The following is a 62,500-nucleotide window of genomic DNA, read 5'->3' as shown; positions in this document are numbered from 1 at the left end:
ACAGCTAGTCACACTAAACGCCCCCTTGGTTCTGGAGCGCTTTTCCTGTGAGAAAACGGTCAGAACGTCAACCGTGTAACCGACTTGTCACATTCCCTCCCCCTGACAGCTTCAGCAGTGTGACACATTTAGAGAAACACCAACATGTACCACCTCCACTCTCTCTCACACACACACACACACACACACACTTCATTATCTTTAACACTATAGAAAGGTTATAAACATGTATAATAAATATATTGTCTGTGATATATTATGGCTATAAAGACATTTTAACACAATTATAACACATTATAACACAATTATAAACACACAGCACTCTATAACACACTATAAACACTCCATAACACACTATAAACACTAACACACTAACTAAAGTCAGAGATGCCTGAAGACTAGTGCTGCTCAAAGGCTGTAATCAGAGTCCTAAATGTAGCAGTAGTAGTTAATCAATCTATCAAAGGTATTTTATAAAGGCCTTTTTACATCAGCAGTTGTTGCTTTACAGACACCCAGCCTAAAACCCCCCAAAGAGCAGCAGTACAGAGGTAGAAGTATTACATTGTAGGCTGTACTTGACTTAGCAGCTTAAAGCTGAAATGCATACTTTAAGAGGAGTGACTGACTGGTCTGATGTGACCTTTGACCCACCGAGTCCTCCACCATCTTAAATAGTTACACACCACGACCCCTGACCTGGCCCACGGAGTACTCACACAAACACACACACACACACACAGAGAGAGAGACACACACGCACACAGACATGCACAGAGAGAGAGAGACACACACACACACACACACACACACACACCTCAGAGCTATATTTCTCCTGTTATCCGCGCTGTCACCTGGCTCTTCTCAACACCCTGACAGACAGAACGCTTCGGCTGTCCACAGAACCTTCTGTAATGGAACACACATTCCTTCCTCCCCCTCCCTTTCTCCTTCCTTCTCAAATCCCCCTTTCCTTCCCGCTTATGAGAAGCACACTTCTCTCTGTTGGACACACACACCCACACTCTCTCTCTCTCTGAGGATTTCAATATATGCCCATTTTAGGGGTTTGAAAATAAACTAAAAGTAACCTAACAAAAAAGTAATAACATCGAGTTCTGAACACTTCAAGTTTTTACATTTTGTAGACTGGCAAAACATTCTTGATTGGAGCTGAAATCGAGGTACAGTGTTCTGTTATAACCCTGGTGGTTTAGATATAAAGCCTCTAGTGAATCAGTGTTCTGTTATAACCCTGGTGGTTTAGATATAAAGCCTCTAGTGAATCAGTGTTCTGTTATAACCCTGGTGGTTTAGATATAAAGCCTCTAGTGAATCAGTGTTCTGTTATAACCCTGGTGGTTTAGATATAAAGCCTCTAGTGAATCAGTGTTCTGTTATAACCCTGGTGGTTTAGATATAAAGCCTCTAGTGAATCAGTGTTCTGTTATAACCCTGGTGGTTTAGATATAAAGCCTCTAGTGAATCAGTGTTCTGTTATAACCCTGGTGGTTTAGATATAAAGCCTCTAGTGAATCAGTGTTCTGTTATAACCCTGGTGGTTTAGATATAAAGCCTCTAGTGAATCAGTGTTCTGTTATAACCCTGGTGGTTTACATATAAAGCCTCTAGTGAATCAGTGTTCTGTTATAACCCTGGTGGTTTAGATATAAAGCCTCTAGTGAATCAGTGTTCTGTTATAACCCTGGTGGTTTAGATATAAAGCCTCTAGTGAATCAGTGTTCTGTTATAACCCTGGTGGTTTAGATATAAAGCCTCTAGTGAATCAGTGTTCTGTTATAACCCTGGTGGTTTAGATATAAAGCCTCTAGTGAATCAGTGTTCTGTTATAACCCTGGTGGTTTACATATAAAGCCTCTAGTGAATCAGTGTTCTGTTATAACCCTGGTGGTTTAGATATAAAGCCTCTAGTGAATCAGTGTTCTGTTATAACCCTGGTGGTTTAGATATAAAGCCTCTAGTGAATCAGTGTTCTGTTATAACCCTGGTGGTTTAGATATAAAGCCTCTAGTGAATCAGTGTTCTGTTATAACCCTGGTGGTTTAGATATAAAGCCTCTAGTGAATCAGTGTTCTGTTATAACCCTGGTGGTTTAGATATAAAGCCTCTAGTGAATCAGTGTTCTGTTATAACCCTGGTGGTTTAGATATAAAGCCTCTAGTGAATCAGTGTTCTGTTATAACCCTGGTGGTTTAGATATAAAGCCTCTAGTGAATCAGTGTTCTGTTATAACCCTGGTGGTTTAGATATAAAGCCTCTAGTGAATCAGTGTTCTGTTATAACCCTGGTGGTTTAGATATAAAGCCTCTAGTGAATCAGTGTTCTGTTATAACCCTGGTGGTTTACATATAAAGCCTCTAGTGAATCAGTGTTCTGTTATAACCCTGGTGGTTTAGATATAAAGCCTCTAGTGAATCAGTGTTCTGTTATAACCCTGGTGGTTTACATATAAAGCCTCTAGTGAATCAGTGTTCTGTTATAACCCTGGTGGTTTACATATAAAGCCTCTAGTGAATCAGTGTTCTGTTATAACCCTGGTGGTTTACATATAAAGCCTCTAGTGAATCAGTGTTCTGTTATAACCCTGGTGGTTTAGATATAAAGCCTCTAGTGAATCAGAGGAATCAGTGTTCTGCTCCATTCTGTACTTCTTCCGCCTGTCAGAATGTAAACAGTCCATGGGGAGAGAGTGGACGGGTCAGGGTGTGTGTGTCGGGGGTTAGACGTGGAGGGTGTGTGTGTGTCGGGGGTTAGACGTGGAAGGTGTGTGTGTGTGTCGGGGGTTAGACGTGGAGGGTGTGTGTGTGTGTCGGGGGTTAGACGTGGAGGGTGTGTGTGTGTGTCGGGGGTTAGACGTGGAGGGTGTGTGTGTGTGTCGGGGGTTAGACGTGGAGGGTGTGTGTGTGTGTCGGGGGTTAGACGTGGAGGGTGTGTGTGTGTGTCGGGGGTTAGACGTGGAGGGTGTGTGTGTGTGTCGGGGGTTAGACGTGGAAGGTGTGTGTGTGTGTGTCGGGGGTTAGACGTGGAGGGTGTGTGTGTGTCGGGGGTTAGACGTGGAGGGTGTGTGTGTGTCGGGGGTTAGACGTGGAGGGTGTGTGTGTGTGTCGGGGGTTAGACGTGGAGGGTGTGTGTGTGTGTCGGGGGTTAGACGTGGAGGGTGTGTGTGTGTCGGGGGTTAGACGTGGAGGGTGTGTGTGTGTCGGGGGTTAGACGTGGAGGGTGTGTGTGTGTGTCGGGGGTTAGACGTGGAGGGTGTGTGTGTGTCGGGGGTTAGACGTGGAGGGTGTGTGTGTGTCGAGGGTTAGACGTGGAGGGTGTGTGTGTGTCGGGGGTTAGACGTGGAGGGTGTGTGTGTGTCGGGGGTTAGACGTGGAGGGTGTGTGTGTGTCGGGGGTTAGACGTGGAGGGTGTGTGTGTGTGTCGGGGGTTAGACGTGTAGGGTGTGTGTGTGTCGGGGGTTAGACGTGGAGGGTGTGTGTGTGTGTGTGTCGGGGGTTAGACGTGTAGGGTGTGTGTGTGTGTGTGTCGGGGGTTAGACGTGGAGGGTGTGTGTGTCGGGGGTTAGACGTGGAGGGTGTGTGTGTGTCGGGGGTTAGACGTGGAGGGTGTGTGTGTCGGGGGTTAGACGTGGAGGGTGTGTGTGTCGGGGGTTAGACGTGGAGGGTGTGTGTGTGTCGGGGGTTAGACGTGGAGGGTGTGTGTGTGTCGGGGGTTAGACGTGGAGGGTGTGTGTGTCGGGGGTTAGACGTGGAGGGTGTGTGTGTCGGGGGTTAGACGTGGAGGGTGTGTGTGTGTCGGGGGTTAGACGTGGAGGGTGTGTGTGTCGGGGGTTAGACGTGGAGGGTGTGTGTGTGTCGGGGGTTAGACGTGGAGGGTGTGTGTGTGTCGGGGGTTAGACGTGTAGGGTGTGTGTGTGTTGGGGGTTAGACGTGGAGGGTGTGTGTGTGTCGGGGGTTAGACGTGGAGACCATGTGTTAACTGGATGTGCTACTTTTCTCCAGCTCTGTACTGGGCTCAGCTAGCCTGTCACTATGGTAACCACAAGAGAGACCTAGACCAGGGGTTTCCCAGTTTACACACCATCTTTCTTGATTTTGCGTGAATGTCTCCCTACCTATCGGGGAGAAGTGCACAGAAAATAGAGGGAACGTTACTTTGATGGCTCTGTGATTCGCTTCTACCCACCTATTTGTTTTACCACAATATCACTACCCAGAATCCCATGTGTAGCTAGCTGTGGTCAGAGTTCCAGGAAGTTTCTGTTGAAATACCATAGCATTGGTGTCAGTGGTAAGGTTTGTTTACCTTTGAACAGGGAAACTCAAGAGCTCGGTGTGGGAAAACGAATGCCCTTACTGGTCATTGTGTGTGTGTGGGGGGGAGTGTGTATGTGTGTATTCTGTGGGTATTGTGTGGGTGTGTGTGTCAGAGCCTAGTACTCTAAAATACATCATTGTTCCTGAGGTTTTATAAGAGACTTGTGGAAAGAAAAACAAATATGGGAGTGCGTGCGTGTGTGTGTGTGTGTGTGCGTGTGTAGTGTGTGTGTGTGTGTGCGCGTGTAGTGTGTGTAGTGTGTGTGTGCGTGTGTGTAGTGTGTGTGTGTGTGTGTGTGTGTGTAGTGTGTGTGTGTAGTGTAGTGTAGTGTGTAGTGTGTGTGTAGTGTGTGTGTGACTGGACAGCACATTTCTGGAAAGTCTCTTTCAGAGGACATGTTTGAAAACGTTTTTATTTATCTCCACGATCAACATGGACATGCTGCCACACATATTACACTAACTAAATGGCTGGCTGGCTGGCAGGCTGGCTGGCTGGCAGGCACACACCAGATGAATGTCATGGTCCATCTATCCTTCTCATCATCCAACCCTCAAACACTCCATTTCCATCTACCAGACCCCCCCTCTCCATCCGTCTCTCCATCCCAGAGTGTTAGTTGAAGTGGTAGAAGTCCACTCCTCCTCTCCATCTCTCCATCCCAGAGTGTTAGTTGAAGTGGTAGAAGTCCACTCCTCCTCTCCATCTCTCCATCCCAGAGTGTTAGTTGAAGTGGTAGAAGTCCACTCCTCCTCTCCATCTCTCCATCCCAGAGTGTTAGTTGAAGTGGTAGAAGTCCACTCCTCCTCTCCATCTCTCCATCCCAGAGTGTTAGTTGAAGTGGTAGTAGTCCACTCCTTCTTCCAGATGGAGAGACTTCAGGTTTTCCTCAAACACTCCTCCGGTCATGTCCTGGGAGGACGAAATGACAGAACATGAAAAGAGAGAGAGTGAGGAGGAGATGCTGGTCATCGCTCTAATTATCACCAACGCCCATGGTCAGTCTCATACTTCCTGTCTGTAGGTGAGGTCACATCCTGTTTTGAGTTATCTCTGGCATCTGATTGGTCAACAGTTAAAGAGATAAGGACCAGGGTTGGGGCCAATTCAAATTCATTTCCAGTCAATTCAGAAAGTAAACCTAATTATATTCCAGATGTTCACTGAAAATTGAATTGAAATGGAATTAAACCCAATCCGGTACTTGTAACATATGGGTGTGTTTAACAATGAATTGTGTGATTGGCTCCAGATTGGCTCCAGGTGTGTGTGTGTGTGTCTGCTGAATGTGTGTGTGTGTGTGTGTGAGAGAGATTGAGTCCAGGTTCCAGTGTCCTCTGACTGAATAATCACTGATCCCAATTCCCATAATTGGCCAATTAGAAGCTCTGGGAGGCAGGGCCAGTCGATTAGCTGTATGCAGCTCATATTTAGATAAATACACCATTAACCGTCTGTCTGCCTGGGCTGGCCAACAGAGTGTGTGTGTGTGTGTGTGTGTGTGTGTGTGTGTGTGTGTCTGTGTGTTTTCTAAACCCAGAGGCAATTCAATTCCCCAGTCAAAGGATCACCAAATATCTTTTAGGAAGGCTTTATAACTGTTGAATATCTGTATTTATATTATACCCTGTCTGGTTGTTACTAAGGCTTTATAACTGTTGAATATCTGTATTTATATTATACCCTGTCTGGTTGTTACTAAGGCTTTATAACTGTTATATATTTATATTATACCCTGTCTGGTTGTTACTAAGGCTTTATAACTGTTATATATTGATATTATACCCTGTCTGGTTGTTACTAAGGCTTTATAACTGTTATATATATATATTGATATTATACCCTGTCTGGTTGTTACTAAGGCTTTATAACTGTTATATATTTATATTATACCCTGTCTGGTTGTTACTAAGGCTTTATAACTGTTATATATTTATATTATACCCTGTCTGGTTGTTACTAAGGCTTTATAACTGTTATATATTTATATTATACCCTGTCTGGTTGTTACTAAGGCTTTATAACTGTTATATATATATTTATATTATACCCTGTCTGGTTGTTACTAAGGCTTTATAACTGTTGAATATCTGTATTTATATTATACCCTGTCTGGTTGTTACTAAGGCTTTATAACTGTTATATATATATTGATATTATACCCTGTCTGGTTGTTACTAAGGCTTTATAACTGTTATATATTTATATTATACCCTGTCTGGTTGTTACTAAGGCTTTATAACTGTTATATATTTATATTATACCCTGTCTGGTTGTTACTAAGGCTTTATAACTGTTATATATTTATATTATACCCTGTCTGGTTGTTACTAAGGCTTTATAACTGTTATATATTTATATTATACCCTGTCTGGTTGTTACTAAGGCTTTATAACTGTTATATATTTATATTATACCCTGTCTGGTTGTTACTAAGGCTTTATAACTGTTATATATTGATATTATACCCTGTCTGGTTGTTACTAAGGCTTTATAACTGTTATATATTTATATTATACCCTGTCTGGTTGTTACTAAGGCTTTATAACTGTTATATATTTATATTATACCCTGTCTGGTTGTTACTAAGGCTTTATAACTGTTTAATATATTTATTCAGGAAAAGTGTGAGGCAAAAACGCTGGTTAAAGAGTGTGTGTGAAGGTGAGCACCGGTCAAAGTACCAGTGAGAGGTTCATGGTGAAAAATATTATGCTGCAGTCAAAGATCAGCAGGCTGTGTACGTGTGTGTGTGTGTGTGTGTGTGTGTGTGTGTGTGTGTGCCAGGGCACACGCCCTAGCTCATTATACCATTAGCAGAGATTACCGACCTGGCGGAGATACGATCTGGAACAATGAACAACAGGACACACAAACGCACACACACTTTCTCCACTCACCAGCTTGACACAGATGATGTAGGGTGGAGAGGCATCTCTGTAGTGCAGTACAGGGATCTGAGGCTTGGGCCTCTCCTGGGAGGAAGACAGGAGGAACAAGGAGGAGAGGAAATGGACAGAAACATAATAACATGGTTATGACTTCTCCTTCTGTGGTAGCTTAGCTCCAGGATCTGATCTGACATCTGTGGTAGTTTGGTTCTAGAGTGTTGTGGTATCTATGGTAGTTTGGTTCTAGAGTGTTGTGGTATCTATGGTAGTTTGGTTCCAGAGTGTTGTGGTATCTATGGTAGTTTGGTTCCAGAGTGTTGTGGCATCTATGGTAGTTTGGTTCTAGAGTGTTGTGGTATCTATGGTAGTTTGGTTCTAGAGTGTTGTGGCATCTATGGTAGTTTGGTTCTAGAGTGTTGTGGTATCTATGGTAGTTTGGTTCCAGAGTGTTGTGGCATCTATGGTAGTTTGGTTCTAGAGTGTTGTGGTATCTATAGTAGTTTGGTTCCAGAGTGTTGTGGTATCTATGGTAGTTTGGTTCTAGAGTGTTGTGGCATCTATGGTAGTTTGGTTCTAGAGTGTTGTGGTATCTATGGTAGTTTATTCTAGAGTGTTGTGGTATCTATGGTAGTTTGGTTCTAGAGTGTTGTGGCATCTATGGTAGTTTGGTTCCAGAGTGTTGTGGTATCTATAGTAGTTTGGTTCTAGAGTGTTGTGGTATCTATGGTAGTTTGGTTCCAGAGTGTTGTGGTATCTATGGTAGTTTGGTTCTAGAGTGTTGTGGTATCTATGGTAGTTTGGTTCCAGAGTGTTGTGGTATCTATGGTAGTTTGGTTCTAGAGTGTTGTGGTATCTATGGTAGTTTGGTTCTAGAGTGTTGTGGTATCTATGGTAGTTTGGTTCTAGAGTGTTGTGGTATCTATGGTAGTTTGGTTCCAGAGTGTTGTGGTATCTATGGTAGTTTGGTTCTAGAGTGTTATGGTAGTTTGGTTCTAGAGTGTAGGGTCTCACCTTGGACTCCTCATAGGTGTAGAAGCCTTTCTTGATCTTATTTTCGTCCACGTCGCAGAACGCTAGAACCTGACCAACACATACATTTACAAACGGCGGTTTGTGTATGTACACACACTATTAAGGTCAAAATCTGACGTTCTGCCCTGAACAAGGCAGTTAACCCACTGTTCCCCGGGCGCAGAAGACGTGGATGTTGATTAAGGCAGCCCCCCGCACCGCTCTGATTCAGAGGGGTTGGGTTAAATGCAGAAGACACATTTCAGTTGAATGCATTCCGTTGTACAACTGACTAGGTATCCCACTTTCCTTTCCCTATTTCTCCCTCTCTGTCAAATACACAGAAGCCATATATGAAAAGTTAGCAATGCACACCCACACACCCACCAACACACACCCACCCAAACACACCCACTCACCCAAACACACCCACCCACACCCACCCCTGGTGTATCAGTCAGTGTAACAGTAGATAGTGATCCACGACCCATTATGACCAATTGGGACCAGCTGGCTCCTCCTACTACAGTGTCTCAACACAGAGTGTCCCAAATCGCATCCTATTCCCCATTCTGTGCACCACTTTTGACCAAATCGGATCCTATTATTACACTAAATAGGGAATAGGATGCCATTTGAGATGCAGCTCCATGTGGTCATGATGGATCAGAGGATAAAGGATCATTGACCCTACAAACAGATCTAAGGTCAGTGTTCTGGGGAGGAGGGTCTCCTGACCCTACAAACAGATCTAAGGTCAGTGTTCTGGGGAGGAGGGTCTCCTGACCCTACAAACAGATCTAAGGTCAGTGTTCTGGGGAGGAGGGTCTCCTGACCCTACAAACAGATCTAAGGTCAGTGTTCTTGGGGAGGAGGGTCTCCTGACCCTACAAACAGATCTAAGGTCAGTGTTCTGGGGAGGAGGGTCTCCTGACCCTACAAACAGATCTAAGGTCAGTGTTCTTGGGGAGGAGGGTCTCCTGACCCTACAAACAGATCTAAGGTCAGTGTTCTTGGGGAGGAGGGTCTCCTGACCCTACAAACAGATCTAAGGTCAGTGTTCTGGGGGAGGAGGGTCTCCTGATCCTAGTACTAATCAGAGAGCACCGACGGTGGAAGATGCAACCTAATTGGCTATTGGGAGTTTCGTTAACCTCTCCTGATTGGCTAGCAAATGTTGCATAGCCTTTTGCGATTGGCTGGTGAGAAGTACATACCTTCTTCTGATTGAAGGAACTGAGGCAGCGGTAGAGTTTCCGGCCCTGTTTCCCAGCATTCCATATGGTGAAGGATTCCCATTGGTTGATAACTCTCTCCTGGAGGAAGGCCACACGGAGGTTCCAAATGGTTTCCCTGGAGACCGGAGGAGAGAGGAGGAGTTACAGACATGGACCCCCCCCCCCACACACACACACACACACACACACCTAGAACAACAGCCTGATCGTTATCATATGGATACATTAGTGAGCTCTTCCTCTGATGTGATGGTTTGACTAAAACACTGGGCCTCCATGACAAACAACCCTAATCCACCACCATAAACCATGGTTCTAGTCAAATATATATATATATACACACACACACACACAGTGCATGGGTGGTCCCCATAAAGCAGTTTCACTGATGCTTTGATTTAGGAGGACCTAGATTAACACATAGAAATATATACACGCAGTGTGGACACACACACACACACACACACACACACACACACACACACGATATGTAATCATAGAGGGATTGACTCAGAAGTGTGAAGTGCGTGTCTGGAGAGTTAAGATGGTGGAAAAGAGAAACAGAGAGATTGAGAGAGAGAGAGAAACAGAGAGAGGGAGGGAGAAACAGAGAGAGGGAGGGAGAAACAGAGAGAGAGAGGGAGAAACAGAGAGAGGGAGGGAGAAACAGAGAGAGGGAGGGAGAGAGAGAAACAGAGAGAGGGAGGGAGAAACAGAGAGATTGAGAGAGAGAGAGAAACAGAGAGAGGGAGGGAGAAACAGAGAGAGAGAGGGAGAAACAGAGAGGGAGAAACAGAGAGAGGGAGGGAGAAACAGAGAGAGGGAGGGAGAAACAGAGAGAGGGAGGGAGAAACAGAGAGAGGGAGGGAGAAACAGAGAGAGGGAGGGAGAAACAGAGAGAGGGAGGGAGAAACAGAGAGAGGGAGGGAGAAACAGAGAGAGGGAGGGAGAAACAGAGAGAGGGAGGGAGAAACAGAGAGAGGGAGGGAGAAACAGAGAGAGAGAGGGAGAAACAGAGAGGGAGAAACAGAGAGAGGGAGGGAGAAACAGAGAGAGGGAGGGAGAAACAGAGAGAGGGAGGGAGAAACAGAGAGAGGGAGGGAGAAACAGAGAGAGGGAGGGAGAAACAGAGAGAGGGAGGGAGAAACAGAGAGAGGGAGGGAGAAACAGAGAGAGGGAGGGAGAAACAGAGAGAGGGAGGGAGGAGGGAGAAACAGAGAGAGGGAGGGAGAAACAGAGAGAGGGAGGGAGAAACAGAGAGAGGGAGGGAGAAACAGAGAGAGGGAGGGAGAAACAGAGAGAGGGAGGGAGAAACAGAGAGAGGGAGGGAGAAACAGAGAGATTGAGAGAGAGAGAGAAACAGAGAGAGGGAGGGAGAAACAGAGAGAGGGAGGGAGAAACAGAGAGAGGGAGGGAGAAACAGAGAGAGAGAGAGAGAGAAACAGAGAGAGGGAGGGAGAAACAGAGAGAGGGAGGGAGAAACAGAGAGAGGGAGGGAGAAACAGAGAGAGGGAGGGAGAGAGAGAAACAGAGAGATTGAGAGAGAGAGAGAAACAGAGAGAGCAAAAGAGAGAAACAAAGAGGGAGAGAATCAGAGAGAGAGAGAGATAAACAGAGAGAAAGAGAGAGAAAGACAGAGGGAGAGAGAAGTTAAGAGAGAGATAACAGAAGGATCTGGAAATAGACTGATAGACACAAATAGAAAGATGAAAGAGAAAGGAAGACAGGAGAGAGGGAGGAGAGAGGGAGGAGAGGATGATTTGTAAAGGAGTAAATTGTGACAGCGCATCAACAAGGTTAGATATACGATGGACAGATGGAGGGAAGGAAGGAGTGATAACAGGAAAGAGGGGACGAGAGGGTAGGGGAGGTCTTCCCCATCAGAGTATTTACAGAAACAGCCTTTCCGCTACGCGTGTCCTACGTGTGTGTGTCGCTATAGAGGTTGGAAAGGGAAAAACACACACACACGTGTATGTGTGTGTGTGTGTGTGTGTGTGTGTGTGCGCATGTCTTACTCCAGGACAGAGTGTGTAGCAGCTTGTTGATGGTAGCGGTAGACTAGTAAACACTGGTCCACTCTGACCACACCTCCTCCCTGACCAACACTCTGATAGAACCATAACAGATCCTCTGGAACTCCCTGGAGAGAACAGCAGAGAAGGAGACAGGAGAGAAGAAGAGAACAGGAGAGAGAAAGAGGACAGGAGAGAAGAAGAGAGAAGACAGGAGAGAGGAAGAGAAGAAGAGGACAGGAGAGAAGAAGAGGACAGGAGAGAAGAAGAGAGAAGACAGGAGAGAGGAAGAGAAGAAGAGGACAGGAGAGAAGAAGAGAGAAGACAGGAGAGAGGAAGAGGACAGGAGAGAAGAAGAGAAGAGGACAGGAGAGAAGAAGAGAGAAGACAGGAGAGAAGAAGAGAGAAGACAGGAGAGAAGAAGAGAGAAGACAGGAGAGAAGAAGAGAGAAGACAGGAGAGAAGAAGAGAGAGGAAAGAGAAGAGGACAGGAGAGAAGAAGAGAGAAGACAGGAGAGAAGAAGAGAGAGGAAAGAGAAGAGGACAGGAGAGGAGAAGAGAGAAGAAGAGAGGAAAGAGAAAAGGACAGGAGAGAAGAAGAGAGAGGAAAGAGAAAAGGACAGGAGAGAAGAAGAGAGAAGACAGGAGAGAAGAAGAGAGAGGAAAGAGAAAAGGACAGGAGAGAAGAAGAGAGAAGACAGGAGAGAAGAAGAGAGAGGAAAGAGAAAAGGACAGGAGAGAAGAAGAGAGAAGACAGGAGAGAAGAAGAGAGAGGAAAGAGAAGAGGACAGGAGAGGAGAAGAGAGAAGAAGAGAGAGGAAAGAGAAAAGGACAGGAGAGAAGAAGAGAGAAGACAGGAGAGAAGAAGAGAGAGGAAAGAGAAGAGGACAGGAGAGGAGAAGAGAGAAGAAGAGAGAGGAAAGAGAAAAGGACAGGAGAGAAGAAGAGAGAAGAAGAGAGAGGAAAGAGAAGAGGACAGGAGAGGAGAAGAGAGAAGACAGGAGAGAAGAAGAGAGAGGAAAGAGAAAAGGACAGGAGAGAAGAAGAGAGAAGACAGGAGAGAAGAAGAGAGAGGAAAGAGAAGAGGACAGGAGAGGAGAAGAGAGAAGAAGAGAGAGGAAAGAGAAAAGGACAGGAGAGAAGAAGAGAGAAGACAGGAGAGAAGAAGAGAGAGGAAAGAGAAGAGGACAGGAGAGGAGAAGAGAGAAGAAGAGAGAGGAAAGAGAAAAGGACAGGAGAGAAGAAGAGAGAAGAAGAGAGAGGAAAGAGAAGAGGACAGGAGAGGAGAAGAGAGAGATGAGGGAGGAGGTGGTAGAGAAGGGAAGAGTGAGGTCACACATTATTGAAATGGATTTGTGATCTGATGTTGGACAAGTTAGAGGAGTCTTCATGCAGTCTTGTGCTGCACTTCTTGACCCCTAACCCCTGAGCACACCTGAAAGGGAAGTTCTCCCTCGATAGACTCTGTTCAATTCATTCAAATCGGCATAAGTAGTCGGTTTTAGATTTTAAATTTGACTTGCGTGGAGTTTTAGGGGTGGAGTCTCACCTTGCCGCCCTCGTCAAAGGTTCCGATCCGCTGGAACCAATCCCTGGAGCAGAACCAGGTTGGCATGACGACCGTAGGGCCGTGAGAGGTGTACACCTGAGAGAAGGGAGACACACACACACACTCAGCGGAGCAGGACTGCTTGTGGATCCAGAGACTAGAGAGCAGTGAGATATCAATACCCTGCTAGAGAGACTAGAGAGCAGTGAGATATCAATACCCTGCTAGAGAGACTAGAGAGCAGTGAGATATCAACACCCTGCTAGAGAGACTAGAGAGCAGTGAGGTATCAACACCCTGCTAGAGAGAGACTAGAGAGCAGTGAGGTATCAACACCCTGCTAGAGAGACTAGAGAGCAGTGAGATATCAGCACCCTGCTAGAGAGACTAGAGAGCAGTGAGATATCAGCACCCTGCTAGAGAGACTAGAGAGCAGTGAGATATCAACACCCTGCTAGAGAGACTAGAGAGCAGTGAGATATCAACACCCTGCTAAAGAGACTAGAGAGCAGTGAGATATCAGCACCCTGCTAGAGAGACTAGAGAGCAGTGAGATATCAACACCCTGCTAGAGAGACTAGAGAGCAGTGAGATATCAGCACCCTGCTAGAGACTAGAGAGCAGTGAGATATCAACACCCTGCTAGAGAGACTAGAGAGCAGTGAGATATCAGCACCCTGCTAGAGAGAGAGACTAGAGAGCAGTGAGATATCAGCACCCTGCTAGAGAGAGAGACTAGAGAGCAGTGAGATATCAACACCCTGCTAGAGAGAGAGACTAGAGAGCAGTGAGATATCAACACCCTGCTAGAGAGACTAGAGAGCAGAGAGACTAGAGAGCAGAGAGACTAGAGAGCAGAGAGACTAGAGAGCAGAGAGACTAGAGACTAGAGAGACTAGAGACTAGAGAGACTAGAGACTAGAGAGCAGAGAGACTAGAGAGCAGAGAGACTAGAGAGCAGAGAGACTAGAGACTAGAGAGACTAGAGAGCAGAGAGACTAGAGAGCAGAGAGACTAGAGAGCAGAGAGACTAGAGAGCAGAGAGACTAGAGAGCAGAGAGACTAGAGAGCAGAGAGACTAGAGAGCAGAGAGACTAGAGAGCAGTGAGATATCAACACCCTGCTAGAGAGAGACTAGAGAGACTAGAGAGCAGAGAGACTAGAGAGCAGAGAGACTAGAGAGCAGAGAGACTAGAGAGCAGAGAGACTAGAGAGCAGAGAGACTAGAGAGCAGAGAGATATCAGCACCCTGCTAGAGAGAGAGACTAGAGAGCAGTGAGATATCAACACCCTGCTAGAGAGAGACTAGAGAGCAGTGAGGTATCAGCACCCTGCTAGAGAGACTAGAGAGCAGTGAGATATCAACACCCTGCTAGAGAGAGAGACTAGAGAGCAGTGAGATATCAACACCCTGCTAGAGAGAGAGACTAGAGAGCAGTGAGATATCAACACCCTGCTAGAGAGAGAGACTAGAGAGCAGTGAGATATCAACACCCTGCTAGAGAGACTAGAGAGCAGAGAGACTAGAGAGCAGAGAGACTAGAGAGCAGAGAGACTAGAGAGCAGTGAGATATCAACACCCTGCTAGAGAGAGACTAGAGAGACTAGAGAGCAGAGAGACTAGAGAGCAGAGAGACTAGAGAGCAGAGAGACTAGAGAGCAGAGAGACTAGAGAGCAGAGAGACTAGAGAGCAGAGAGACTAGAGAGCAGAGAGACTAGAGAGCAGAGAGACTAGAGAGCAGAGAGACTAGAGAGCAGAGAGACTAGAGAGCTCTCTCTCATAAAATATTTCACTTGTGTATATTACATTTGTTCTATTTGACGACTTTATTATTTCATTCCAAGTGATCATCTCATCTCTATAGAGCTGCTCCCTGTGCTGTCTGACAGAATCACTAAGTCATCTCATCTCTATAGAGCTGCTGCCTGTGCTGTCTGACAGAATCACTAAGTCATCTCATCTCTATAGAGCTGCTCCCCGTGCTGTCTGACAGAATCACTAAGTCATCTCATCTCTATAGAGCTGCTGCCCGTGCTGTCTGACAGAATCACTAACTCATCTCATCTCTATAGAGCTGCTCCCTGTGCTGTCTGACAGAATCACTAAGTCATCTCATCTCTATAGAGCTGCTCCCTGTGCTGTCTGACAGAATCACTAAGTCATCTCATCTCTATAGAGCTGCTCCCTGTGCTGTCTGACAGAATCACTAAGTCATCTCATCTCTATAGAGCTGCTCCCTGTGCTGTCTGACAGAATCACTAAGTCATCTCATCTCTATAGAGCTGCTCCCTGTGCTGTCTGACAGAATCACTAAGTCATCTCATCTCTATAGAGCTGCTCCCTGTGCTGTCTGACAGAATCACTAAGTCATCTCATCTCTATAGAGCTGCTGCCTGTGCTGTCTGACAGAATCACTAAGTCATCTCATCTCTATAGAGCTGCTGCCTGTGCTGTCTGACAGAATCACTAAGTCATCTCATCTCTATAGAGCTGCTGCCTGTGCTGTCTGACAGAATCACTAAGTCATCTCATCTCTATAGAGCTGCTCCCTGTGCTGTCTGACAGAATCACTAAGTCATCTCATCTCTATAGAGCTGCTGCCTGTGCTGTCTGACAGAATCACAAAGTCATCTCATCTCTATAGAGCTGCTGCCTGTGCTGTCTGACAGAATCACTATTTTAGTAGTTGTTCAAAGTAAATACGGTATACTTTTGTAACTGCTGAATACCAACAACTATCAACCACTTAGATCATGTATTTTCAGGTAGAGATACCTCTCGAAGCAACTGCTCTCCATCCCTCGTCTTCTGTCTCTTCTCTCTCTTCCCACACAGGCCGAACAAGAGGGCTTATGGTCATTGTGGTTAATTACCAGGTTTTCTGCGCTAAACTATGTAGAATATTGGCCTGTAGGAAACGACAACGTCACACAGTTCAGGCTTCATCTGAGTTCATCTCTAGAGAAACACATTGAACTCACAGAAAAAACATTGGTCAATTCGATGTTTAAAAAGGGTTCATCACTCAGCATTACTCCCAGCTGGTGTTCCAGTCCGACTCTGGTCCAGGTCACTAATCAACAACATTCCCATTGTTATCCCCACTACTGTTCTCTGGGACTATTCCCACATCACATCACTGATTTCCATTACAGATGAAACTGGAGAAAAACATCTGGACTGGCAGCTGAATAGAATCTGAATCTGCTGTGTGAGTGAGAGTGTGTGTGTGTGTGTGTGTGTGAGTGAGAGAGAGTGAGAGAGTGTGTGTGTGTCCCACCTTATGTCCACTCTCTCTAAACCTAAATTCCAACATTCGCATTTAGCAAATGTCAGCTGTTCAAGATTATATTTGTTTTTTTAGAAAGTTGTGACAGTCATACCGAGGGAGAGACACAGAGGAGAGAAAGAGGGAGAGACACAGAGAGGAGAGGAAGAGACACAGAGAGAGGAGAGAGGGAGAGAGGAGAGGAGAGGAAAGAGGGAGAGAGAGGAGAGGAAAGAGGGAGAGACAGAGGAAAGAGGGAGAGAGAGAGGAGAGGAAAGAGGGAGAGGAGAGGAGAGAGACACAGAGAGAAGAGAGTAGAGAGAACGAGGGAGTGAGAAAGGAAAAGACAAAGGCTAGATAGATAGATAGCGATGTGATGACGTGTTCACAGTGGGGGAGTTGTAGTGTGTAGTTATGGAACAGCCATATCTAATGTCCTTCAGCTGAACACTGTGCTTCCAATCATATCTTCAACTCAGAAAGAACAGACTCCACAGGCTAGAGAACACACACACACACACACACACACACAGCACCTTAGATAAACCTATGAGAGAGAGAGGGGAGAGGTAGAGAGAGAGGAGAGGGAAGAGGTAGGGAGAGAGAGAGAGGTAGAGAGAGAGAGAGGGGAGAGGTAGAGAGAGAGGAGAGGGAAGAGGTAGAGAGAGAGGAGAGGGAAGAGGTAGGGAGAGAGAGAGAGGTAGAGAGAGAGAGAGGGGAGAGGTAGAGAGAGAGGAGAGGGAAGAGGTAGGGAGAGAGAGAGAGGTAGAGAGAGAGAGAGGGGAGAGGTAGAGAGAGAGGAGAGGGAAGAGGTAGAGAGAGAGAGAGGGGAGAGGTAGAGAGAGAGGAGAGGGAAGAGGTAGGGAGAGAGAGAGAGGTAGAGAGAGAAAGAAGGAGTAGAGGGTTACTGAGGGGTTAGATTGCTACACACAAAGGGAAGGAGAAATAGAACAAGTGTGAGGGAGGGAGAAAGAAAGACAGAAAGACAGAAAGAGAGAGAAAGAGAGAGAAAGGGAGGGAGAAAGAAAGACAGCAAGAGAGGGAGAAAGACAGAAAGAGAGGGAGAAAGAAAGACAGACCGAAAGAGGGAGAAAGAAAGAAAGAAAGACAAAGAGAGGGAGAGAAGAGATGGAGAGAAAGAGAGGGAGAAAGACAGAAAGAAAGACAAAGAGAGGGAGAGAAGAGATGGAGAGAAAGAGAGGGAGAAAGAAAGACAGAAAGAGGGAGAAAGACAGAAAGAGAGGGAGAAACTCATATGTAGAGATAATCACCACACCAACAGAATCTATGATCTCATTCTGGCCCATGAAATTCAATACCATAGAAATATATTTACTTGGAATGTCTGTCTGTACACAGTACAGTGTGTGTGTGTGTGTATATACAGAGTGTGTGTGTGTGTGTGGTGTGTGTGTGTGTGTACAGTGTGTGTCTTCACGTGGACCAGCCAGGCAAAAGCCAGATCAGTTGTATGCAGTCCTGTCTCCTAGACGACAGGACTGCACTGAATCACAGAGCTTTACTTTCCTCTCCCTGAGTTAGAGCTGAATCACAGAGCTTTACTTTCCTCTCCCTGAGTTAGAGCTGAATCACAGAGCTTTACTTTCCTCTCCCTGAGTTAGAGCTGAATCACAGAGCTTTACTTTCCTCTCCCTGAGTTAGAGCTGAATCACAGAGCTTTACTTTCCTCTCCCTGAGTTAGAGCTGAATCACAGAGCTTTACTTTCCTCTCCCTGAGTTAGAGCTGAATCACAGAGCTTTACTTTCCTCTCCCTGAGTTAGAGCTGAATCACAGAGCTTTACTTTCCTCTCCCTGAGTTAGAGCTGAATCACAGAGCTTTACTTTCCTCTCCCTGAGTTAGAGCTGAATCACAGAGCTTTACTTTCCTCTCCCTGAGTTAGAGCTGAATCACAGAGCTTTACTTTCCTCTCCCTGAGTTAGAGCTGAATCACAGAGCTTTACTTTCCTCTCCCTGAGTTAGAGCTGAATCACAGAGCTTTACTTTCCTCTCAAGTATTTAGGCTTGCAAAATTCAGCCAACTTTCAGAAAATTCCCAGGTTTTCCAGAAATCCTGGTTGGAAGATTCTTATTCTCTCCTGATTCCGGGAATCTTCCAACTGGGATCTTTGGAAAACCTGGGAATTTTGCACGATACCAGCCCATCCTAAAGCCAGGAGTCATCTCAGTCTCACACACACAAATATAGGTATAATAATTATGTAATTTTACACAAGTGGTCCTCCTGTTTCCTCTGGTGTGTGTGTGTGTGTGTGTGTGTGGAAACTGCAGGCTCCAGGTACGGATCCTGTTTCCATCGGCCCTGGCCACTGTCTGGCACGTGACCCCCACATACACACACATCCTGAGTGTGTGTTACCTGGGTGCTGAGTTGATCCTGGCTGATGTTGTTGATCCAGCGTGTGTAGCGCTCAGTAGATCCCTCTGGATCCCTGCGGACCTGACAGCCAATCAACTGAGAGAAACACAGAAACACCTCTTAGTGATCTACTAGATACATCAACACAAACACTCACACCACACTGATCACACCACACTGATCACACCACACTGATCACACCACACTGATCACACCACACTGATCACATATGATGTATGGAAGAGAGAGAGAGGAGGGAGGGCTGGAGAGAGAGACACAGAGAGAGAGACACAGAGAGAGAGACACAGAGAGAGCGAGCGAGGGAGACAGAGCGAGCGAGGGAGACAGAGCGAGCGAGGGAGACAGAGCGAGCGAGGGAGACAGAGCGAGCGAGGGAAAAACTAAGAGAGAAAGGCAAAGATGGAATGCTTTTTCTGTTTTGCATCTCAATGATCCACCAGACAGAGAGAGAGAGAGATGGAATTTGCCGACGAGTATGTAAACCACCACTTCCCTCCGTATTATTGGTCAACGTGCAATCATTGGAAAACAAACCGAACGATCTACGATTTAAGACTATCCTACCAACAGGATGTTAAAAACTGTAATATCTTATGTTTCACCGAGACGTGGCTGAACGACGACGCGGATAATATAGAGCTGGCTGGCTTCTCCGTGCATCGGCAGGACAGAGAAGTTACGTCTGTTAAGACGAGGGGCGGGGGTGAGTGTCTATTTGTCAATAACCTACTACAACGGCTCTGACGTTCGTCGGATGTGGCAGGGCTTGAAAAATATCACGGACTACAAAGGGAAACCCAGCCACGAGCTGCCCAGCGACACGAGCCTATCAGACGAGCGAAATGCCTTTTATGCTCGCTTTGAGGCAAGCAACACTTAAGCATGCATGAGAGCACCAGCTATTCCAGACGACTGTGTGATCACGCTCTCCGTAGCCGATGTGAGCAAGACCTTTAAAAAGGTCAACATTCACAAAGCCGCGGGTCCAGACGGATTACCAGGACGTGTTCTCAAAGCATGCGCGGACTAACGGGCAAGTGTCTTCACTGATATGTTCAACCTCTCCCTGACCGAGTCTGTAATACCTACATGTCACAAATAGACCACCATAGTCCCTGTGCCCAAGAACACTAAGGTAACATGCCTATATGATTACCGCCCCGTAGCATTCACGCCAGTAGCCATGAAGTGCTTTGAAAGGCTGTTCATGGCTCACAACACCGCCATGCCGGAAACACTAGACCCATTCCAAATCGCATACTGCCCCAACAGATCCACAGATGATCAATCTCACTCCACACTGCACTTCCACACCTAGACAAAAGGAACACTTATGTGAGAATGCTATTCATTGACTACAGCTCAGCGTTCAACACCATAGTACCCACAAAGCTCATCACTAAGCTAAATACCCTGGGACTAAACACCTCCCTCTGCAACTGGATCCTGGATTTCCGGACGGGCCGCCCCCAGGTGGTAAGGGTAGGCAACAACACATCTGCCATGCTGATCCTCAACACTGGGGCCCCTCAGAAGTATGTGCTTAGTCCCCTCCTGTACTCCCTGTTCACCCACTACTGCGTGACCAAGCATGACTCCAACACCATCATTAAGTTTGCTGACGACACAACAATGGTAGGCCTGATCACCGACAACGATGAGACAGCCTAAAGGGATGAGGTCAGAGACCTGGCAGTGTGGTGTCAGGACAACAACCTATGTGAGCAAGACAAAGGAGCTGATCGTGGACTACAGGAAAAGGAGGGCCAAACAGGCCCCTGTTAAAATCGACGGGGCTGAAGTGGAGCGGGTCGAGAGTTAAGTTCCTTGGTGTCCACATCACCAACTAACTATCATGGTCCAAACACATCAAGACAGTTGTGAAGAGGGCACGACAAAACTTTTTCCCCCTATATGACAGGACCTATATGATAGGCGGTGTCAGAGGAAGGCTATGCATAGTAACTTTACAAAATACCTCGACTAACCTGCACCCCCGCACATTGACTCGGTACCGGTACCCCATGTATACAGCCACGTTATTATGTAATTTTCTTGTGTTACTTAAAAAAATAATTGACAAAAAATTCACTTGTTTATTTAGTAAATATTTTATTAACTCTATTTCTTCAACGAACAGTGTTGGTTAAGGCTTGTAAGTAAGCATCTCCCAGTAAGGTATACACCTGTTGTATTCAGCACATGTGACATATAACATTTGATTTGAATGCTTTTTCTGTTCTTCATCTATCCCAATGACCCACCAGACAGATAGAGAGGAACGATCTACCAGACAGATAGAGAGGAACGATCTACCAGACAGATAGAGAGGAACGATCTACCAGACAGATAGAGAGGAACGATCTACCAGACAGATAGAGAGGAACGATCTACCAGTGGAGATGTAAAACAACCCTAAAGTCAACCCATATTATTATTCCACATAGATGAACCAATCCCTCTCATTTCCTCTCTACACCCTGTCTGCTGCACACCCACACAGTTCAAAGGGCAAATAAGCAGAGAAAACCACATGGCCTGACTTCCCTTTTTCCCCATTCTCTCGCTCTCTCTATTATCTCTCGGTCCCTCTCTCTACCCACCCCCATCTCCTGCAACTCTCCCTCACCTACTACACATGACCCCCTAACCTTTGACCTGTAATCCCACAGCTCACACTGAGACACACCTTAATATACACCCACACCACTCTATCAGGAACACTACCCCACTACACAGGACAGAAGGAATTTGTGGAACTCCGGACATACAGAATGTTAAGGTTTTCCTGTCTGTTATGATCATTTAGAGTAGACAGGGAGAGCGGGAGAGAGGAGATAGAGGGAGGGAGAAGATGGAGAGAGGTAGGAGATGGAGGAGAAGGAGAGAGGGAGGGACAACTCACCAGACTAGAGCTGTACTCCCTGGGCTCTAGACAGACAGAGTAGTACTTACAGAGGTAGAGTTGAAGAGGCAGGCCTCGTATTGGAGATGTATTCGCTGAGGCATCATCACATCATCCTGGAATACACACAGTTACAGTTAGCATGCTCTCTCTCTCACACACAAGGTTAGCTCTCGCTCTCTCACACACACACACAAGGTTAGCTCTCTCTCACACACACACACAAGGTTAGCTAGCTCTCTCTCACACACACACACACACACACACAAGGTTAGCTAGCTCTCTCTCTCACACACACGGTTAGCTCTCTCTCACACACACACAAGGTTAGCTGCTCTCTCACACACACACAAGGTTAGCTCTCTCTCACACACAAGGTTAGCTAGCTCTCTCTCTCACACACAAGGTTAGCTAGCTCTCTCTCACACACACAAGGTTAGCTCTCGCTCACACACACACAAGGTTAGCTAGCTCTCTCTCACACACAAGGTTAGCTCTCTCTCACACACAAGGTTAGCTCTCTCTCACACACAAGGTTAGCTCTCTCTCACACACAAGGTTAGCTCTCTCTCACACACAAGGTTAGCTCTCTCTCACACACAAGGTTAGCTCTCTCTCACACACACACAAGGTTAGCTAGCTCTCTCTCACACACAAGGTTAGCTCTCTCTCACACACAAGGTTAGCTCTCTCTCACACACAAGGTTAGCTCTCTCTCACACACAAGGTTAGCTCTCTCTCACACACAAGGTTAGCTCTCTCTCACACACAAGGTTAGCTCTCTCTCACACACAAGGTTAGCTCTCTCTCACACACAAGGTTAGCTCTCTCTCACACACAAGGTTAGCTAGCTCTCTCTCTCACACACACACAAGGTTAGCTAGCTCTCTCTCACACACACACACAAGGTTAGCTCTCTCTCACACACACAAGGTTAGCTAGCTCTCTCTCACACACACAAGGTTAGCTAGCTCTCTCTCACACACACAAGGTTAGCTAGCTCTCTCTCACACACACAAGGTTAGCTCTCTCTCACACACACAAGGTTAGCTCTCTTTCACACACACAAGGTTAGCTCTCTTTCACACACAAGGTTAGCTCTCTCTCACACACAAGGTTAGCTCTCTCTCACACACAAGGTTAGCTCTCTCTCACACACAAGGTTAGCTCTCTCTCACACACAAGGTTAGCTAGCTCTCTCTCTCACACACACAAGGTTAGCTCTCTCTCACACACAAGGTTAGCTAGCTCTCTCTCACACACACAAGGTTAGCTCTCTCTCACACACAAGGCTAGCTAGCTCTCTCTCAAACACACAAGGTTAGCTCTCTCACACACACACACAAGGTTAGCTCTCTCTCTCACACACACAAGGTTAGCTCTCTCTCTCACACACACAAGGTTAGCTCTCTCTCTCACACACACAAGGTTAGCTCTCTCTCTCACACACACAAGGTTAGCTCTCTCTCTCACACACACAAGGTTAGCTCTCTCTCTCCACACACAAGGTTAGCTAGCTCTCTCTCACACACACACAAGGTTAGCTAGCTCTCTCTCACACACACAAGGTTAGCTCTCTCTCACACACACAAGGTTAGCTAGCTCTCACACACAAGGTTAGCTAGCTCTCTCTCAAACACACAAGGTTAGCTCTCTCACACACACAAGGTTAGCTCTCTCACACACACAAGGTTAGCTCTCTCACACACACACAAGGTTAGCTCTCTCTCACACACACGGTTAGCTCTCTCTCACACACACAAGGTTAGCTCTCTCACACACACAAGGTTAGCTAGCTCTCTCACACACACAAGGTTAGCTAGCTCTCTCACACACACAAGGTTAGCTAGCTCTCTCACACACACAAGGTTAGCTAGCTCTCTCACACACACAAGGTTAGCTAGCTCTCTCACACACACAAGGTTAGCTAGCTCTCTCACACACACAAGGTTAGCTAGCTCTCTCTCAAACACACAAGGTTAGCTAGCTCTCTCTCAAACACACAAGGTTAGCTCTCTCACACACACAAGGTTAGCTCTCTCAAACACACAAGGTTAGCTCTCTCAAACACACAAGGTTAGCTCTCTCAAACACACAAGGTTAGCTCTCTCACACACACAAGGTTAGCTCTCTCACACACACAAGGTTAGCTCTCTCACACACACAAGGTTAGCTCTCTCACACACACAAGGTTAGCTCTCTCACACACACACAAGGTTAGCTCTCTCACACACACACAAGGTTAGCTCTCTCACACACACAAGGTTAGCTCTCTCACACACACAAGGTTAGCTCTCTCTCACACACACAAGGTTAGCTCTCTCACACACACACACAAGGTTAGCTAGCTCTCTCTCACACACACACAAGGTTAGCTAGCTCTCTCTCACACACACACAAGGTTAGCTAGCTCTCTCTCACACACACAAGGTTAGCTAGCTCTCTCTCACACACACAAGGTTAGCTAGCTCTCTCTCACACACAAGGTTAGCTAGCTCTCTCTCACACACAAGGTTAGCTAGCTCTCTCACACACACAAGGTTAGCTAGCTCTCTCACACACACAAGGTTCGCTAGCTCTCTCTCACACACAAGGTTAGCTCTCTCTCACACACAAGGTTAGCTCTCTCTCACACACAAGGTTAGCTCTCTCTCACACACAAGGTTAGCTCTCTCTCACACACAAGGTTAGCTCTCTCTCACACACAAGGTTAGCTAGCTCTCTCACACACAAGGTTAGCTCTCTCTCACACACACAAGGTTAGCTAGCTCTCTCTCACACACACAAGGTTAGCTAGCTCTCTCTCACACACACAAGGTTAGCTAGCTCTCTCTCACACACACACAAGGTTAGCTAGCTCTCTCTCACACACACAAGGTTAGCTAGCTCTCTCTCACACACACAAGGTTAGCTAGCTCTCTCTCACACACACAAGGTTAGCTAGCTCTCTCTCACACACACAAGGTTAGCTCTCTCTCACACACACAAGGTTAGCTCTCTCTCACACACAAGGTTAGCTCTCTCTCTCACACACACAAGGTTAGCTCTCTCTCACACACAAGGTTAGCTCTCTCTCTCACACACACAAGGTTAGCTCTCTCTCACACACACAAGGTTAGCTAGCTCTCTCTCACACACACAAGGTTAGCTAGCTCTCTCTCACACACACAAGGTTAGCTAGCTCTCTCTCACACACACAAGGTTAGCTCTCTCACACACACAAGGTTAGCTCTCTCACACACACAAGGTTAGCTCTCTCACACACACAAGGTTAGCTCTCTCACACACACAAGGTTAGCTCTCTCACACACACAAGGTTAGCTCTCTCACACACACAAGGTTAGCTCTCTCACACACACAAGGTTAGCTCTCTCACACACACAAGGTTAGCTCTCTCACACACACAAGGTTAGCTCTCTCTCACACACAAGGTTAGCTCTCTCACACACACAAGGTTAGCTCTCTCTCACACACACACAAGGTTAGCTCTCTCTCACACACACACACAAGGTTAGCTCTCTCTCACACACACACAAGGTTAGCTAGCTCTCTCACACACACAAGGTTAGCTAGCTCTCTCACACACACTCAAGGTTAGCTAGCTCTCTCACACACACAAGGTTAGCTAGCTCTCTCACACACACAAGGTTAGCTAGCTCTCTCACACACACAAGGTTAGCTAGCTCTCTCACACACACAAGGTTAGCTAGCTCTCTCACACACACAAGGTTAGCTAGCTCTCTCACACACACAAGGTTAGCTAGCTCTCTCACACACACAAGGTTAGCTAGCTCTCTCTCAAACACACAAGGTTAGCTAGCTCTCTCTCAAACACACAAGGTTAGCTCTCTCACACACACAAGGTTAGCTCTCTCACACACACAAGGTTAGCTCTCTCACACACACAAGGTTAGCTCTCTCACACACACAAGGTTAGCTCTCTCACACACACAAGGTTAGCTCTCTCACACACAAGGTTAGCTCTCTCACACACACAAGGTTAGCTCTCTCACACACACAAGGTTAGCTCTCTCACACACACACAAGGTTAGCTCTCTCACACACACACAAGGTTAGCTCTCTCACACACACAAGGTTAGCTCTCTCTCACACACACGGTTAGCTCTCTCTCACACACACACAAGGTTAGCTAGCTCTCTCACACACACATGGTTAGCTCTCTCTCACACACACACGGTTAGCTAGCTCTCTCACACACACACTAGGTTAGCTAGCTCTCTCACACACACAAGGTTAGCTAGCTCTCTCACACACACAAGGTTAGCTAGCTCTCTCACACACACAAGGTTAGCTAGCTCTCACACACACACACACACACACACAAGGTTAGCTAGCTCTCACACACACACGGTTAGCTCTCTCTCTCACACACACACACACACAGTTAGCTCTCTCTCTCACACACACACAAGGTTAGCTAGCTCTCTCACACACAAGGTTAGCTAGCTCTCTCACACACAAGGTTAGCTAGCTCTCTCACACACAAGGTTAGCTAGCTCTCTCACACACAAGGTTAGCTAGCTCTCTCACACACAAGGTTAGCTAGCTCTCTCACACACAAGGTTAGCTAGCTCTCTCACACAAAAGGTTAGCTAGCTCTCTCACACACAAGGTTAGCTAGATCTCACACACACAAGGTTAGCTAGATCTCACACACACACAAGTTTAGCTAACTCTCTCACACACACGGTTAGCTCGCTCTCACACACACACGGTTAGCTCTCTCTCTCACACACACACGGTTAGCTCTCTCTCTCACACACACACACACGGTTAGCTCTCTCTCTCACACACACACACGGTTAGCTAGCTCTCACACACACACAAGGTTAGCTCTCGCGCTCACACACACAAGGTTAGCTCTCTCTCACACACAAGGTTAGCTAGCTCTCTCACACACAAGGTTAGCTAGCTCTCTCACACAAGGTTAGCTAGCTCTCTCACACACAAGGTTAGCTAGCTCTCTCACACACAAGGTTAGCTAGCTCTCTCACACACAAGGTTAGCTAGCTCTCTCACACACAAGGTTAGCTAGATCTCACACACACAAGGTTAGCTAGATCTCACACACACACAAGTTTAGCTAGCTCTCTCACACACACAAGGTTAGCTAGCTCTCACACACACACGGTTAGCTCGCTCTCACACACACACGGTTAGCTCTCTCTCTCACACACACACGGTTAGCTCTCTCTCTCACACACACACGGTTAGCTCTCTCTCTCACACACACACACACGGTTAGCTAGCTCTCACACACACACACGGTTAGCTCTCTCTCTCACACACACACACGGTTAGCTAGCTCTCACACACACACACGGTTAGCTCTCGCGCTCACACACACAAGGTTAGCTCTCGCGCTCACACACACAAGGTTAGCTAGCTCTCTCACACACAAGGTTAGCTAGCTCTCTCACACACAAGGTTAGCTAGCTCTCTCACACACAAGGTTAGCTAGCTCTCTCACACACAAGGTTAGCTAGCTCTCTCACACACAAGGTTAGCTAGCTCTCTCACACACAAGGTTAGCTAGCTCTCTCACACACAAGGTTAGCTAGCTCTCTCACACACAAGGTTAGCTAGCTCTCTCACACACAAGGTTAGCTAGCTCTCGCACACACAAGGTTAGCTAGCTCTCGCACACACAAGGTTAGCTAGATCTCGCACACACAAGGTTAGCTAGATCTCGCACACACAAGGTTAGCTAGCTCTCACACACACAAGGTTAGCTAGCTCTCACACACACAAGGTTAGCTAGCTCTCACACACACAAGGTTAGCTAGCTCTCACACACACAAGGTTAGCTAGCTCTCACACACACACAAGGTTAGCTAGCTCTCACACACACACAAGGTTAGCTAGCTCTCACACACACACGGTTAGCTAGCTCTCACACACACACAAGGTTAGCTCTCTCTCACACACACACAAGGTTAGCTCGCTCTCACACACACACGGTTAGCTCTCTCTCTCACACACACACAGTTAGCTCTCTCTCTCACACACACACACGGTTAGCTCTCTCTCTCACACACACACACGGTTAGCTAGCTCTCACACACACACAAGGTTAGCTCTCGCGCTCACACACACAAGGTTAGCTCTCTCTCACACACAAGGTTAGCTAGCTCTCTCACACACAAGGTTAGCTAGCTCTCTCACACAAGGTTAGCTAGCTCTCTCACACACAAGGTTAGCTAGCTCTCTCACACACAAGGTTAGCTAGCTCTCTCACACACAAGGTTAGCTAGATCTCACACACACAAGGTTAGCTAGATCTCACACACACACAAGTTTAGCTAGCTCTCTCACACACACAAGGTTAGCTAGCTCTCACACACACACGGTTAGCTCGCTCTCACACACACACGGTTAGCTCTCTCTCTCACACACACACGGTTAGCTCTCTCTCTCACACACACACAGTTAGCTCTCTCTCTCACACACACACACGGTTAGCTAGCTCTCACACACACACACGGTTAGCTCTCTCTCTCACACACACACACGGTTAGCTAGCTCTCACACACACACACGGTTAGCTCTCGCGCTCACACACACAAGGTTAGCTCTCGCGCTCACACACACAAGGTTAGCTAGCTCTCTCACACACAAGGTTAGCTAGCTCTCTCACACACAAGGTTAGCTAGCTCTCTCACACACAAGGTTAGCTAGCTCTCTCACACACAAGGTTAGCTAGCTCTCTCACACACAAGGTTAGCTAGCTCTCTCACACACAAGGTTAGCTAGCTCTCTCACACACAAGGTTAGCTAGCTCTCTCACACACAAGGTTAGCTAGCTCTCTCACACACAAGGTTAGCTAGCTCTCTCACACACAAGGTTAGCTAGCTCTCGCACACACAAGGTTAGCTAGCTCTCGCACACACAAGGTTAGCTAGATCTCGCACACACAAGGTTAGCTAGATCTCACACACACAAGGTTAGCTAGCTCTCACACACACAAGGTTAGCTAGCTCTCACACACACAAGGTTAGCTAGCTCTCACACACACAAGGTTAGCTAGCTCTCACACACACACAAGGTTAGCTAGCTCTCACACACACACGGTTAGCTAGCTCTCACACACACACGGTTAGCTAGCTCTCACACACACACGGTTAGCTCTCTCTCTCACACACACACACACACACACACACACACACACACACACACACACACACACACACACACACACACACACACACACACACACACACACACACACACACACACACACACACACACACACACACACACACACACACACACACACACACACACACACGGTTAGCTAGCTCTCTCACAAACATTTCAAGGCGTGTTGATGGGTTGTTTGTTATGACTAGAGCACTCCGGGAGGTCGCAACCTTCAGAGAGGATCTAAACAGACATGTTCAGAATCAACACTTACACACACATCAGACATAACACACCAGAGGTAGACAGAGAGAGAGAGACAGACAGAGGTGGAAAGAGAGAAAGAGAAAAACAGAAATGAGGGTCTACTATACAAATTGATAGAAAGTGGTGTTGGGGGGAAAAACATAGGACATTATGAAACCCATGTACACAAACAACAAGTGTGAGGTATTTTTTTCCCACAGGGATGCAGCTTAAGCCCCACCCTCTTCAACATATATATCAACGAATTGGCGAGGGCACTAGAGCAGTCTGCAGCACCCGGCCTCACCCTACTAAAATCTGAAGTGAAATGTCTACTGATGATCTGGTGCTTCTGTCCCCAACCAAGGAGGGCCTTCAGCAGCACCTAGATCTTCTGCACAGATTCTGCCAGACCTGGGCCCTGACGGTAAATCTCAGCAAGATAAAAATAATGGTGTTCCAAAAAAGGTCCAGTCACCAGGACCACAAATACAAATTCCATCTAGACACCGTTGCCATAGAGCGCACAAAAACTATACATACCTCGGCCTAAACATCAGCGCCACAGGTAACTTCCACAAAGCTGTGAACGATCTGAGAGACAAGGCAAGATGGGCCTCCTACGCCATCAAAAGGAACATAAAATTCATCATACCAATTCGAATCTGGCAAAAAAACACTTGAATCAGTTATAGAACCCATTGTTCTTTGTGAGGTCTGGGGTCTGCTCACCGACCAATAATTCCCAAAATGGGACAAACACCAAACTGAGTGTTCTAATTCCACAACAACTGTTAAACCACATCAGGAGAGGTCAAGAGTAGCTGCCCTTTAATTGAATTGTGCCCCAGAGAGAGCCTGTTGTGTTTGGTTAGCGGTGTTTCTATAACGGTTCTTGTAGCAGTGTACATGTGATGGGAGAGTTTGTAAAACAAACACCCACCCCATTGATGGAAATCATCATGATATCATTCTTCCAGGTGGAGTACTTTACAGTCAACATTTCATTGGGAAGGTTTTTGGGGGAAGCCTTTAGAAATGACTGTCTCCTGCACGCTAACCGTTTCTGCACGCTAACCGTTTCGGCACACTGACCGTTTCTGCACGCTAACTGGCTACACAGAAACAGGCGTTACTTCTTCAGGAAACAGGAATCACTGCTGCATTCTCTTCGTGGATTATCAGAAACTAATTAACCAACTACTATTCTACTACGTTCAATACATTTAACTTCCTCAGTCCAGAGGCTCAGCCAATGATTTCCATATGAGACACCCCACCCCAAAAATGCTTTTACTTCGGATCTACCCGACTCATTCTATTAAACTCTGAGAGGGCGGAGAAGATAATATTTACAGAGATACTGAACTCTATTTGACCATTTCATTATATTTCTGAGAAACGGTCTGATTTTATCACCGTTTTCCTTCAACTCTGTTTCAGCCCAGTCAGGATAAGAAAGAGTCTCATTTCAGGAATTATGCTTTTCTTGGGGCACAGAACAGCTCCAGGCATCTTTTACACACACACACACACACACACACACACACACACACACACACACACACACACACACACACACACACACACACACACGGCAGGGGCCAGAACTCGTGACTATAATTCAGTTCCATTTTCATATTTTTCGTGCGTCACAAGCCAGAGCATATCCAAGTGTGTGTGTGTGTGTGTGTGTGTGTGTGTGTGTGTGTGTGTGTGTGTGTGTGTGTGTGATGTCCCTGGCTGCGATGTCTCTGTTTAGTGCTTTGGTTCTCTGGCTCTCAGATGCGGCCATTGGAATGGTCTGAAATGTAGAAACTCCGCCCACCTCTGGCAGCGGGCCATGAAAAACAAACTGGCACATTGACATGACACCAGTAACATGCAGAGGAGCTTAGGCTCATTTAGCAATTACTAAGTGTAACACACACACATTCTAACACAAACACTCACACAGACTGGAGTCTCAGTCCTCATTTTATACTGACAGCTCTGTCAAACATTTACTCTGATACAGTACCCACCTGTTATATAGCCTGTGTGTGTGTGTGTGTGTTTGTGTGTGGTACTAAACGTGGCCAAGATGTGTCAGACAGCAGTAGCTAGAGCGTGACGATGACTCCCTCCAGACCGCTACAACACACACACACACACACACACACACACACACACCACACACACACACACACACTCTCACTCCACCTCTCTCTCCCACATACTGACACACATTATCACACAGGAGACAGGTTAACATAAACACGTTGTGTTGTGACTCACAGCGTCCTGAAAGCAGAGGTACGTTCCAGAGCTCTGAGACACAGCCTGGTTCTTGGCATGACCCACTGGAGGAGAGGAGAGAGAGGAGATCAGCATGGGGCCTGTTACAATACACACACACCTCACGTACACACACCTCGCATACACACCTTGTGTTCGTACACTTACCTCCTCTGGGTTGGGCGGAGTCATGGCCAGAGATCACCATGGAAACACCTCTCCTTTCCAGCCTCTCCCTCCAGCCCTCCACTATTGCTCTGGAACTATCCTGACACACACAAACACACAAAACCACACACACACACAACCCATACACGCACGTATGTAACTCACAGTGCTGTAGTATTAGTAGTACTGCAGTAATACTATAGTAGCATTCAATAACTCACAGTGGTGTAGTGTAGTATTGGTACTACTGCAGTAGTATTCTGATAACTCACAGTGCTGTAGTATTAGTAGTACTGTAGTAGTATTCTGATAATTCACATTGCTGTAGTATTGGTAGTACTGTAGTAGTACTGTAGTAGTATTCTGATAACTCACAGTGCAGTAGTATTAGTAGTACTGTAGTAGTACTATAGTAGTATTCTAATAACTCACAGTGCAGTAGTATTAGTAGTACTGCAGTAGTATTCTAGTAACTCACAGTGCTGGCGTCATCGTAGACAGACAGTTCCATAGAGCCAGTATAGTCCTGGTTCAAAATCCCCTGCAGACACTCATCCAGCCAGCAGGAGGCGTTATGCACTGGCATGACTATAGACTAGAGACAGACAGACAGGAGGGGTTATACACTGGCATGACTATAGACTAGAGACAGACAGACAGGAGGGGTTATACACTGGCATGACTATAGACTAGAGACAGACAGACAGGAGGGGTTATACACTGGCATGACTATGGACTAGAGACAGACAGACAGGAGGGGTTATACACTGGCATGACTATAGACTAGAGAGAGACAGACAGGAGGGGTTATACACTGGCATGGACTATGGACTAGAGACAGACAGGAGGGGTTACACTGGCATGACTATAGACTAGAGAGAGACAGACGTTGTGTCAAGTCAGCTAGCTAATTATTATTAGCCAACGTGCGAACAGGCACCAAGCAGATGTTCTGCCACAAAGTAAACAAAAACCAAGGTAAAACGCCAATCTGCAATGCACTCCTTATACATTCTTCATATGAGCTTGTTTCACTCCAATGTTTGTCAGCATTGTAAATGTAAACAAACACTGTATAGCGTTAAAACATGCTTAAAGCTATAATTTGTATAATTTGGATGGTCAGTCCTTGCTTGCATCCAAAGCTCTGTCCATGAATTTGAGTGGTTACATTTTTCCAGGCCCAGTCCTCAGAATTTTTACAATAACAGAGGCTTGACAGACTGGTACATTTCCCATCCGGTATGGTTATCTAGGCCAGTGAAATGTTCTCTCGTGGACAAACAGAGGTAACAATGTTGGTTCTGGGTTGTTGCCGAGATTAGTGATATGTCACCTACCACCTCCACTGCCCTGCTTGTCTTCCCCCCTCCACCTCCGACCGACCCATCCTGAACGCACTCCCCCTTGCAGAGCCGCTTGGCGGGGACAGAGTCGGCCTCCTGCCCATTGGGATGCGCCAGCGAACAGGTATTCATCTGCACAAACAAAGAAGACACGATAAAAACACGCTTTTTTTGCCGAAAACTGGCTAGCGGATTTGAAAGAACGTCAACGGAGAAAGCACACGTGGGATATTTATAGCGATATCTGCTCTTATAGAATGCATGACTTTGCATTACGATGTTACACTCGTTCTAGAGTGAGCTGCTTTCATTTGAGCTGTAAAACACCAAAATACATACAAATTTGCTCTGGAAACTTGCCTCGATGATAGCAGCTCCACTTCCGCAAACAAAGGTGACAAATCGCTCATTGGTCAGTTTAAAACACGGACAAGCTTCTGATTCGCTGTTTTCAATGTTAGTCACACATGACGCAGAATCGATGACGTTCGCTTGGTCCCGCCCACTGCCCCAGTACAAACAGCAGATACGAATAATTTACAGTAGCCTAGCAACGCAACTATATTACGTTTTAACAGTAAAACAATGTCTTATAATGTCAGTAAAACAATGTCTTATTTTCTTAGGTATTTTTTAAAAAACTGCATTGTTGATTAAGTGCTTGTAAGCAAGCATTTCACTGTAAGGTCTACACCTGTTGTATTCGGCGCATGTGTCAAATACAATTTGATTTGATTTGAAATTCTCAGTATGTGTTGATATCGTCCCGTGTCACGTTTAAACAGTCTCATGTCCCCTTCCCATCGGAGCCCAATGCAGTTTCTTGTCCAAGAACAACAAGGTTCCTATATGCTGTCTGATTATATGATTATACAGATTATATGCTGTCTGTCTCATTTGACAGGTAATCCATCTATTTGACAGATCAGGTGATTCAGTAGTGAAGTAATGTATGAAGTTTTAATGTCACGTGCACAAGTACAGTGAAATGCCTTTCTTGCAAGGTCTGACCTCAACAATGCAGTAATCAATAACAATGTAATATTAACAATAATAAGGTAGAACAAAAACACAAGAGATAACAGAATAAGAATAAGGGAGCGAGTAGTGTCAGCTGAGATGGATTCTGAGTGTGAAGCGTGTCAAGGCTTAGATCACAGCTGGGGGATAAGAAATTGACGCTGAGCTATGATTCACTACGGTAGACACACACATCTGTTTCAACGAGAGAAAGATAGAGTGCATGACCTCACCACTGTCAAGTGAGGGGGAGAAAGAGAGAGAGAGAGTTGTGAGACCTGTTTTAGTGTGCCCTGTTAGGCAGTGTTGATTTGATTTGAAATTCTCAGTGTGTGTTGATATCGTGATAGTGTGATAGTTTCCCCCTCATATAAATTCCTGGGGTCTGGTCCAAAGGAAACAGAACTTAGATAGTATTAGGGAGTATGTGCTCGTACAGGAGGGATTGGTGAGGTATGGTCCCGTGTGGCTCAGGTGACAGGCTCGTACAGGAGGGATTGGTGAGGTATGGTCCCGTGTGGCTCAGTTGGCAGGCTCGTACAGGAGGGATTGGTGAGGTATGGTCCCGTGTGGCTCAGTTGGCAGGCTCGTACAGGAGGGATTGGTGAGGTATGGTCCCGTGTGGCTCAGTTGGCAGGGCATGGTGCTTGCAATACCAGGGCTGTGGGTTTGATTCCGACAGGGGACCAGTATGAAAATGTATGCACTAAGTACTAAGTCACTATGGATAAGAGTGTCTACTAAATTGTGAAATGGTATGAGAGACTGTTGCACACTAGCGCACATGCTGGGAATTGAGGGCTGAATGAAAGCAGAGATTTCTTCGTCTGAGATCAAACCACAGCATACTGTAATTGCTTTCGTGTGTGTGCCCGGAGGTGTATTCATTAGTGCAAACCGTAGAGAAACGTTTTGCAATGAAAACAAACATTTCTTATTGGACAAGTTCTGAACGTGGCTTTACTTCAGGGTCAAATTCTAACAGGAAGTAGTTTAGAGACGACTCCTGCTGTCTCCACTCAATTAGCACTCAGCTTCCTGCACGCACTCCTTTCATCGCGTGTGTGTGTGTGTGTGTGGCAGTGCTGCAGCGGTCCTAATGGTTTCCACATTGGGAGAAGGACTTGGTCGGCCATCTTGGTAATTCTCTTTATTTATCACTCCTTAGTGGTTCATTGACCAGACTACTGACACTCCTACAGCCATACATATGGGAACACTTCTCTCTCTGTGTGTGTGGTGTGTGTGTGTGTGTGTGTGTGTGCTGTGTGTGTGTGTGGAGAGATGTCATAGAATAATTAGCAATCAAGCACAGATCTTTTCTCCCTAACTATTAAAAAGCCAGTTGATTGATATTCTCTTTACATCTGCACATCTCTCTCCTTTTAAGAGCGGAGGAGAGAGATGTGAGAGAGAGATGTGTGTGTGTGTGTGTGTGTGTGTGAGAGAGAGAGAGAGAGGAGAGCCAGATGTGTCGTCACCATGTGTTATCTTTGTAACCAGACCAGTCTGCTCTGTAATCAGTCATCATATTATTCACCTCACCAGGCTACCAGAGCTCAGGGTAAAACTATACTGACCAATCAGAAAGAGATAAATACCTATACATACCTGCTCTTTCTGTCCCCCTCGCTCTTCTTTCCCTCTCTCTGTCTGTCTTCCCCTCTCATCTCTCTCTCTGTCTTCCCCTCTCATCTCTCTCTCTGTCTTCCCCTCTCATCTCTCTCTCTGTCTTCCCCTCTCATCTCTCTCTCTGTCTTCCCCTCTCATCTCTCTCTGTCTCTTCTCTCTCTCTGGATCTTTCCCTCTTTTTTCCTTCCCTCTCTGTCAGGGCGTGACCCAATTAGAACAGATACATTTTTAATGACTTGTTGTCTGTGTGTGTGTGGAGTGTGTGTGATGTAAAACGCCTCATTTTTTCTAATTGTCTAAACCGATGGTTATGTATCCATCTGTGAAAATGGAGGAAATTGTATGGATATGGAAGCGCCGTCTCCGCTGACCATCAATGTATGACTCCCATTGGAAATCAGGGATACGGAGAAAATCAACCGGCCAGTCTGGCCTCGCCCTTACTCTCTCTCTCTCTCTCTGTGCCTTTACTCTCTCCCTCTGTGCCTTTACTCTCTCCCTCTCTCTGTGCCTTTACTCTCTCCCTCTCTCTGTGCCTTTACTCTCTCTCTCTCTGTGCCTTTACTCTCTCCCTCTCTCTGTGCCTTTACTCTCTCCCTCTGTGCCTTTACTCTCTCCCTCTCTCTGTGCCTTTACTCTCTCCCTCTCTCTGTGCCTTTACTCTCTCCCTCTCTCTGTGCCTTTACTCTCTCCCTGGCCTCTCTCCCCCCCGTGCCTTTACTCTCTCCCTCTCTCTGTGCCTTTACTCTCTCCCTCTCTCTGTGCCTTTACTCTCTCCTGTGCCTTTACTCTCTCCCTCTCTCTGTGCCTTTACTCTCTCCCTCTCTGTGCCTTTACTCTCTCCCTCTCTGTGCCTTTACTCTCTCCCTCTGTGGCCCTCACTCTCTCTCCCTCTGTGGCCCTCACTCTCTCTCCCTCTGTGGCCCTCACTCTCTCTCCCTCTGTGGCCCTCACTCTCTCTCTCTCTCCCTCTGTGGCCCTCACTCTCTCTCTCTCCCTCTGTGGCCCTCACTCTCTCTCTCTCCCTCTGTGGCCCTCACTCTCTCTCCCTCTGTGGCCCTCTCTCTCTCTTCCTCTGTGGCCCTCACTCTCTCTCTCTTCCTCTGTGGCCCTCACTCTCTCTCTCTTCCTCTGTGGCCCTCACTCTCTCTCTCTCTCTGTGGCCCTCACTCTCTCTCCCTCTGTGGCCCTCACTCTCTCTCCCTCTGTGGCCCTCACTCTCTCTCTCCCTCTGTGGCCCTCACTCTCTCTCTCTCCCTCTGTGGCCCTCACTCTCTCTCTCTCCCTCTGTGGCCCTCACTCTCTCTCCCCTCTGTGGCCCTCACTCTCTCTCTCTCCCTCTGTGGCCCTCACTCTCTCTCTCTCCCTCTGTGGCCCTCACTCTCTCTCTCTCCCTCTGTGGCCCTCACTCTCTCTCTCTCCGTCTGTGGCCCTCACTCTCTCTCTCTCCCTCTGTGGCCCTCACTCTCTCTCTCTCCCTCTGTGGCCCTCACTCTCTCTCTCTCTCCCTCTGTGGCCCTCACTCTCTCTCTCCTCTCCCGTGGCCCTCACTCTCTCTCCCCTCTGTGGCCCTCACTCTCTCTCCCTCTGTGGCCCTCACTCTCTCTCCCCTCTGTGGCCCTCACTCTCTCTCCCCTCTGTGGCCCTCACTCTCTCTCCCCCTCTGTGGCCCTCACTCTCTCTCCCCCTCTGTGGCCCTCACTCTCTCTCCCCCTCTGTGGCCCTCACTCTCTCTCCCTCTGTGGCCCTCACTCTCTCCCTCTGTGGCCCTCACTCTCTCCTTCTAGCTCTCCCCACATCGAGCGTGAGACAGAAAGGGTTACCGAGGGACAAAGGGAAAGAGCAGAGAGGGAAAGGCCTGTAGAGAAAGTGGTATACTGTTAGTACTGGCCCAAAGGAAGAGGTCAGATCCATGTTGACTCCAATACTTCCCACAGTTGTGTCAAGTTGGCTGAATGTCCTTTCGGTGCTGGACCATTCTCGATACACACAGGAAACTGTTGAGTGTGAAAAACCCAGCAGCGTTGGAGTTCTTGACACAAACCGGTGTGTCTGGTACCTACTACCATACCCTGTTCAAAGGCATTTCAATATTTTGTCTTGTCCACTCACCCTCTGAATGGCACACATACACAATCCATGTCTCAATTGTCTCAAGGCTTAGCAATCCTTCTTTAACATGTCTCCTCCCCTTCATTTATACTGATTTGAAGGGGATTTAACAAGTGACATTAATAAGGGATCATAGCTTTCACCTGGATTCACCTGGTCAGTCTATGTCATGGAATGACATAATGTTCATAATGTTTTGTCCACTCAATATACTTACCCTCTCTCTGTCTCTCTCTCCTTCCCCTTTTTCTGTCGCTCTCTGTCTTTCTCACTCTGTCTCTCTCTCCTTCCCCTCTTTCTGTCGCTCTCTGTCTTTCTCACTCTGTCTCTCTCTCCTTCCCCTCTTTCTGTCGCTCTCTGTCTTTCTCACTCACTCTGTCTCTCTCTCCTTCCCCTCTTTCTGTCGCTCTCTGTCTTTCTCACTCACTCTGTCTCTCTCTCCTTCCCCTCTTTCTGTCGCTCTCTGTCTTTCTCACTCTGTCTCTCTCTCCTTCCCCTCTTTCTGTCGCTCTCTGTCTTTCTCACTCTGTCTCTCTCTCCTTCCCCTCTTTCTGTCGCTCTCTGTCTTTCTCACTCTGTCTCTCTCTCCTTCCCCTCTTTCTGTCGCTCTCTGTCTTTCTCACTCTGTCTCTCTCTCCTTCCCCTCTTTCTGTCGCTCTCTGTCTTTCTCACTCTGTCTCTCTCTCCTTCCCCTCTTTCTGTCGCTCTCTGTCTTTCTCACTCTGTCTCTCTCTCCTTCCCCTCTTTCTGTCGCTCTCTGTCTTTCTCACTCTGTCTCTCTCGTCTTCCCACAACGAGTATGAGAGAGAAAGGGTCACATAGGGAGAAAGGGAAAGAGTAGAGAGGGAAGGAGAAAGACCTGGATAGAGACAGAGGTAGACGGAGTTTGTACTGGAAGAGGTCAGAGTAAGGGGAACCAATCTGTGTGAGAGAGACCAGACATAACATCCATAAAATAAATGATACTGCATGGTGAAACAACCATAATGTCATCATTTGGAATTAGTATGATGAAAGAGATGAAATATCTGTGGTTCAGGCAGAGTCCAGTATCACAGTGAGAGGTTCTGGGAAGTTCGGATTGGTTCTGATTGGTTCTGAGGGGTTCTTGGGGTTCTATGAGGGATTCTGGAACCAGTCTGGACTGCTGCTAGTCCAGGGAAAGATTGGCCTCAGGGTCTGGTAGTCTCCTATACTAAGGGTCTGGTAGTCTCCTATACTAAGGGTCTGGTAGTCTCCTCTACTAAGGGTCTGGTAGTCTACTATACTAAGGGTCTGGTAGTCTCCTATACTAAGGGTCTGGTAGTCTACTATACTAAGGGTCTGGCAGTCTACTACATTAAGGGTCTGGTAGTCTACTATACTAAGGGTCTGGTAGTCTACTATACTAAGGGTCTGGTAGTCTACTATACTAAGGGTCTGGTAGCCTCCTCTACTAAGGGTCTGGTAGTCTCCTCTACTAAGGGTCTGGTAGTCTCCTCTACTAAGGGTCTGGTAGTCTACTATACTAAGGGTCTGGTAGTCTACTATACTAAGGGTCTGGTAGTCTACTACACTAAGGGTCTGGTAGTCTACTATACTAAGGGTCTGGTAGTCTACTATACTAAGGGTCTGGCAGTCTACTATACTAAGGGTCTGGCAGTCTACTATACAAAGGGTCTGGCAGTCTCCTATACAAAGGGTCTGGCAGTCTACTACACTAAGGGTCTGGTAGTCTACTATACTAAGGGTCTGGTAGTCTACTATACTAAGGGTCTGGCAGTCTCCTATACTAAGGGTCTGGTAGTCTCCTCTACTAAGGGTCTGGTAGTCTCCTCTACTAAGGGTCTGGCAGTCTACTACTACTAAGGGTCTGGTAGTCTACTATACTAAGGGTCTGGTAGTCTACTATACTAAGGGTCTGGTAGTCTACTATACTAAGGGTCTGGTAGTCTCCTATACTAAGGGTCTGGTAGTCTCCTCTACTAAGGGTCTGGTAGTCTACTATACTAAGGGTCTGGTAGTCTACTATACTAAGGGTCTGGTAGTCTACTATACTAAGGGTCTGGTAGTCTACTATACTAAGGGTCTGGTAGTCTACTATACTAAGGGTCTGGTAGTCTCCTATACTAAGGGTCTGGTAGTCTACTACTACTAAGGGTCTGGTAGTCTACTATACTAAGGGTCTGGTAGTCTCCTATACTAAGGGTCTGGTAGTCTCCTATACTAAGGGTCTGGTAGTCTACTATACTAAGGGTCTGGTAGTCTACTATACTAAGGGTCTGGTAGTCTACTATACTAAGGGTCTGGTAGTCTACTACACTAAGGGTCTGGTAGTCTACTATACTAAGGGTCTGGTAGTCTACTATACTAAGGGTCTGGCAGTCTACTATACTAAGGGTCTGGCAGTCTACTATACAAAGGGTCTGGCAGTCTCCTATACAAAGGGTCTGGCAGTCTACTACATTAAGGGTCTGGTAGTCTACTATACTAAGGGTCTGGTAGTCTACTATACTAAGGGTCTGGTAGTCTACTATACTAAGGGTCTGGTAGTCTACTATACTAAGGGTCTGGTAGTCTCCTATACTAAGGGTCTGGTAGTCTACTATACTAAGGGTCTGGTAGTCTACTATACTAAGGGTCTGGTAGTCTACTATACTAAGGGTCTGGTAGTCTACTATACTAAGGGTCTGGTAGTCTCCTATACTAAGGGTCTGGTAGTCTACTATACTAAGGGTCTGGTAGTCTACTATACTAAGGGTCTGGTAGTCTACTATACTAAGGGTCTGGTAGTCTACTATACTAAGGGTCTGGTAGTCTACTATACTAAGGGTCTGGTAGTCTCCTATACTAAGGGTCTGGTAGTCTACTATACTAAGGGTCTGGTAGTCTACTATACTAAGGGTCTGGTAGTCTACTATACTAAGGGTCTGGTAGTCTACTATACTAAGGGTCTGGTAGTCTCCTATACTAAGGGTCTGGTAGTCTCCTATACTAAGGGTCTGGTAGTCTCCTATACTAAGGGTCTGGTAGTCTCCTATACTAAGGGTCTGGTAGTCTCCTATACTAAGGGTCTGGTAGTCTCCTATACTAAGGGTCTGGTAGTCTCCTATACTAAGGGTCTGGTAGTCTCCTATACTAAGGGTCTGGTAGTCTCCTATACTAAGGGTCTGGTAGTCTCCTATACTAAGGGTCTGGTAGTCTCCTATACTAAGGGTCTGGTAGTCTCCTATACTAAGGGTCTGGTAGTCTCCTATACTAAGGGTCTGGTAGTCTCCTCTACTAAGGGTCTGGTAGTCTCCTCTACTAAGGGTCTGGTAGTCTCCTATACTAAGGGTCTGGTAGTCTCCTATACTAAGGGTCTGGTAGTCTACTCTACTAAGGGTCTGGTAGTCTACTCTACTAAGGGTCTGGTAGTCTACTCTACTAAGGGTCTGGTAGTCTCCTACTCTAAGGGTCTGGTAGTCTCCTATACTAGGGGTCTGGTAGTCTCCTATACTAAGGGTCTGGTAGTCTACTATACTAAGGGTCTGGTAGTCTACTATACTAAGGGTCTGGTAGTCTACTATACTAAGGGTCTGGTAGTCTACTATACTAAGGGTCTGGTAGTCTACTATACTAAGGGTCTGGTAGTCTACTATACTAAGGGTCTGGTAGTCTACTATACTAAGGGTCTGGTAGTCTCCTATACTAAGGGTCTGGTAGTCTCCTATACTAAGGGTCTGGTAGTCTCCTATACTAAGGGTCTGGTAGTCTCCTATACTAAGGGTCTGGTAGTCTCCTATAGTAAGGGTCTGGTAGTCTCCTATAGTAAGGGTCTGGTAGTCTACTATACTAAGGTTCTGGTAGTCTACTATACTAAGGGTCTGGTAGTCTCCTATACTAAGGGTCTGGTAGTCTCCTATACTAAGGGTCTGGTAGTCTCCTATACTACGGGTCTGGTAGTCTCCTATACTAAGGGTCTGGTAGTCTCCTATACTACGGGTCTGGTAGTCTACTCTACTAAGGGTCTGGTAGTCTACTCTACTAAGGGTCTGGTAGTCTACTCTACTAAGGGTCTGGTAGTCTCCTATACTAAGGGTCTGGTAGTCTCCTATACTACGGGTCTGGTAGTCTCCTATACTAAGGGTCTGGTAGTCTCCTATACTAAGGGTCTGGTAGTCTACTACATTACGGGTCTGGTAGTCTACTACATTAAGGGTCTGGTAGTCTACTACATTAAGGGTCTGGTAGTCTCCTACTCTAAGGGTCTGGTAGTCTCCTATACTACGGGTCTGGTAGTCTCCTATACTAAGGGTCTGGTAGTCTCCTATACTAAGGGTCTGGTAGTCTCCTATACTAAGGGTCTGGTAGTCTCCTATACTAAGGGTCTGGTAGTCTCCTATACTAAGGGTCTGGTAGTCTCCTATACTAAGGGTCTGGTAGTCTCCTATACTACGGGTCTGGTAGTCTCCTATACTACGGGTCTGGTAGTCTACTCTACTAAGGGTCTGGTAGTCTACTCTACTAAGGGTCTGGTAGTCTACTCTACTAAGGGTCTGGTAGTCTCCTATACTAAGGGTCTGGTAGTCTCCTATACTAAGGGTCTGGTAGTCTCCTATACTAAGGGTCTGGTAGTCTCCTATACTAAGGGTCTGGTAGTCTACTATACTAAGGGTCTGGTAGTCTACTATACTAAGGGTCTGGTAGTCTACTACATTAAGGGTCTGGTAGTCTACTCTAAGGGTCTGGTAGTCTCCTATACTAAGGGTCTGGTAGTCTCCTATACTAAGGGTCTGGTAGTCTCCTATACTAAGGGTCTGGTAGTCTCCTATACTAAGGGTCTGGTAGTCTCCTATACTAAGGGTCTGGTAGTCTCCTATACTAAGGGTCTGGTAGTCTCCTATACTAAGGGTCTGGTAGTCTCCTATACTAAGGGTCTGGTAGTCTCCTATACTAAGGGTCTGGTAGTCTCCTATACTAAGGGTCTGGTAGTCTCCTATACTAAGGGTCTGGTAGTCTCCTATACTAAGGGTCTGGTAGTCTACTCTACTAAGGGTCTGGTAGTCTCCTATAGTAAGGGTCTGGTAGTCTCCTATACTACGGGTCTGGTAGTCTCCTATACTACGGGTCTGGTAGTCTCCTATACTAAGGGTCTGGTAGTCTCCTATACTAAGGGTCTGGTAGTCTCCTATACTAAGGGTCTTGTCATTCTCTGCCCAGTGCCGCCCCCTGTTGCATGTGGGAGGTATCTCCTCTCCAAACCACCAGATACACACTGTATGTCATTATACACACCGTATGTCATTATACACACCGTATGTCATTATACACACCGTATGTCATTATACACACCGTATGTCATTATACACACACCGTATGTCATTATACACACACCGTATGTCATTATACACACCGTATGTCATTATACACACCGTATGTCATTATACACACTGTATGTCATTATACACACCGTATGTCATTATACACACCAAGAGACTAGAACATGTATACAATCCAGGCTGAGGCTTCCCTGTATGGAGCTTTTCACTTCACACATGAACACCATGTGCAGTGTGTGTGTGTGTGTGTGTGTGTGTGTGTGTGTGTGTGTGTGTGTGTGTGTGTGTGTGTGTGTGTGTGTGTGTGTGTGTGTGGAGATACTTCTGTTTAGAGTGATGATTAGAGCTAGAGTGTAATTAGTGTGTTTAGACAGACAGTCAGACATTAAAGGGTCTGGGGCTGGAGGAGAACATTGCTCACAAATGCACATTTCTGTCTACATCTGCCGCGTTGGGGTTTTAAGGGAGCTGTTCTACTTAGCAGTATGGAATTGTTTTAAGAAGTAGGGGTGCTGAGGGTGCTGTTCTACTGCTGAGGGGGGGGGGCGAGGTGCGCACTGCGAGATTGTTTTAAGAAGGGGGCGAGGGGCTGCTCGCGAGGGTGGGGGGGCTGTTCTACTAAGCTGTATGGAATTGTTTTAATAAGTAGGGGTGCTGAGGGTGCTGTTCTACTAAGCTGTATGGAATTGTTTTAAGAAGTAGGGGTGCTGAGGGTGCTGTTCTACTAAGCTGTATGGAATTGTTTTAAGAAGTAGGGGTGCTGAGGGTGCTGTTCTACTAAGCTGTATGGAATTGTTTTAAGAAGTAGGGGTGCTGAGGGTGCTGTTCTACTAAGCTGTGTGGAATTTCTAAAGGTTATACCAAGGATCATTTTGCTATTTGATTTGGAATTTTAAGACCCCTTGAAGTATCAACAAAAAGTATTAACAATTATTTGATGAACACTTACTGCTATTAGCCCAACAGATCTAAAGGAAGTTTGTTCTGTGAGGCCTGTGGGCGTGTCCTAGAGGAAAACAGCCGACATGTTCCTGAGAGTTTGTTCAGACGCTACAGACAGAAATTGGCAGATCGGCTGTGCTGACTTTAGACGAGTCCCAAAACGCTTGTGGGGGTTCGTAGAGCAAAACGGAGGCCAACCTCTCTGTTCCCATAGCTCTATAGTTTCATATGAGGGACAGATAACAACCTCTCTGTTCCCATAGCTCTATAGTTTCATATGAGGGACAGACAACAACCTCTCTGTTCCCATAGCTCTATAGTTTCATATGAGGGACAGATAACAACCTCTCTGTTCCCATAGCTCTATAGTTTCATATGAGGGACAGACAACAACCTCTCTGTTCCCATAGCTCTATAGTTTCATATGAGGGACAGACAACAACCTCTCTGTTCCCATAGCTCTATAGTTTCATATGAGGGACAGACAACAACCTCTCTGTTCCCATAGCTCTATAGTTTCATATGAGGGACAGACAACAACCTCTCTGTTCCCATAGCTCTATAGTTTCATATGAGGGACAGACAACAACCTCTCTGTTCCCATAGCTCTATAGTTTCATATGAGGGACAGACAACAACCTCTCTGTTCCCATAGCTCTATAGTTTCATATGAGGGACAGACAACAACCTCTCTGTTCCCATAGCTCTATAGTTTCATATGAGGGACCATAGGCTGCTGTTGTAGCCTTCACCAGCAGACTAAGACCACACACACACACACACACACACACACACACACACACACACACACACACACACACACACACACACACACACACACACACACACACACACGTAATGAGCAGTGCTTTGACCTTCTCTGAAACAGAGGGGGAACAGAACAGCAGGCAGAAACACATCATCAGCAGAGTTACTGTTACAGTCACAACAAGGTCAGGGGCCCTATGCTCTGATCTAGGATCAGTTTTACCTTTTCATATGAAACACCATCAGCAGAGTTACTGTTACAGTCACAACAAGGTCAGGGGCCCTACGCTCTGATCTAGGATCAGTTTTACCTTTTCATATGAAACACCATCAGCAGAGCTACTGTTACAGTCACAACAAGGTCAGGGGCCCTATGCTCTGATCTAGGATCAGTTTTACCTTTTCATATGAAACACCATCAGCAGAGTTACTGTTACAGTCACAACAAGGTCAGGGGCCCTATGCTCTGATCTAGGATCAGTTTTACCTTTTCATATGAAACACCATCAGCAGAGCTACTGTTACAGTCACAACAAGGTCAGGGGCCCTATGCTCTGATCTAGGATCAGTTTTACCTTTTCATATGAAACACCATCAGCAGAGCTACTGTTACAGTCACAACAAGGTCAGGGGCCCTATGCTCTGATCTAGGATCAGTTTTACCTTTTCATATGAAACACACCATCAGCAGAGCTACTGTTACAGTCACAACAAGGTCAGGGGCCCTATGCTCTGATCTAGGATCAGTTTTACCGTTTGGATCAAAATGAATAACATCCCATGTAAAGGGGGGACCAGGGCCCGTATCCACAAAGCATCTCAGAGTATGAGTGCTGATCTAGGATCAGTTTTACCTTTTGGATCAAAATGAATAACATCCCATGTAGAGGGGGGACCAGGGCCCGTATCCACAAAGCATCTCAGAGTATGAGTGTTGATCTAGGATCAGGTTTCCCACCAGTCTAATAGTCTTAACAGGTTGTTGAGTATTCCAGACATGATACACTTATTTGATGTATTCCTACAATCTGCAAGCCTCTCATTCCTTAAATCAGCTGTGTTAATGGTCACCTGATCTACAAGCCTCTTATTAGTTCAATCACTGAGAGTACAGGAGGAGAGGTTGGGGAATGACTGAGTACAGGAGGAGAGGTTGGGGAATGACTGAGAGTACAGGAGGAGAGGTTGGGGAATCACTGAGAGTACAGGAGGAGAAGTTGGGGAATGACTGAGAGTACAGGAGGAGAAGTTGGGGAATGACTGAGAGTACAGGAGGAGAAGTTGGGGAATGACTGAGAGTACAGGAGGAGAGGTTGGGGAATGACTGAGTACAGGAGGAGAGGTTGGGGAATGACTGAGTACAGGAGGAGAGGTTGGGGAATGACTGAGAGTACAGGAGGAGAGGTTGGGGAATGACTGAGAGTACAGGAGGAGAAGTTGGGGAATGACTGAGAGTACAGGAGGAGAAGTTGGGGAATGACTGAGAGTACAGGAGGAGAAGTTGGGGAATGACTGAGAGTACAGGAGGAGAAGTTGGGGAATGACTGAGAGTACAGGAGGAGAGGTTGGGGAATGACTGAGTACAGGAGGAGAGGTTGGGGAATGACTGAGAGTACAGGAGGAGAGGTTGGGGAATGACTGAGTACAGGAGGAGAGGTTGGGGAATGACTGAGAGTACAGGAGGAGAGGTTGGGGAATGACAGAGTACAGGAGGAGAAGTTGGGGAATGACTGAGAGTACAGGAGGAGAAGTTGGGGAATGACTGAGAGTACAGGAGGAGAGGTTGGGGAATCACTGAGTACAGGAGGAGAGGTTGGGGAATGACTGAGTACAGGAGGAGAGGTTGGGGAATCACTGAGTACAGGAGGAGAGGTTGGGGAATGACTGAGTACAGGAGGAGAGGTTGGGGAATGACTGAGTACAGGAGGAGAGGTTGGGGAATGACTGAGAGTACAGGAGGAGAGGTTGGGGAATCACTGAGTACAGGAGGAGAGATTGGGGAATCACTGAGTACAGGAGGAGAGGTTGGGGAATCACTGTGTACAGGAGGAGAGGTTGGGGAATCACTGAGTACAGGAGGAGAGGTTGGGGAATCACTGAGTACAGGAGGAGAGGTTGGGGAATCACTGAGTACAGGAGGAGAGGTTGGGGAATCACTGTGAAAAGGGTAAAAGTCCCCCTGGTGGTCAGATGAGGTGATGCATTACATCATTATTTCACTGAACAGTGATTTCTCTTTCTCTCTTTACTGCAGTCTGGTTCCCCTGGGTTAGAGACTCTGCTGTGTGTGTGTGTGTGTGTGTGTGTGTGTGTGTGTGTGTGTGTGTGTGTGTGTGTGTGTCAGAATCTAGGAGATGAAGGGGGGGGGGGGGGGAACATTCCACCAATGAACAGAGCAGTGATTCAGCACACTGTGTCCTGTGACCTCAGTGATGACATCACTACTGTATCTCTAGGATTCTGTCAAAGACTGGAGAGGAAACCTCAAAACACACACACACACACACACACACACACACACACACACCACACCCACACCACCCGGATAAACCAGACAGAAACATCCTGGTCCACCTTTCTTCTTCAGAGAAAAGAGCAGTAAAACACGTGCAGTGTTAAAATGCAACAAACATCATTTATTAGTATATAGTTGTTCATATACTGTATATCATTGTAATAAATACCTACAGTAGTCCGAGTATCTATGCACACATTCATGTCCATCTGTCTGTCAGTGCAGAGATGACATCACAGCTCATCACTGCTCCTGAGAGAGAGAGTATACCTTCTCTCTCTCGCTCTCTCTTTCATTCTCTTTCTCTGTCCATCCAGAAGTCCAGTTCCACTGAGTGTTGGCTGGGAAAGTGGTCTCCCTGAGGTCCTCCAAGACACCACGGGAGCTGGGTCGCAAAGCATTGTGGGTCTGTCGACAAGACAGGCACGAGGGTCTGAGAATACAATCAACCATGTCCGGTTTGACCAAGTTTGGACTAGTTTGATCAAGTTAGGTCTGGTTTGATCCAGTTTGATCCAGTTAGGCCGGGTTTAATCCAGTTAGGTCAGATTTTATCTAGTTGAGTCCAGTCAGGTCCAGTTGGTAAAGCGTGTTAGGTCCAGTGCAGAGAGGTAACATAAAGGCGGATGAGGGGCAGAGAGGGTTAGACAGGGGGATGAGGGGCAGAGAGGGTTAGACAGGGGGATGAGGGGCAGAGAGGGTTAGACAGGGGGATGAGGGGCAGAGAGGGTTAGACAGGGGGATGAGGGGCAGAGAGGGTTAGACAGGCAGATGAGGGGCAGAGAGGGTTAGACAGGGGGATGAGGGGCAGAGAGGGTTAGACAGGGGGATGAGGGGCAGAGAGGGTTAGACAGGCGGATGAGGGGCAGAGAGGGTTAGACAGGGGGATGAGGGGCAGAGAGGGTTAGACAGGGGGATGAGGGGCAGAGAGGGTTAGACAGGCAGATGAGGGGCAGAGAGGGTTAGACAGGGGGATGAGGGGCAGAGAGGGTTAGACAGGGGGGATGAGGGGCAGAGAGGGTTAGACAGGGGGGATGAGAGGGTTAGACAGGGAGATGAGGGGCAGAGAGGGTTAGACAGGGGGATGAGGGGCAGAGAGGGTTAGACAGGGGGATGAGGGGCAGAGAGGGTTAGACAGGGGGATGAGGGGCAGAGAGGGTTAGACAGGGGGATGAGGGGCAGAGAGGGTTAGACAGGGGGATGAGGGGCAGAGAGGGTTAGACAGGGGGATGAGGGGCAGAGAGGGTTAGACAGGGGGATGAGGGGCAGAGAGGGTTAGACAGGGGGATGAGGGGCAGAGAGGGTTAGACAGGGGGATGAGGGGCAGAGAGGGTTAGACAGGGAGATGAGGGGCAGAGAGGGTTAGACAGGGGGATGAGGGGCAGAGAGGGTTAGACAGGGGGATGAGGGGCAGAGAGGGTTAGACAGGGGAGATGAGGGGCAGAGAGGGTTAGACAGGGGGATGAGGGGCAGAGAGGGTTAGACAGGGGGATGAGGGGTCAGAGAGGGTTAGACAGGGGGATGAGGGGCAGAGAGGGTTAGACAGGGGGATGAGGGGCAGAGAGGGTTAGACAGGGGGATGAGGGGCAGAGAGGGTTAGACAGGGGGATGAGGGGCAGAGAGGGTTAGACAGGGGGATGAGGGGCAGAGAGGGTTAGACAGGGGGATGAGGGGCAGAGAGGGTTAGACAGGGGGATGAGGGGCAGAGAGGGTTAGACAGGGAGATGAGGGGCAGAGAGGGTTAGACAGGGAGATGAGGGGCAGAGACGGTTAGACAGGGGGATGAGGGTGCAGAGAGGGTTAGACAGGGGGATGAGGGGCAGAGAGGGTTAGACAGGGGGATGATGGGGCAGAGAGGGTTAGACAGGGGGATGAGGGGCAGAGAGGGTTAGACAGGGGGATGAGGGGCAGAGAGGGTTAGACAGGGGGATGAGGGGCAGAGAGGGTTAGACAGGGGGATGAGGGGCAGAGAGGGTTAGACAGGGGGATGAGGGGCAGAGAGGGTTAGACAGGGGGATGAGGGGCAGAGAGGGTTAGACAGGGAGATGAGGGGCAGAGAGGGTTAGACAGGGGGATGAGGGGCAGAGAGGGTTAGACAGGCGGATGAGGGGCAGAGAGGGTTAGACAGGGGGATGAGGGGCAGAGAGGGTTAGACAGGGGGATGAGGGGCAGAGAGGGTTAGACAGGGGGATGAGGGGCAGATGGGGGGAATGTGGGATAGGTGGGAGAGTTGGACAGATGGGTAAGGGGTACGGGGGGGAGAGAGACAGACAGATGGGTAAGGGGTACGGGGGGGAGAGAGACAGACAGATGGGTAAGGGGTACGGGGGGGAGAGAGACAGACAGATGGGTAAGGGGTACGGGGGGGAGAGAGTTAGACAGATGGGTAAGGGGTACGGGGGGAGAGAGTTAGACAGATGGGTAAGGGGTACGGGGGGAGAGAGTTAGACAGATGGGTAAGGGGTACGGGGGGAGAGAGTTAGACAGATGGGTAAGGGGTACGGGGGAGAGAGTTAGACAGATGGGTAAGGGGTACGGGGGGAGAGAGTTAGACAGATGGGTAAGGGGTACGGGGGGAGAGAGTTAGACAGATGGGTAAGGGGTACGGGGGGAGAGAGTTAGACAGATGGGTAAGGGGTACGGGGGGAGAGAGTTAGACAGATGGGTAAGGGGTACGGGGGGAGAGAGTTAGACAGATGGGTAAGGGGTACGGGGGGAGAGAGTTAGACAGATGGGTAAGGGGTACGGGGGGAGAGAGTTAGACAGATGGGTAAGGGGTACGGGGTGCATTCATGCTCTCGTTGAAGCGCTAATGGGTCCTATTCCTCTCTCTCTCTCTCTCTCTCTGAGGGGTTTCACCTGAACCTCCAGGAGGATAAAAACAGCTTGATCCAGTTGAAGAGCCAGCTGCCTCTCCATCTCCCAGCAGGCCTCAGAGGAAGGGGTTGTGGCTGTGTGTGTGAGACTGGGGTGGGACGCGGTGGGCCGGGGCGGGGGAGAGGGGGAGGAGGGGATGGGGCAGGTTAGAGGGGAGGTCCAGGAGGCCGGGGGAGGGCTGGGTGTGGTGTGGGAGAGGGAGGGGGAGAGAGGGGCTGTAGGGGAGGGTGTGAGGGGGGAGTGGGGAGGTGGAACAGGGACGAAGCATCTGGTTGAGTGTGAGACGGGGCTGGTCACAGTGGAATGGGTTGGTGGGAGAGGGAACACTCAGACCTGGAGAGAGAGACAGATCTATAACACCATTGTAAATACAACCCAAATTTATGTCTATTTATTTTCCCTTTTGTACTTTAACCATTTGTACATCGTTACAACACTGTATATAGACATAATATGACATTTGAAATGCCTTTATTCTTTTGGAACTTTTGTGAGTGTAATGTTTACTGTTAATTTTTATTGTTTATTTCACTTTTGTTTATTATCTATTTCACTTGCTTTGGCAATGTCATCATATGTTTCCCATGCCAATAAAACCCTTACATTGAAATTGAGAGAAGTAGAGGGTAGGAGGGAGGGAGGGAGAGTGGAGCAGGGGGAGAGAGAACAGGGGGAGGAAGAAAGAGAGAAGGGGAGAAAGAGGAGGGAGGGATGGGGAGAGAGAGGAGGAAGGAGGGGGAGAGAGTGAGAGGGAGGGATGGGGAGAGAAGGAGGGAGGGATGGGGAGAGAGTGAGAGGGAGGGATGGGGAGAGAAGGAGGGAGGGATGGGGAGAGAGTGAGAGGGAGGGATGGGGAGAGAGAGGAGGAAGGAGGGGGAGAGAGTGAGAGGGAGGGATGGGGAGAGAGAGGAGGAAGGAGGGGGAGAGAGTGAGAGGGAGGGATGGGGAGAGAGTGAGAGGGAGGGATGGGGAGAGAGTGAGAGGGAGGGATGGGGAGAGAAGGAGGGAGGGATGGGGAGAGAGTGAGAGGGAGGGATGGGGAGAGGAGGAGGAGAGAAGGAGGGAGGGATGGGGAGAGAGTGAGAGGGAGTGATGGGGAGAGGAGGAGGAGAGAAGGAGGGAGGGATGGGGAGAGAGTGAGAGGGAGGGATGGGGAGAGGAGGAGGAGAGAAGGAGGGAGGGATGGGGAGAGAGTGAGAGGGAGGGATGGGGAGAGGAGGAGGAGAGAAGGAGGGAGGGATGGGGAGAGAGTGAGAGGGAGTGATGGGGAGAGGAGGAGGAGAGAAGGAGGGAGGGATGGGGAGAGAGTGAGAGGGAGGGATGGGGAGAGGAGGAGGAGAGAAGGAGGGAGGGATGGGGAGAGAGTGAGAGGGAGGGAGAAAGTTCTAGTATTTAGACATTGGCAGTGTGAGTTTATTTTTGACAGTAGGTGTGTGTTTCTTCTCACCTAAGAGGAAGGGGTTGTTGTGGGTCCTGCTAGGAGGATTAGGGGGGATGAGTGTGTCCAGGTTGACGAGCGACGCCCCCGTAGGTCCCAGGAAGGCTTCTGGGGTGCGACACATCCGGGGGGCCGCGGAGCCCTGGGGGGGGGCGAGACGGGACAGGTCAAACATCTCCGGACTGCCCCCCCCTCGCCCGTTCACCTCGGGGGACAGAACACGCTCCCCAAACACGTCTGGGCCTGTGGAGGGGGAGGTAATGACATCAGCAGGTATAAACACAACATATACAGAAGGGAAAACAAACGTGTGTGTGTGTGTGTGTGTGTGTTACCAGTTGGACTGCCAGGTTGAGGTGGTCCCTCCTCTCCTTTACACTCCTCCTCCTCCCTGACAGAGAAGGGATCCGTCCTATCAGTACCGTCCCCTGTAAGAGGGGGCGGGCTCTCCCAGCCTTGAATGACAGGGCTGGATGATGTGGGCGGAGCTTCCCAGGTGGGAGAGCGTGACGGAGCCCAGGGATTGGTTGGGCTGCTGGAGGAGGGGCGGGTCGCCCAGGGACTACCAATCACAGGAGTGTTGGAGTGGACTGCTGTTGAGAGAGAGGGTGCGCACGTTTTGCAATGCAGAGTTTGCATGGCAGAGCGCGTGTGGTTGTGTGTGTGTGTGGGCGCGTGTACCACTCACCCACAGAGTCCCAAGGGTCAGAGGTCACAGCAGGCTGGGCGTTCCAGAGGTCGTCAGCTGGGGGCGGAGCCTCAGAGGGGCCAAATATATCCACCAGATCCAACATGGCGGACTGGAGAGAAACAGAATCACAAACATCTGGTTGTCAAGGAGACGCTGCTTTCAGAGTCATAGGCTGATTGTTCAGCTATGGGACAAAACAGTTGGCTTAGATCGTTGACAACATGTAAACTAGATTTTAGTCTCCAAATGTTTATTGAAACCATAAATACATTTGTATGATGAGCACTTGTTGTCTCTCAAATACATCGTTACAGCGGTTGGTTAGCTAACTAGCGGATTTATTTGCCATATTAGCATAGACGAGTCAAAACACCTCAAAACAAGACATGGCATCAAAAACAAGACAAAACAAGCTGAAACGATCCCCCACAAGGCAGCTTGTCATGGCTGCTATCTGACCTTCAGAATCATAACAAAGCATATTAACCCCTCTCTCTCTCTCTCTTGTTCTCTCTCTCTCTCTCTCACCCACCCCCTCACCTCCCCTGTGTGACTGGCCCTCCTGCTCTCATCCAGGACTCTCTGCAGAAACGACTCATCTCCTTGGAGACAACGCTGGTCCTGCAGAGGCGGCATGGTGACATCATCTACACAGTTACCATGGAGACACTGTGGACACGTGTACACACGCACACACGACGCAGACACGACACACACACAGACACACACATTAGTTCATTTCACTATATTTTAGGAAAACAACTGAACTGTTAGAAAGAAAAAAAAGGGATTGATATTACAGCCCTGTAACGGAGAGGAGGGAGGGATGAAGAGGAGGAGAGGAGAGAGGGAGGGAGAGGAGAGGGGAACGGGAGGGAGGGAGGGAGAGGAGGGGAGCGGGTGGAGAGGAGAGAGGGAGGGAGGGGAGAGGGTAGAGAGAGGGAGGGAAAGGAAGAGAGGGGAGAGGGAGGGATGAGGAGGAGAGGAGAGGAGGAGAGGGGAGAGGGAGGGATGAGGAGAGAGGGAGAGGGAGGGATGAGGAGGAGAGGAGAGAGAGAGGAGGAGAGGGGAGAGGGAGGGATGAGGAGAGAGGGAGGGGAGAGGGAGGAGAGGAGAGAGGGAGGGATGAGGAGGAGGAGAGGGAGGGATGAGGAGGAGGAGAGGGAGGGATGAGGAGGAGGAGAGGGAGGGATGAGGAGAGGGGAGAGGGAGGGATGAGGAGAGGGAGGGATGAGGAGAGGGAGGGATGAGGTGGAGAGGAGCGAGAGAGGGAGGGAGAGGAGGAGAGGGAGGGAAGGATGAGGAGGAGAGGAGAGAGAGAGGGAAGGAGAGGAGAGGGGAGAGAGAGAGGGATGAGGAGGAGGAGAGGGGAGAGGGTAGAGGGAGGGATGAGGGGAGAGGGAGGAGAGGGTAGGGAGAGGGAGGAGAGGGTAGAGGGAGGGATGAAGGGATGAAGGGGAAATGGTAGATTAAACTAGGAGATGGAGCCGGCAGAGGTAAGGATGGAATCTGGAGGGGGACAGAATAGTTAGTTAGAGGACAGGATTCACATGGCACTGCAGGGGGTTACCATACACACACTGGTGAAGCAGGCAGAGGAGGGACAATCTGCAATGTGTGTGTACCTGCTCCTCTTTGCTAAGGCTCAGCGCTATCTGTAGCTGTGTGTCATCTGTCTCCATAGCAATGGGAGGAGGCGGGGCCAGCTGAAGAGGGGTTGTGTCAGTGATTAGCATCTGACTAACCAATGAGCATTCAGTATCAATCAGCATCAATCAGGAGAGAGAGAGAGAGAGAGAAGAGAGAAGAGAGAAGAGAGAGAGAGGAGAGAGAAGAGAGAAGAGAGAGACCAGCTGCAGGATGAACCTAGGGAGTAAGAAGGTAACCACAGCAACACACTTTCCCACGTCCCTGCTAAGGAAAGGACACAGCAGGGTTGTATTCATTAGTGCACACGGTAGCTAAATGTTTTGCAACGGAAAACGAAAACAAGCTTTTCCTATTGGACAAGTTCATGTAGCCCCCCCCCCCCCCCCAACGTTTGCTTCCCTTCGGCCCTAGTTCATACACCCCAGCAGCTGTGTGTAATAGTTTGTCCCACCACACAGTGGTGCTGTTGAGCTCATTGAGCTGGTGTTGGTGACATCACTGATATGACAGATGCACTCTGAGAGGCAGTGTAGGAGTCCAGCCCACCTCACTGACTCCCACTTCAGAATGTGTGTGTGTTTCACCTTCTCGCTCTCCTCTCTGCTCATGGCCAGGGCCAGCTGTAACTGTAGCTCCTCCTCTCCGCTGGTCTGGGGGCGGGCTTGTTCTAGATCAGACGCTTCACGAGGAGAGGATGAAGAGGCTGGGGGAGAGAGAGAGAGATGGGGGGAGAGAGAGATGGGGGAGAGAGTTGGGGGAGGAAGAGAGAGAGACAGAGAGAGAGACAGAGAGACAGAGGGGGCAGAGGAGGGTGAGAGAGGGGGGACAGAAACAGATATGGAGAGAGGATAAATATTTGCCAGTTGTCTTGTGTTATTCATAGCTTTAATCTATTTCATTGATTGTCCAGACTCAATTTGTGCTGTGTGTGTGTGTGTGTATATGAAGTTGTGTGGTCGTGCTTGAAAATGAGCACACACAGGTGAAGTAAAAGTCTATAAAGTATCATTCTGAATTTGGTACTACATTACAGGGAAGGTATTAAAGTCTACACTCACAGTTAAAGGGGAAGTGTTAAAGTCTACACTCACAATTAAAGGGGAAGTGTTAAAGTCTACCCTCACAGTTAAAGGGGAAGTGTTAAAGTCTACCCTCACAGTTAAAGGGGAAGTATTAAAGTCTACACTCACAGTTAAAGGGGAAGTATTAAAGTCTACACTCACAGTTAAAGGGGAAGTGTTAAAGTCTACACTCACAGTTAAAGGGGAAGTGTTAAAGTCTACACTCACAGTTAAAGGGGAAGTGTTAAAGTCTACCCTCACAGTTAAAGGGAAATTTTTTAAGTCTACACTCACAGTTAAAGGGGAAGTGTTAAAGTCTACACTTACAGTTAAAGGAGGAGGGTGAGCCCCGGGAGCGGATAAACTCTTCCCCATAGAGAGCTGCCATATTTGGCTGGCTGGTCCTTCGCCCTGGTTGGTACGCTGGAGGTACCACTCCATGTCCCATCCCTCCTCCTCCCCCCGGCCCTCCTCCTCCTCCCCCCGTCCCCGTTCCAGCCGTCATGCGTTCTTTAGTCGTCAATGCCTGGCTCCTCTCCTGTCTGAGCCGTTCCTCGTCCCTGAGAAGAGACACCAGCTGGCGGGCCTTCTCCCTCACGTTGCCCCCCTGGTCACGGCCATCACGGTCCATGTACTGGAAGTCACGCAGCGTCTACATGGAGACATGATGATGAGGATTTAATATCAAATTGATTCCTTAGCATTATATTATATACAAATAATGATTGACATATTTTCATTAAAAACTTTAAATATATTCATACTATTTCATCCTTCCACAAGATAATAGTCCCGACACAAATCTAAGCTGTTTTCTAGTGACAATTATTTGGATACATCCATAACAATGAGCTAATGAAGGGTTCTTCGACTGTCCCCATAGGAGAACCCTTTTTAGTTCCAGGTAGAACCCTTTTTGTCTCCAGGTAGAACCCTTTTTGGTTCCATGTAGAACCCTCTGTGGAAAGGGTTTTGCATGGAACACAAAAGGGTTCTACCTGAAACTAAAAAAGGTTCTTCAAAGGGTTCTCCTCAGGGGACAGCCGAATAACCCTTTAAGGTTCTCGATAGCACCTTTATTTCTAAGAGAGGAGAGCAGGAGTCCACTGCAGCATTTATATCATTTTGTGCCAGAACACCCTCCCCACCGTACTCCAGTTTCCCCCACCCACCTGTATGGTGAATGAGTTCTCACTGCCATTTTGTGCCAGAACACCCTCCCCACCGTACTCCAGTTTCCCCCACCCACCTGTATGGTGAATGAGTTCTCACTGCCATTTTGTGCCAGAACACCCTCCCCACCGTACTCCAGTTTCCCCCACCCACCTGTATGGTGAATGAGTTCTCACTGCCATTTTGTGCCAGAACACCCTCCCCACCGTACTCCAGTTTCCCCCACCCACCTGTATGGTGAATGCGTTCTCGCGGCACTGCTGAGCCACTCTCTCTGAGCCGGTCTTGATCAAGTAGTCGAGCAGCGTCAGGGCCTTGTCATATAATAGAACTTTATTTCTACTGCACATTTCATACAGACACCACAACTCAAGATGCTGTACATACTAAACAAACACTTAAATACATCACTTAAATATATATCTAGATAAAAGACAATAAAAGCTGCATAGAAGGATAAAAATGAGTACAAACCCACAGGAATAGGATAATAAAACAAGACCAAAATAGACTGATTTAAAGCTGGAAAATGTAACTATTCCAAATTCACATTTTCATTGAAAGCAAGTCTAGAAAGCGGTAGATCTGTTCTATGTGCACTATTTCTACGCCTCCCTTCTTAAGTTAATTTTTTTGCATCTTTTACTTTCCGTTTTGTACACCAGCTTCAAACAGTTGAAAGTACAATATTTTTGGTTATGGAAAATATAATTCACAGCAGTTTAGATGGTACAGTGATTCTCTATACACTGGCTGCTTGTTTAGCCACATAAACTATTAGAATTTTAGCAACCAGGAAATGGTAGATGTAATGGTGTGTCTTTAAAGGTGTTTACCTTGTAGACGTAATGGTGTGTCTTTAAAGGTGTTTACCTTGTGGACGTAATGGTGTGTCTTTAAAGGTGTTTACCTTGTGGACGTAATGGTGTGTCTTTAAAGGTGTTTACCTTGTGGACGTAATGGTGTGTCTTTAAAGGTGTTTACCTTGTGGACGTAATGGTGTGTCTTTAAAGGTGTTTACCTTGTAGACGTAATGGTGTCTCTTTAAAGGTGTTTACCTTGTAGACGTAATGGTGTCTCCCTTGTAGACGTAATGGTGTCTCTTTAAAGGTGTTTACCTTGTAGACGTGTCTCCAGTTCTTCCCGTGGTCGTTGAGGCGTTTCCAGACCATGCCCATGACCTCAGCAAACGCCACCACGTTAAAGGTGAGGTCAGCGATCTCTGACATCAGCGAGGAGGAGGGGCCCCACGGGTCGTTGGACGTCGCCTCGCGCACCTGGTTGAGGAGGGAGGTTTATTGGAATGAGAGAAAGTAGTATCACACATCAGGTTTAGAAGAGGGGTGGGGGGGGGCACATTTCTGGTAACATTTTACCTATAATGATGGGCTGCCTTCTCAACGACCCAGTGTAGCAGGTGTGAAAGGTAGGGGCTACCAATAGTGTAGAAAGGCTTTGTAAGTAGTCAATAAATCATTAATGAACATGTATCAATTCATAGCCGAGTATGGAACTATCAAACTGAATAGCAAGCTACCTGGCATTACGCCACAGTGTTGCCCGGCGTTACGCCACAGTGTTGCCCGGCGTTACGCCACAGTGTTGCCCGGCGTTACGCCACAGTGTTGCCCGGCGTTACGCCACAGTGTTGCCCGGCGTTACGCCACAGTGTTGCCCGGCGTTACGCCACAGTGTTGCCCGGCGTTACGCCACAGTGTTGCCCGGCGTTACGCCACAGTGTTGCCCGGCATTACGCCACAGTGTTGCCCGGCATTACGCCACAGTGTTGCCCGGCATTACGCCACAGTGTTACCCTACATTACGCCACAGTGTTACCCTACATTACGCCACAGTGTTACCCTACATTACGCCACAGTGTTACCCTACATTACGCCACAGTGTTACCCTACATTACGCCACAGTGTTACCCTACATTACGCCACAGTGTTACCCTACATTACGCCACAGTGTTACCCTACATTACACCACAGTGTTACCCTACATTACACCACAGTGTTACCCTACATTACACCACAGTGTTACCCTACATTACACCACAGTGTTACCCTACATTACACCACAGTGTTACCCTACATTACACCACAGTGTTACCCTACATTACGCCACAGTGTTACCCTACATTACGCCACAGTGTTACCCTACATTATGCCACAGTGTTACCCTACATTACACCACAGTGTTACCCTACATTACGCCACAGTGTTACCCTACATTACGCCACAGTGTTACCCTACATTACACCACAGTGTTACCCTACATTACGCCACAGTGTTACCCTACATTACGCCACAGTGTTACCCTACATTACACCACAGTATACCCAATGGTTAAATAATCCAGCCGGGACCACAGGTGGGAACACACCAGGCAAACAACTTTCTACAACACACAGAAGGAAAGTCTAAAATATAGTAGAGTTAGTATAGTTAGTTACAGTCACCTTGATCTCTGCCTCAGAGTAGTTGTGAACGATGTTCTTCACCTGGCGACGCAACGCTGAGGTCGTCATGGTGACTCGTGTTGGGGGGGGCGTTAGGGGTGTAAGGTAAATGTTAGAGGGGGTGAGGTAAGGGGTTTGGGATAAGAGGGAGGAGGAGGGAGGTAGTTGAGGCGGTAGAGTCTCCGCTCTTTGGAGAGGGGGTCAGAGGCACCACTGTAGGAGAGAAAGAGAGAGAGAGGGAGAGAGAGGGAGGGAGAGAAGGAGAAAGGAAAGAAAGACAAAAGAAACAGGGTGATAGACAGACAATTAAACTCTAAAATAACAATTAAAATGTGTTAATACAAGTCAATATCATCAACTCAACTGCTCCTTAGTTAATTAGCTAATTATCCAGTAATATGACTACTAAATACTTCAACTGTTAAATTGCTAGTTACCATATTCCCCATATAGTGAACTACACAGCTCAAAAAAATAAAGGGAACACTAAAACAACACATCCTAGATCTGAATGAAAGAAATAATCTTATTAAATACTTTTTTCTTTACATAGTTGAATGTGCTGACAACAAAATCACACAAAAATAATCAATGGAAATCCAATTTATCAACCCATGGAGGTCTGGATTTGGAGTCACACTCAAAATTAAAGTGGAAAACCACACTACAGTCTGATCCAACTTTGATGTAATGTCCTTAAAACAAGTCAAAATGAGGCTCAGTAGTGTGTGTGGCCTCCACGTGCCTGTATGACCTCCCTACAATGCCTGGGCATGCTCCTGATGAGGTGGCGGATGGTCTCCGGAGGGATCTCCTCCCAGACCTGGACTATAGCATCCGCCAACTCCTGGACAGTCTGTGGTGCAACGTGGCGTTGGTGGATGGAGCGAGACATGATGTCCCAGATGTGCTCAATTGGATTCAGGTCTGGGGAACGGGCGGGCCAGTCCATAGCATCAATGCCTTCCTCTTGCAGGAACTGCTGACACACTCCAGCCACATGATGTCTAGCATTGTCTTGCATTAGGAGGAACCCAGGTCCAACCGCACCAGCATATGGTCTCACAAGGGGTCTGAGGATCTCATCTCGGTACCTAATGGCAGTCAGGCTACCTCTGGCGAGCACATGGAGGGCTGTGCGGCCCCCCAAAGAAATGCCACCCCACACCATGACTGACCCATGGCCAAACCGGTCATGCTGGAGGCTGTTGCAGGCAGCAGAATGTTCTCCACGGCGTCTCCAGACTCTGTCACATCTGTCACGTGCTCAGTGTGAACCTGCTTTCATCTGTGAAGAGCACAGGGCGCCAGTGGCGAATTTGTCAATCTTGGTGTTCTCTGGCAAATGCCAAACGTCCTGCATGGTGTTGGGCTGTAAGCACAACCCCCACCTGTGGACGGCGGGCCCTCATACCACCCTCATGGAGTCTGTTTCTGACCGTTTGAGCAGACACATGCACATTTGTGGCCTGCTGGAGGTCATTTTGCAGGGCTCTGGCAGTGCTCCTCCTTGCACAAAGGCAGAGGTAGCGGTCCTGCTGCTGGGTTGTTGCCCTCCTACAGCCTCCTCCACGTCTCCTGATGTACTGGCCTGTCTCCTGGTAGCGCCTCCATGCTCTGGACAGACACAGCAAACCTTCTTGCCACAGCTCGCATTGATGTGCCATCCTGGATGAGCTGCACTACCTGAGCCACTTGTGTGGGTTGTAGACTCCGTCTCATGCTACCACTAGAGTGAAAGAACCGCCAGCATTCAAAAGTGACCAAAACATCAGCCAGGAAGCATAGGAACTGAGAAGTGGTCTGTGGTCTCCACCTGCAGAACCACTCCTTTATTGGGGGTGTCTTGCTTATTGCCTATAATTTCCACCTGTTGTCTATTCCATTTGCACAACAGCATGTGAAATTTATTGTCAATCAGTGTTGCTTCCTAAGTGGACAGTTTGATTTCACAGAAGTGTGATTGACTTGGAGTTACATTGTGTTGTTTAAGTGTTCCCTTTATTTTTTTGAGCAGTATATATATTCCATATATAGTGAACCATATTCCCCATATAGTGAACCATATTCCTCATATAGTGAACCATATTCCTCATATAGTGAACCATATTCCATATATAGTGAACCATATTCCCCATATAGTGAACTATATTCCCTATATGCTCTTCAACCAATCGCTGCCCACACCCGCCCGCCTGTCTAGCATCAATACTCTGGATGCTTCTGACTTAGAATATGTGGACAACTACAAATATCTAGGTGTCTGGTTAGACTTTAAACTCTCCTTCCAGACTCATATTAAACATCTCCAATCCAAAATTAAATCTAGAATCGGCTTCCTATTTCGCAGCAAAGCCTCCTTCACTTATGCTGCTAAACATACCCTCGTAAAACTGACTATCCTACCGATCCTCGACTTCGGCGATGTCATTTACAAAATAGCCTCCAACACTCTACTCAGCTAATTTGATGTAGTCTATCACAGTGCCATCCGTTTTGTCACCAAAGCCCCATATACTACCCACCACTGCGACCTGTATGCTCTCGTTGGCTGGCCCTCGCTTCATATTCGTCGCCAAACCCACTGGCTCCAGGTCATCTATAAGGCTTTGCTAGGTAATGCCCCCGCCTTATCTCAGCTCACTGGTCACCATAGCAACACCCACCCGTAGCACACGCTCCAGCAGGTATATTGCACTGGTCACCCCCAAAGCCAACACTTCCTTTGGCCACCTTGCCTTCCAGTTCTCTGCTGCCAATGACTGGAACGAATTGCAAATATCACTGAAGCTGGAGACTTATATCTCCCTCACTAACTTTAAGCATCAGCTTTCAAAGCAGCTTACTGTACACAGCCCATCTGGTAATAGCCCACCCAACTACCTCATCCCCATATTGATATTTATCTTCTTGCTCTTTTGCACCCCAGTATCTCTACCTGCACATTCATCTGCTGCACATCTATCACTCCAGTGTTAATACTAAATTGTAATTATTTCGCCACTATGGCCTATTTACTGCCATACCTCCCTAATCTTACTACATTTGCACACACTGTATATATTTTTTCTATTGTGTTATTTTTCTATTGTGTTATTGACTGTATGTTTGTTTATCCCATGTGTAACTCTGTGTTGTTTGTGTCGCACTGCTTTGCTTTATCTTGGCCAGGTCGCAGTTGTAAATGAGAACTTGTTTTCAACTCGTCTACCTGGTTAAATAAAGGTGAAATAAATAAATATAGTGAACCCTATTCCATATATAGTGAACCCTATTCCTCATATAGTGAACCCTATTCCTAATATAGTGAACCCTATTCCTCATATATTGAACCCTATTCCTCATACAGTGAACCATATTCCTCATACGGTGAACCATATTCCTCATACAGTGAACCATATTCCTCATACTGTGAACCATATTCCTCATACTGTGAACCATATTCCTCATACAGTGAACCTTATTCCTCATACAGTGAACCATATTCCTCATACAGTAAACCATATGCCTCATACAGTGAACCATATTCCTCATTTAGTGAATAATTTTCCATATATAGTGAACCATATTCCACATATAGTGAATCCTGTTCCTCATATAGTGAACCATATTCCCTATATAGTGAACCATATTCCTCATATAGTGAACCATATTCCTTATATAGTGAACCATATTCCTCATATTGTCACGGTCGTCGTAGTGAATGGACCAAGGCGCAGCGGGTCGAGTGCTCATCTTAACTTTATTTGTGAACACTTAATAAACAAAACAAGAAACGAACTAACTAACAGTCTTGCAGGCTAAATACAGCAGTGCAAAGAACAACCTCCCACCATACCCATAACAAACATACTCCTAAATATAGGACCTTCAATCAGAGGCAACGATAACCAGCTGCCTCCAATTGAAGGCCCCAATCCCAATTACCTAAACATAGATCTAAATACCCTAGAACAGACATAGAACTGAAAAAATTCTGGCTCCCAGGTGTCTTTTATACAGGTAACGAGCAGAGATTAGGAACACTCTTAAAGGGAGTGCTCC

The 62,500-nt window shown here is 47.5% G+C and overlaps 2 protein-coding genes across 5 annotated transcripts in view; both read right to left on the bottom strand.

Annotated features, from left to right (window-relative positions):
- Positions 1-4,732: 4,732 nt before the first annotated feature.
- Positions 4,733-33,222, bottom strand: qtgal (queuosine-tRNA galactosyltransferase). 4 transcript variants are annotated; one of them, XM_082967164.1, is made up of 13 exons: positions 33,177-33,222; positions 32,811-32,948; positions 31,949-32,065; positions 31,471-31,570; positions 31,303-31,367; positions 21,668-21,733; positions 18,692-18,787; positions 13,043-13,138; positions 11,497-11,621; positions 9,458-9,593; positions 8,241-8,309; positions 7,239-7,313; positions 4,733-5,250 (listed from the first exon to the last, which is right to left on the bottom strand). In XM_082967164.1, exons 2-13 carry the CDS (start codon positions 32,946-32,948, stop codon positions 5,170-5,172), a joined length of 1,164 nt encoding a protein of 387 aa, XP_082823290.1. In that variant the 5' UTR covers positions 33,177-33,222; the 3' UTR covers positions 4,733-5,169. The 4 variants fall into 4 exon arrangements, with proteins under 4 accessions (XP_082823290.1, XP_082823292.1, XP_082823286.1 ...); XM_082967166.1 differs by having other exon boundaries at positions 33,156-33,214; XM_082967160.1 differs by lacking the exon at positions 33,177-33,222 and having other exon boundaries at positions 32,811-33,147.
- Positions 33,223-49,079: 15,857 nt separating this feature from the next.
- The window catches only part of LOC106592558 (epsin-3), a 22,976-nt gene continuing 9,555 nt past the window's right edge, over positions 49,080-62,500 (bottom strand). The window contains exons 3-12 of the mRNA XM_082967150.1: positions 58,457-58,669; positions 57,114-57,272; positions 56,226-56,309; positions 55,150-55,474; positions 54,346-54,464; positions 52,652-52,780; positions 52,109-52,220; positions 51,756-52,013; positions 51,430-51,663; positions 49,080-50,315 (exon numbers count right to left, since the gene is read on the bottom strand). Of these exons, the coding sequence (XP_082823276.1) occupies positions 50,038-50,315; positions 51,430-51,663; positions 51,756-52,013; positions 52,109-52,220; positions 52,652-52,780; positions 54,346-54,464; positions 55,150-55,474; positions 56,226-56,309; positions 57,114-57,272; positions 58,457-58,525 (1,767 nt within the window). The 5' untranslated portion in view covers positions 58,526-58,669 and the 3' untranslated portion in view covers positions 49,080-50,037. The remainder of the gene's footprint in view (positions 50,316-51,429; positions 51,664-51,755; positions 52,014-52,108; positions 52,221-52,651; positions 52,781-54,345; positions 54,465-55,149; positions 55,475-56,225; positions 56,310-57,113; positions 57,273-58,456; positions 58,670-62,500) is intronic.

This window comes from Salmo salar, chromosome 02 (assembly GCF_965601325.2).
Source record: "Salmo salar chromosome 02, fSalSal1, whole genome shotgun sequence".
NCBI classification, from domain to species: Eukaryota; Metazoa; Chordata; class Actinopteri; order Salmoniformes; family Salmonidae; genus Salmo; species Salmo salar.
Note: the sequence above shows the minus strand (reverse complement) of the source record. Positions and strands in the feature narration are given on the sequence as shown.

What these genes read in the sequence shown, in the direction of transcription:
- qtgal (XM_082967160.1), bottom strand. Translation starts at nt 33,089, where the DNA reads ATGCAAAGTCATGCATTCTATAAGAGCAGATATCGCTATAAATATCCC. An exon ending in CAAGCAGGGCAGTGGAGGTG is followed by an intron (nt 32,066 to 32,810) that starts GTAGGTGACATA and finishes GTCTGTCTCTAG; the next exon opens with TCTATAGTCATGCCAGTGCA. An exon ending in TCTACGATGACGCCAGCACT is followed by an intron (nt 31,571 to 31,948) that starts GTGAGTTACTAG and finishes TGTGTGTGTCAG; the next exon opens with GATAGTTCCAGAGCAATAGT.